Raw genomic sequence first — 60,948 nt, forward strand, 5'->3', positions numbered from 1 at the left:
TATACGCCCGCTTCGCTTCGCCAAAAAATGTGATATTTGCTAAAATTGGAATAAATATGTTTTTAAGGACCACAGAGTGCCAATAATTTGCATACTGGATGCCAACTAATATAGTAATAGAAATATAGAACATTTGTGGGGGTTATTTGTCAAATCTTTGATATAATGACAAAAAATATGTTAAATTTAGTGAAAAAGTGGTCGAAATCGCTTCGAGTTCAGAATTCACATTGTACAGATGCAAATACAGTAATGTTTAACCCTTTAGCACCTATAATATCAAAATTAGGGGGTATGGTTGAACATATTTTGAACTTTACCAAAATATGTGCCCCCAAACAACCACCATATTACAAAGTAATGATATATTCCAATGCAGTGGTTCCTTGCGAAGATTTTGAGGGGTCAAATGTTACTCTGGGAGTTTCATTTTTGAAATATTGACAAAAATGTACAATGTGAATTCTGAACTCGAAGCGATTTCGACCACTTTTTCACTAAATTTAACATATTTTTTGTCATTATATCAAAAATTTGATAAATAACCCCCACAAATGTTCTATATTTATATTACTATATTAGTTGGCATCCAGTATGCAAATTATTGGCACTCTGTGGTCCTTAAAAACATATTTATTCCAATTTTAGCAAATATCACATTTTTTGGCGAAGCGAAGCGGGCGTATAATAATATTTCGGGTGATAACACAGAGATGGCCGAGAGTTATACACTGCTATCACTTTTTTTTCATATCTAGGGACATATATCTTGCTAAAAATCACAATGAGCCTTACTCCATCTGTATGGTACCGACCAACCCCCTTGGCTCATAGCCTATATTTATTAAATATTTTCTACAACATCAAATTATGACATTTTCTGTTTCATTGTTTTTACACTGAAGTTGTTAAACCTTCAAACACGTTTTAAAGTTGATGAAATATAACCTTCTTTTTTAATTTCCAATTCTATTGGTATCATAAACCGGTTTAGCACCAGGAAGATGGGGAGGTACTTCATGTCTTCATATATTTATGTAAATAAAAATTCTGGAACATAAATGCAACAAGGGCAACAAGGGAATGTTGTGCGACAACATAAGGATTTAGTATACCTTTACCTTTAGTTCCGGAAGGAATATCTTGAACAGCAGCTCAATGAGAACCTGGAAGAACACCTGGAAGAAGATGGAATAAGCTTCAAGAAAATTGTCATTTTTTTTTTTGTTCAGTGTGATTTACAAGACAAATGTATTTGATTTTTTAAATAAATATATTCCACAGCATCAAAATGGGAGATTTTCTGTTTCAGTGTTTTTACATCGAAGTTAAACCTACAAACACAGATTTAATGAGAATCTTACTATAATTCACCAAATGTCCATCTGTCCGTCCGTCCGTCTGTCTGTCTGTCTGTCCGTTCAAATGTACCGCAAAAACGGTTGAACCGATCGCAATGATATTTTGTGTGGGTAATCCTGGGATATCCTGGAGTAAAATATGCTATATTGTTTTTCCAATTTCAGCTTTGGCCTCCAGCATTTTCAGGTTTGGACTCCCGCATAACGTTATTTTCCCGGGTGCCGCGCAAACGGCTGCACCGATCACTGCACCGATCGGACTCGGTGACCTCAGACAAAGACCTTTTATAAGGACATGGGTTGAATACCTGCTTGGGAGAATGCCAACCCCCTCCCTGCCATCACGGTCGTCTCTCCAACGTGAACGTACCCGTTTGTTTGCGAACGGGTACGTTTTTCATGGAAGTCCTTCACGAACCTGCTGTTCATGTCTGACGTGCGACTGAAGGTGCTACAGGAATGTGGAATTTATTGGTTTCATGCTTTCGCATTCGCCGTATCTGCATTGCCCGTTTGCTTCTGGACTCCCACCCGTGCGTAGTAAAATAGGCTGTATTGCGTAGCACGGGTACCTCACTAGTATTAAATAATGATGAAAGAGAAAGTGTGTGTGCGTATGTGTGTGTGCATGTTTATGTGTGTCTGTGTGTGTGTATGTGTGTGTGTGTGTGGGTGTTAGTTTGTGTGTGGGTGCATGTTTATGTGTGTCTGTGTGTGTGTGTGTCTGTGTGTCAGTGGGTGTGTCAATCAGTGTGTCTGTGTGTCAGTCAGTGTGTGTGTCAGGCAGTGTGTGTCTGTGTGTCAGTCAGTGTTTGTGTGTGTGTCAGTGTGTGTGTTTGTGTGTGTGTGTGTGTGTGTGTGTCAGTGTGTGTGTGTGTGTGTGTGTGTGTGTGTGTATCTCTGTGTCAGTGTGTCAGTCAGTGTGTCAGTCAGTGTGTGTGTTTGTGTGTCAGTCAGTGTTTGTGTGTGTGTGTCAGTCAGTGTGTGTGTTTGTGTGTCAGTCAGTGTTTGTGTGTGTTTCAGTGTGTGTGCATGTGTGTGTATGTGTGTCAGTCAGTGTGTGTGTGTGTGTGTGTGTGTGTGTTTCTGTATGTCAGTCAGTGTGTGTGTGTCTCCTCCATAATTCCAAAACGATGAAACCTGGCAGCTTGAATCTTAGCATACATACTAGGGGAATTCCAAGAGAGTGCTTGAATTAAAACTTGGTGTTTGGGTAAATTACACCCCTTTTGAAGATATATCAATGGCCTTATTAAATTAAAACAAAAACAACCTTTACCCTTGGTCAGTCCGCGTTCATCTAGCAGGGGTCTTAATCTGCCATTTTGTTTCGGCATAATATAAATGCCTTGCCTTGGAACCTTGGAAGGGAACGATGGGTGCTGACAGTGAGGGGTTGGGGATACAAGATTTGGAAGCAAACACAGAACTGAGTCATTCGACCTTCTCATGAGTGGAGTCGGTGCCTGGGAAGGTTTGAGTGTGTGGGTGAGGGTAAAGGTTTGAATGTGTGGGGTGTAGGTGAAGGTTTGAGTGTGTGGCATGCAGGGAAGGTTTGAGTGTGTGGGTGCGGGTGAAGGTTTGAATGTGTGGGGTGTGGCATGCAGGGAAGGTTTGAGAGTGTGGGTGAGGGTAAAGATTTGAATGTGTGGGATGTGGGTGAAGGTTTGAATGTGTGGCATGCAGGGAAGGTTTGAGTGTGTGCGTGAGGATGAAGGTTTCAATGTGTGGGGTGTGGGTGAAGGTTTGAGTGTGTGGCATGCAGGGAAGGTTTGAGTGTGTGGGTGAGGGTGAAGGTTTCAATGTGTGGGGTGTGGGTGAAGGTTTGAGTGTGTGGCATGCATTGAAGGTTTGAGTGTGTGGGGTGCGGGTGGAGGTTTGAATCTGTGTGTGTGTGTCTGTGTGTCAGTTCATCGACATATTAGTCAGGTTCATTATGTTCAGATTTATAATTTCGTTCTTTTTTTGTGGAGATTAGCAAACCTATACATTTTTGGAAAGCTTATAGCACCAGGAATCCGAAAAACCATGTTTCCATTTGCGCAAATTTTTCTTTGGCGGCCATATTGGATTTTCAAAATGGCCACCATCGGAAACCTATTTTTCGCGATATCTCAACATCCGAACCACCTAGAGTGCTGATTCCAACACCTATACCCACATTTTTGGGGATGAGGAATCACATGAAGCCATCTAAAATAATCTACACCTACCCTGGGATACCAGGTGGCAGCCTACAGCGGATTTTCAAGATGGCCACTTTCAGGAAACATGTTTTTTTCTGAATATGTATACCACATTGAGTGATGTTTCGCCTCAGTACAGTCATAGTCATAAATGGGATCATTTCAACATGTTCAGTTCATGTACATGGAAAGTCATTATATCAGACCTAATAGTTCATTTAAAATAAACCTCATGAAGCTCACAATTACTTACCTGTTGTCGTTTTATATATTTGCAGGTCTTGAGAGAAGATGAGTGAAGTTACGACTCAGCCCACACAGTGGCAGCACTGCATAATTTGTCAAACCGCTTCAGCAAAATATGGAACGCTTGTCCAGCAGCCCAAACCGGACTCGTTTGAACACTTGCTACAAACCCTTAATGATAGAGCAGCCTACCATGATGGAAAATATGTTAAAATTCACAGTCGCTTAAAGGATGAAACAAGTGAAAGTCTGCAATTCAATAATGCAGTTTGGCATCGTATCTGTTATTCAAATGCAACCAACAAAGAGAAGGTACAACGTGCCAAAGACCGCCATCAATATCACATTTCAGCCGGCTCCTACACAGAGAAAAAACGTGGACAAAAGCGAAAAAGCACAGAACTGGACGAACCATCAACTTCCACCACCAGTCCGTTTACACGTTCTGCAACAGCTCCATTCATTAAGGAACATTGCTTTTTCTGCCAGGAAGATAACGAGCAAAAATTGTACACATTGAGAACAGAAAACGGTGGGAAAGCATTACACGATGCTGTGGAGCTGTCTGGAAATCTCACCCTGCAAACTAGGTTAAACACATCCATCTCACCCACTGATGCACATGCAATCGATGTTCAATACCACAAGTCATGTTGGACAACAAATGTATTCCATGTGTTACGTACCAAGGATAACAAGGGAACAACAGAGAGAGGTCATCCGTTTCAAACATCATGTTTGATTGAGTTGATTAGCCTTGTCGACTGTCAAACTCAGAATAAACAATACTTATCCATGGCACATATTGAAACAACATACATCAACTTGCTTGGTGGCACAGATGCATTGGCGCACCACTTCCCTGCATATAGTAGACACTGGCTCAAGGAGAGAATTCTTCTAGAACTACCACACGTAACGTCTGTTAGGCAAAAGGACAGGAGAAAACCTTCTGTTCTTTACTCCCCAGATGCATGCGAATCCGATATGGTTCAGTCTGCCATGATAGAAAGTGAAGTAGACGATCTGAATATTATCTATAAAGCAGCAAAGGCATTGCGCAGAATTATCAAGAACTTCCACCAACAGGAAAACTCATCCGATGCTATACAGGTCACTAGCAGCACAGATGATGTTCCAGCAGCACTCCACGCAATGATCAGATGGGTTATGGTGGGGCCAACAGAAACACTAGAAACTGAAAAACGAACCACTCACGTTAACAGAGAAGTACTCACTGTTAGTCAGATGCTATTGGGTGGATTCAAATCTGACAAGCAAGTGAACTATAGGCCCAAAACTGATTCTGCGACCTTCCGATCAACCAAATCACAAGAAACTCCACAGTCTCTAGGATTAGCCTTGGCAGTTCACCATGACACAAGAAACAAGAAACTCCTGGAAAGTCTCTGCTCTCAAGGTTACTGTGTCTCGTACAGTCGTGTTATGCACCTCGAAACAGCCCTAGCAAATGCCATTGTGGAAAACACCCTGAAGTTCCAAGGACTTTATGTTCCTCCATTTTTGAAGAAGGGAACTTTTGTGTTTTTTGCAGCTGATAACACAGACTTTGCTGAAGACAGCGTGGATGGCAAAGGGACAACCCATGGAACAATCATTGCTGTTTATCAAAAACGTGACACTCAAGGAGAAACATTGGCGCCACAACTGAGCATAGCTGACACTACCAGTTTGTCAGTGACCCCGTACCAGGTTCCTATGCTTCATTGTGACAAGCCGGTGCCGAAAACCATAAAGAGAACAGACACATTCCACATCAGCAAGGATGGTATATCACCAGCGTATCACCTTACACATCTAGGATGGTTGGTTGCTTCTATGATCACCAGAATGCAGAAATCAAACAGCACATATATACCTGGTTGGGCAGGATACCACTCATTGCTGTCGGGTAGTCACAGTTTGACACAAGTCGGAGTCTTACCCCTTCTACCTGAAGTAGCACACGAGTGGTCGACTCTTCTGACCGTCATCTCTCAGACAACTCAGCTAAAGAACTTAGTTGTTGGTACAAGCCACCCTACAGTCATTTCCTGGGATATGGCCCTCTATGAAAAGGTGATAAGGCTGCTGGATGCAAGGCCAGACCTGAAAGGTACCGTTGTACCTCGGCTTGGCGAGCTGCATGTGGTCATGGCTGCTTTGAGAGCCCTGGGTACTTCCATTGAGAACTCAGGTATTGATGACGCGTGGATAGAGGCCGACCTCTACGGACCTTCAACAACAAGGCAGATCCTGAGATGTTCGCATTACAAACGCACTCTCCGTGCTCATATTTATTCATATATAGCACTTTATGAAATGGCGCTGGACCTGTTCTTCAAAGATTATCCACAGTTGAAAGCCGTTTGCTCAGATATGTCAGAAGAAATAGACGAGGCATGTTCAGAAAAGGACAAGTTCACCAAAGCCACAAGTGTGAAAGAAGCCAACACAAAACTGTTGAATGTCATCACTACAGCTGATGTTGTGAACATATTCAAGACTTGGGAAACAGAACAATCCAAAAAGCCATGTTCAAGTCCTTGATGAATTACCTGCATCGAGTGGAGACAATTCTGTTCTTTGTGGAAGCTTCTCGGGACGCAGATCTCAAACTCCACCTCGAATCTGGTGAGGCACTCAGCAAGCTATTTTTCTCCATGGATCGTATCAAATACAAACGTCTTTGGCCGCGATACATAGCAGATATGTATGACCTGAGGAAGACGCATCCGGCCACATACAGGGAACTCGAGAATGGAAATATCTCAGTAACGAAATCTAGCATCCCCTTTGTATCAATCGGTGCAGACCACGCTTGTGAACAGGAAAACAGAGCAATGAAGGTTCATTCTGGACTTCCAGGCATCTCCAATAATGCCAATGCAAGGCAGAGATTCTTTATGGCCTCTCCAGAATTGTCACGGCTGACCAGAGAATTCAAAGATCAGTTCGACACCAAAACAGACAAAGTGACAGAACACCACGAACTTAGTCCGAGGGCAGTGAATCTGAACAATACAGCGGTTGAAAAGATCAAGGCTGCTATCATGAGTCATGGCAATCCATTTACCACAGAAGGAAATAGCATATACAACTTGATCACACATGCCTATGTCCCAGAGGAGCACACGTCACAAATCCTGAATATCGACAACATTGGTCAACACTTGTATGAAGAGTATGTTGATGAAAGAATCAATGGAACAGTCAGCTTATTTGCACCCGTGAAAAAAGAAAACAACACGATGTACTTGTCTGGTGTGAAGAAGACCAAGATCATGCTCAGGGACAAGTCAGTCGACTTGAAGGAAACAAAAGACTTGTATGGAAGGCTGATGATATTGACAAAATCAAGCCGTGATGTTGACCAGAAAGACGCAATAGGCAACTACGAATTCACCCTTACACCTCGCGCCTTGTTCGCACCAAACGGTGACCTGCTTCCTTGCCTTGACAAGTCAAAGTTAATCCATCTCCTTGTGAAACATGGAGACTTAGCTCCGGGTGACTTAGCTCCGACCACAAGTCCTCAAGCTCAAGTCCATAACTCTGCAGCTATGAAAATAGCAGTAGTCGACGCCATGGTTCTTGTACAGAAATTGTCGACAAAACCAGCTGCAACAGTAACCGTTGAAGATCTCAGTGTCAGCTTTAATACCAGATTGATGTCACTGACAAGACATTTTGACGAAGTTATCCTCGTGTTTGATACTTACAAGGCCGATTCGTTGAAGCAAAGCACAAGACAAAAAAGACGAGGGGGGCACAATCCAGTCCAGTACCAAGTGAAGGACAATACCAAGATCCAACACATCACCATGAAGCGGTTCTTGTCACACGATCAGACAAAGTCAGATTTGGCAGAATATCTGGCTGAGAAAACGTTGGAGTACAACAGAGATGCCTCCAAGCTGATAATTATATGTGCAGCAGGAAAGGCCAAGAGTAACAAAGGCGTGCATTTTGAAGACAATAATCATGAGGAGGCAGACACTCTGATGATTCACCAAGCAGTGCTGGCAACTCGCCGCAATCCCAACGCAGAACAGCTTACCTTCTTCTCTCCTGATACGGATGTCCTGGTCTTGGTCATAGCTAACTATGATGTTCTGCTCAAAAACACTGCTGTCTCCCTTGTGTCGGGCCTTGTGCAAGTACAACCAATCTGGAACAATCTTGGCGTCGAAAAGGCCAAGGCATTGCCAGCATTCCACACATTCACAGGAGCAGACAATACTGGACGGTTTTCGCGAATAGGCAAAACAACATGGTTTGAAGCTTTCGTCAGAGCCGATAGTGACGTGATACAGGCCATGAGAATGCTCGGTGATGCTGCAGATGTGACCGCAGATCAGATGTCCAACTTGGCAAGATTTGTATGTGCAGTGTACGTACCAAAGGGAATATGTATCAACAGCATTCCGGAGTTGCGCTGGTACCTCTTCTGTAAACACATGACTGAAAGTCACAAGTTACCTCAAACGCTAGGGGCTCTAAATCAGCATGTTGATCGTGTACATCTTCAGGCAAGGGTATGGGCTCAGGCTACTATCGCACATCAAGTGTTCCTGGATCCACAGCAACATGGCTACTTCAAGGACAACGATGGGGAATTGAAACCACTAATGACAGATGTACCACCAGCACCGAAAGCAATACTTGAGATGGTCAGATGTCAGTGCAAAGGAGACTGCTCATCGAGACGGTGTTCGTGCTGTGCCAATGACTTGGCATGCACAGACTTGTGTTTGTGCAGCTCCGAATGTGAAAACGACGATGACTGTCAACCTGTTCTCTGCTCTGACGACAGTGATGAGGACATTTGAAAACCTATGAGGACAAAATGTTGATGAATGTTGACAAAGATAAAATTTCATCTATGGGAAATATTCTATGTTCAAATAAAAGTAATTATTACATGTATAATTATGGATTGTATAGCCTCATCTCTATATACTTACCTCTTGAATACATAAATCACCTGTTTAGGATATATGAGGGATGTGGTTTCATAATTATGATCCGTGTGCCACAATGTAGCGAAACATCACTCAATGTGGTATACATATTCAGAAAAAAACATGTTTCCTGAAAGTGGCCATCTTGAAAATCCGCTGTAGGCTGCCACCTGGTATCCCAGGGTAGGTGTAGATTATTTTAGATGGCTTCATGTGATTCCTCATCCCCAAAAATGTGGGTATAGGTGTTGGAATCAGCACTCTAGGTGGTTCGGATGTTGAGATATCGCGAAAAATAGGTTTCCTATGGTGGCCATTTTGAAAATCCAATATGGCCGCCAAAGAAAAATTTGCGCAAATGGAAACATGGTTTTTCGGATTCCTGGTGCTATCAGCTTTCCAAAAATGTATAGTTTTGCTAATCTCCACAAAAAAAGAACGAAATTACATAACAAACCTGACTATATTCCTGCCAGCCCCATTGGGATTGCATCAAATAACTAGAACGGCACTCAGTAGGGAGCATACCTCCACCTGGTTGGCCATATCACTCAATGGTGAAGAATCACTTAAAAAATTAAATAATTCTTATATCCGAATCTATATTCAGATCTTCACCAGAATCGAATCGAATCGTCCTGGTCAAATACCCAACCGGTTCACCAAGTTTCGTCCAAATCCATCCACAACTTTTTTGATATATCCTGCTATGTATCGATTTTGTCCCTATCTCCCAATGGTGAAAAATCACTTTAAAATTCTAGTAGCCGGATCCGGATCTTCACCAAAATCTAATCATTTCGTCCTTGTCACGATCGCTACATCTCTGCCAAATTTCGTCCGAATCCGTCCACAACTTTTTGAGATATTTTGTTCACAAACGGACAGACAGAGGTGAAAACATAACCTCCATCCACCTTTGGTGGCGCAAGTACCAAACCAAATACAGCCCTGGAATATCAGATGGAACCCAAAAAGACAAAGATGGAGTCATCAGGAGGAACCTGGACAGGATTTATGGTTCCACTGCTACTCCTCTACCTTGAAACAAACAATCGATGTTATGATCTAATTATTACAATAACATAAGATTCATATTTAATGTATGATAATATAATTATTATACTGCACCTGTAGAGCTTCACTAATTCTTGTAAGAATATGGAGACTTTGCACAAGCAGGAATGTGTCCCGACAGGTCGGTTCACTTCATCTCGGTTTCGCATGCGATTATATATTGCTGATGAGGGGCGGAGGAGGAGGAGAAAGAGGAGGTGGAGTGTGAGTTTGGGGTGCAGGGGAAACAAGCCATTCACACATTTCTGATAATCTATGAGGAAATCCAGCAACTCTGAGGGGTAAAAAACATAATTTCCGAGAAGGCTTGGATGGATAATGCAGCATTGTACAGTATTGTACAGCATTGTACAGCATTGCTTGTTTTCTTGTGACGTCATCGGAGCACGCGCGCAGGGCACCCTGGGACACCTCGGCCATTTTGATACCCTCTCGAACAACGTCGTCAGCGGATTCACATTAAATAGTTTTTGTTCACGACCAGTCATGCCAATTTGCGGCGTATTTCGTTGCTCAAACAGGCCAGGCGTTAGGCCAGGAGTTAAGTTTTACAAAACGCCCAAACTTCTACTGAATCAGGGTGAGGAAACAAGAAATTTAAGTGAAGAGAGGCGGCGTTTGTGGAAGGCTGCCATCAATCGCAGTGACATCCAAACAGAATCACAGTGGGATCGCACACCTGTCTGCTCCGAGCATTTTGTTAACAGTAAGTAAGAACATGTTTCATGGAATGCGAAACCTGGAACATAAAAGTATTGAATTTGAAACTGTCCAATAAACTTTCTAAAGTTATGTACTCTTATCAACTCGGTCAAAATGAATCTCGATTTTATCATGTGAAGAACGTGCTATGTAATCGTTGCTTACATGATAAATATAGGTGATGACTTATGGCCATACGCACAAAGCACACATGGCGGCACTCACTTCGCACTGTGCGTCACATGTCTACAAAGTATGCACACATGAATGCACAGCTTAAAACTGCAGTGGTTTTTGAACAAATGGAGGGCACTTAATCAATCAGGTCCATAACATTAACACAAGCAGCTTTAAAAAATACATGTTTGTTTAATATATTAATACCTTGGATCGAATCAAGTGGATGTCATTCAGTTCTTTGTGTAGGATTTGTCGCACCCATCCATCTTGGTACAACCTGTATGCCTCGAGGGATTTCTACTTCTTCAACTCATCTTTGGTATAGGCCGATTTGCTGAACAACAGGTAGTTGATCACGTCGATGTGGGTCACCTGAGGCCACTTGCTCACATTCTTCTCAAATTGATCATTTGATAGACCATAAGGGTCACACCCAATGACAGAAATCTTCTCTTTGTAACGAACAAGAACGTCCGGGGGGAGCGTCTCTTGGTAGCCAAGGTTGGCACTCGCACTGCTATGTATACTATGTATGCCATCGCACCCATCCACCTGTATGCCTCGAGGGATTTCTACTTCTTCAACTCATCTTTGGTATAGGCCGATTTGCTGAACAACAGGTAGTTGATCACGTCGATGTGGGTCACCTAAGGCCACTTGCTCACATTCTTCTCAAATTGATCATTTGATAGACCATAAGGGTCACACCCAATGACAGAAATCTTCTCTTTGTAACGAACAAGAACGTCCGGGGGGAGCGTCTCTTGGTAGCCAAGGTTGGCACTCGCACTGCTAGCCATACTCAAGCCTGGATCTACCGTATCCTTACGTACACTCCAAGTCTGTTCTACAGGAAGTTGGTTGCAGGTTGACCCACTGCCCAGGTGTTCACCAGTTCACTGGTCCACGGCAAACTTAAACCGAATGTTCTGTGTTTGTTGGGCAACAATACGTAATATAAACTAGATGGCACCACACTCCACATGAACGTGACAAAACAAACAAAATTACTTTATAAAACAGACTTTTTGCGATCCGCATTCACCATAAACCAACGCAACAAATCAATATCAGCGCACACGGACAGATTAGCTTGGGTATCAAAATGGCCGCCGCGCAATGCGAGATGGGTAACTGTGACGTCAGTGAAAACAAAGGATTGTATAGCATTGTAGTTTTGTACAGCATTGTACAGCATTGTAGTTTTGTACAGCATTGTACAGTATTGTACAGTATTGTATAGCATTGTACAGTATTGTATAGCATTGTACAGTATTGTATAGCATTGTACAGTATTGTACAGCATTGTACAGCTTTGTACAGTATTTTACAGCAATGTACAGCATTGTACAGTATTGTACAGCACTATACAGCATTGTACAGTATTGTAAAGTATTGTACAGCATTGTACAGCAATGTACAGTACAGCATTGTACAGCATTTCCGAGAAGGCTTGGATGGATAATACAGCATTGTACAGTATTGTACAGCAGGGGCGGATCCAGGAATTGATAGATAGTGGGAGTGGATGACACTATAGGGCTGGAAGGGGGGGCTAAGGGGGGTCTGGGGGTCCTCCCCCAGGAATTTTTTTTAATTGATCGTCAGAAACGGCATTTCATGCGTTCTTGGAAGTTTCTGCAATTCCTTGTGTTCTTCTCTGGTCCAACAGTTCAACAGATTCGCGATGACTGATGGTCAGATGGAGGAACTGGTGAAACGACTTGACCAACTGTTCCTTCTGCTATAAATTGATGAATTTTGTAGGTGTGTGTGTATGTGTGTGTATGTGTGTGTGTGTGTGTGTGTGTGTGTGTGTGTGTGTGTGTGTGTGTGTGTGTGTGTGTGTCTGTGGGTGGGTATGTGTGTGTGTGTGTCTATGGTGTGCATGCGTGCGGCATGTTTTTCTGTAGTTCTACTGGAGCTTTCTGATATGGAATTTCTGATTTGTGTCGTTCTCGCGAAATGATTGTTATGATCTCCTGAGTTAATTAGGCGAATTAACTACAAAGAATCCAGAAGAATTCCCATGTTAATAAACGCACGCCATGTTAAGGTGTATAGAGCAGCTTAATAGGTGATGGTCAAAGCCCGGCACCGCCATGCGCCGAGGTTGTGAAGCTCAAGGCAGGGGGTTCTCCCCACAAAAGAGATCAGATAGGACAGCGGAATGTGAATTATTTTATTAATCGTAAATTTTGCTGTTTTGGAATAGACGGAGCTTGTGTTTCTGAATGAAAATGTCACACACATCATGTGCGGATATTGTGACGTCATGGTGTATGTTCATGAGGGCCAGAGATGCCATCCGACTTTCTCACATGGAATTTCTTAGGAAGGTCTTCAGACAACGCAGGCAAGAAAATGAGCGTTCGGCCTCACAGGAACCTGCAGGGAGGGTGCATCCAATATGGAGTCGGACTTTGATGGATGGAAATTCGTCTCCATCGACTGCGCAGAAACAATCCATGAATGTGCTTGGAAGCGTGTTGTTGGGCTTCCTACTCCAAAACATCTGCCAGTCTCTAAGCTCATTTATCAGTCCTGCGGGTTGTTCCACGTCGTTGCGTTGCAGAGGGGGGGAATGGGTGCGCGCACCTTGCCCCCCCCCCCCCCCTGGAAACGCCGCTGCAATGTTGGTGTCTATGTTGCGCCGAAGCGTGACCAGGTGACCCAAGATCCACATGCTAGAAACAGCTTGGTTTCTAATACCTGGTGTCATATGACAATGTTGATATTACTTTGTTGATCTTTTTCTAGACGTTCAGCAGATTTTTGTTCCATTTACACGTTCTGCAAGTGTCATCGACCACATCGGTGCACGGTAACTGGTGTACAGTACTTCATAGGTCAAACGTAACTAATCACATGTTTTTCTTTTGGGGAATAAACAGACAGGTGAGTGGCCAGCTTGCTGAAGTTCTATCAACCTGTCTGATATACTCCTCCTGTACTCAATCTAACTTTGATGAAAACTGGAGGTATTTCCTTTGTCCCTTGTTACCTCTGCCACCCAAGGTAGATGGAGGTTGTTTTCACCCCTGTCTGTTTGCTGGTTGTGATCAGGGTATTTCAAGGTTGTGGACAGATTTGGACGAAACTTGGTGGACAGGCTGGGTGTGTGACAAAGACGAATCAATTCCACTTCGGTAAAGATTCCAATACGGATCCGGATCAGATCATTTTAAAGTGATTCTTCACCTTTGGCAAATAGGACTAAAATAATTCGGAGAACGACACGCACACCTCTGCCAGGTTGAATCGTTTACGTTTTGTTTCCGTTTTGTATCCGCTGAACCGTTTACGGCTGAACCTTTGACCTTTTGACCCAAAAATAGTTACTTTCCGAATTCCATAATGTACTATGCAATGGCTCTAATTTTCAGGTAAATCGGATTAAAATTGATGATTTTAGAAGTTTGACCTTGACTTGACCTTTGACCTTTTAACCTTAAAATAGTTGGTTTCCAAATTAATTAAGGTACTGTTTAATTGCTGTTTAATTTTCAAGTCAATTGAATAAAAATAGACGATTGTTCAGATGAAAATGAATGAATTTAGAAGTTTGACCTTGAGTTGACCACTGACTTTTTGACCTCAACAAAAGTTGGATTTCCAATTTAGTGACTCAATATGCCAATACTGTTCAACTTCCAAGTCAATCAGAGGAAAATTGAGGATTTTAGAAATTTGGCCTGTGTTGACCTCAAAAATAATTTGGGGATTGAATTCAGTGACCAGATATTCAAATCCTCTTCAAATTTCAAGTTCATGGGATAAAAATTGAGGATTTTAGAAATTTGGCCTATGTTAACCTTTTGCCTTATGTTGACCTTTTACCCGATGTTGACCTCAAAGATACTTGGTGGTTGAATTCAGTGACGAGATATGCAAACCTCTTAAAATTGCCAATCAATCGGATGAAAATTGAGGATTTTAGAAATTTGGCCTAAGTTGACCTTTTGGTCTATGTTGACCTCAAAAATAATTGGTGGTTGAATTCACTGACCAGAAATGCAAATCTTCTTCAAATTTCAAGTTAATCGGATGAAAATTTAGGATTGAAGAAATACGGCCTATGTTGACCTTTTGGCCGATGTTGACTTCAAAAATAATTGGTGGTTGAATTCATGACCACATATGCAAATCCTCTTAATTTCAAGTCAATCGGATGAAAATTGAGGATTTTAGAAATGCGGCCCATATTGACCTTTTGGCCTATGTTGACCTTTTATCCTATGTTGACCTTAAAGATACTTGGTGGTTAACTTCAGTGACAAGATATGCAAATCCTCTTAAAATTGCAAATCAATCAGATGAAAATTGAGGATTTTAGAAATTTGGCCTAAGTTGACCTTTTGGTCTATGTTGACCTCAAAAATAATTGGTGGTTGAATTCAGTGACCAGAAATGCAAATCTTCCTGAAATTTCAAGTTAATCGGATGAAAATTGAGGATTTTAGAAATGCGGCCTATGTTGACCTTTTGGCCTGTTGACTTCAAAAATAATTGGTGGTTGAATTCATGACCATATATGCAAATCCTCTTAATTTCAAGTCAATCGGATGAAAATTGAGGATTTTAGAAATTTGACAAAGTTGGCGACCTTTGGACTATGTTGACCAATTGACCTTTTGAACCCTAAAACAATAGGTTTCTTGCTTATGACAAACTCTACCATTTGGTGAAGATTCGTGAAGATTGGTTGAAAATTGTGACCTGCAGGCAACTGATATACAGACAGAATAACGCACAAGACCAACCAATATACTTGAAAAATCTTCAATTTTGCAAGTGAGAAAAAGACAGGGGTGAAAACATAACCTCCATCCACCTTTGGTGATGGAGGTAACCAGAACAGCTCTCGGCAAAGAGTGTACCCCTGCCAGACTGAACTGCTAACATTTTGTATCCCACTGATAGGCCGGATATGGATTCGGACCTGAATTAAAATCAAATGGCCTTGTCTTGACGCCTAACCAACTTATGGACTTGTCTTGTCGCCGAACCAACTTATGGACTTGTCTTGTCGCCTAAACAACTCATGGGATTGTCTTGTCGCCTAACCAACTTATGGGCTTGTCTTGTCGCCTAACCAACTTATGGGCTTGTTCTTGTCGCCAACCCAACTTATGGGCTTGTCTTGTCGCCGAACAAACTTATGGGCTTGTTCCTGTCGCCTAACCAACTTCTGGGCTTGTCTTGTCGCATAACAAACTTATGGGCTTGTCTTGTCGCCGAACCAACCTATGGACTTGTCTTGTCGCCTAAACAACTCATGGGATTGTCTTGTCGCCTAACCAACTTATGGGCTTGTCTTGTCGCCTAAACAACTTATGGGCTTGTTCTTGTCGCCAACCCAACTTATGGGCTTGTCTTGTCGCCGAACAAACTTATGGGCTTGTTCCTGTCGCCTAACCAACTTCTGGGCTTGTCTTGTCGCATAACCAACTTATGGGCTTGTCTTGTCACCTAACCAACTTACGGACTTGTCTTGTCGCCTAACCAACTTATGGGCTTGTTTTGTCGCCTAACCAACTTATGGGCTTGTCTTGTCGCCTAACCAACTTATGGGTTGTTTTGTCGCCTAACCAACTTATGGGCTTGTCTTGTCACCTAACCAACTTATGGGCTTGTCTTGCCGCCTAACCAATTTATGGGCTTGTTTTGTCGCCTAACCAACTTATGGGCTTGTCTTGTCGCCTAACCAAGTTATGGGCTTGTCTTGTCGCCTAACCAACTTATGGGCTTGCTTTGTTGCCTAACCAACTTATGGGCTTGTCTTGTCGCCTATCCAAGTTATGGGCTTGTCTTGTCGCCTAACCAACTTATGGGCTTGCTTTGTTGCCTAACCAACTTACGGACATGTCTTGTCGCCTAACTAACTTATGGGCTTGTCTTGTCGCCTAACTAACTTATGGGCTTGTCTTGTCGCCTAACCAACTTATGGGCTTGTCTTGTCCCCTAACCAACTTATGGGCTTGTTTTGTTGCCTAACCAACTTATGGGCTTGTCTTGTCGCCTAAACAACTTATGGGCTTGTCTTGTCGCCTAACCAACTTATGGGCTTGTCTTGTCGCCGAACAAACTTACGGACTTCTTTTGTCGCCTAACCAACTTAATGGCTTGTTTTGTCGCCTAACCAACTTATGGGCTTGTCTTGTCGCCTAACCAACTTACGGACTTGTCTTGTCGCCTAACCAACTTATGGGCTTGTTTTGTCGCCCAACCAACTTATGGGCTTGTCTTGTCGCCGAACCAACTTATGGACTTGTCTTGTCGCCTAAACAACTCATGGGATTGTCTTGTCGCCTAACCAACTTATGGGCTTGTCTTGTCGCCTAACCAACTTATGGGCTTGTTCTTGTCGCCAACCCAACTTATGGGCTTGTCTTGTCGCCGAACAAACTTATGGGCTTGTTCCTGTCGCCTAACCAACTTCTGGGCTTGTCTTGTCGCATAACCAACTTATGGGCTTGTTCTTGTCGCCAACCCAACTTATGGGCTTGTCTTGTCACCGAACAAACTTATGGGCTTGTTCCTGTCGCCTAACCAACTTCTGGGCTTGTCTTGTCGCATAACCAACTTATGGGCTTGTCTTGTCACCTAACCTACTTACGGACTTGTCTTGTCGCCTAACCAACTTATGGGCTTGTTTTGTCGCCTAACCAACTTATGGGCTTGTCTTGTCGCCTAACCAACTTATGGGTTGTTTTGTCGCCTAACCAACTTATGGGCTTGTCTTGTCGCCTAACCAACTTATGGGCTTGTCTTGCCGCCTAACCAATTTATGGGCTTGTTTTGTCGCCTAACCAACTTATGGGCTTGTCTTGTCGCCTAACCAAGTTATGGGCTTGTCTTGTCGCCTAACCAACTTATGGGCTTGCTTTGTTGCCTAACCAACTTATGGGCTTGTCTTGTTGCCTATCCAAGTTATGGGCTTGTCTTGTCGCCTAACCAACTTATGGGCTTGCTTTGTTGCCTAACCAACTTACGGACATGTCTTGTCGCCTAACTAACTTATGGGCTTGTCTTGTCGCCTAACCAACTTATGGGCTTGTCTTGTCCCCTAACCAACTTATGGGCTTGTTTTGTTGCCTAACCAACTTATGGGCTTGTCTTGTCGCCTAAACAACTTATGGGCTTGTCTTGTCGCCGAACAAACTTACGGACTTCTTTTGTCGCCTAACCAACTTAATGGCTTGTTTTGTCGCCTAACCAACTTATGGGGTTGTCTTGTCGCCTAACCAACTTACGGACTTGTCTTGTCGCCTAACCAACTTATGGGCTTGTTTTGTCGCCCAACCAACTTATGGGCTTGTCTTGTCGCTGAACCAACTTATTGGTTCTAGTCGCCTAACCAACTTATGGGCTTGTTCTTGTCGCCTAACCAACTTACGGACTTGTCTTGTCGCCTAACCAACTTATGGACTTGTCTTGTCGCCTCACCAACTTATCGGCTTGTTCTTGTCGCCTCACCAACTTATGGGCTTGTTCTTGTCGCCTCACAAACTTATGGGCTTGTTCTTGTCGCCTCACAAACTTATGGGCTTCTTCTTGTCGCCTCACCAACTTATGGGCTTGTTCTTGTCGCCTAACCAACTTATCGGCTTGTTCTTGTCGCCTAACCAACATACCTAACCAACTAAATAACCAACTTACGGACTTCATGTGTCTTTCACTGAGGAGAGGCTTCCGTCTGGCCATTCTGCCATAAAGCCCAGATCGGTGGAGTGTTGCATTGATGGTTGTCCTTCTGGAAGTTTCTCCCATCTCCACACAGGATCTCTGTAGCTCAGCCAGAGTGACCATCGGGTTCTTGGTCACCTCTATTACCAAGGCCCTTCTCCCCCGATATGCTCAGTTTGGGGCGGCCAGCTCTAGGAAGAGTCCTGGTTGTTCCAAACTTCTTCCATTTAAGAGTTATGGAGGCCACTGTGCTCTTGGGAACCTTCAATGCAGCAGAGATTTTTTTTGTAGGCTTCCCCAGATCTGTGCCTCGACACAATCCTGTCTCCGAGCTCTGCAGGCAGTTCCTTCGACCTCATGGCTTGGTTTTTGCTCTGATATGCATTGTCAGCTGTGAGACCTTATATAGACAGGTGTGTGCCTTTCCAAATCATGTCCAATCAATTGAATTTACCACAGGTGGACTCCAATCAAGGTGTAGAAACATCTCAAAGATGATCAAGAGAAATGGGAGGCACCTGAGCTAAATTTCAAGTGTCATAGCAAAGGGTATGAATACTTTTGTCAATGTGATATTTCAGTTTTTTATTTTTAATAAATTTGCAAAACTTTCTAAAATCCTGTTTTCTCTTTGTCATTATGGGGTATTGAGTGTAGGTTGATGAGGGAAAAAATGAATTTAAACGATTTCAGCATAAGCCTGCAACATAACAAAATGTGAAAAAATGAAGGGGTCTGAATACTTTCTGAATGCGCGCTGTACATAGCGATTTTAGCTCAATCTCTCAATGGTAAAGAATCACTTCACAAATTCTCAGATCCGAATCCGGATCTTCACCAAAATGTAATCATTTCGGCCTTGTCACACACCCAACCTGTCCACCAAATTTCATACGAATCCGTCCACTACTTTTTGAGATATCCTGTTCACAAACAAACAGACGTGGGTGAAAACAACCTCCATCCTCCTTCAACCTTCACATCCAGAAAGGTAAGGACTGCACAGGGTCTGAACAGGTGGAGTAAACTTCAAAAGTGGAAAGTGAACTTCAGAGCGATAATTTCTTAAAATATTCAGTTTTCATCATTGTAAATATTTTTATCATTCGCAACAAATTCCGCCAAAAACCGTTCGTTGTCTTGGGAGGTGTACGCCCAAATTCAAAGACTCCAATCGGTGCGAGGATGTGAGAACGTGATGACGTCATCACGTGTTGGCTTATATATTGCAGGTCTGATAGATGCGGGGCTTCATATTGCAGGATTCCGTGCTTGTTCGACTCGTGACTCGTTCCGAGCCGGTTATCCAAACGACTTGCTCCTTTACCTGTGTTTGTGTGACTTGGTACTGCATTATCTACCATGGTGAGTGTCTTACACCTCGTTACCCGCCATTAGTTAATATAACCTTTTACTAACTACGTCTGGTGGGAAAAGCTTCTTCTCTGCCTTGGAGTGTAAAAACTTTAAATGGAAGGAATTTAAACGGAATTCGTTTTGTGATCGAGTGAGTTGTTTGAAATAAACAACGGGTGAAAATGTCACGTGATTGTGTGGCACACCCAGGTAATGCAGGTGTGTAGACTGTGTAATGATACCTTGTGGTGGGAACTTGACACGGTGATTTGTTTTCTTGTCCCGCAATTGGCAGGTTATGTAAAATGTACAGGTACAGGTATCTCCGAGAGGTGGAATGAAACGTTCGTCCTGTGCTTGAGTTCTTGTCTCATCCACTGTGTAGTCAGCCATTTACCATGTGATCAAATAAAATCTTTCAATACCTGTGTTTCACCCAAAGGTGATCTCGGGGGTGACTTCTTTTGCTCAAACACAGGTTCGAACTTTATTTCCAGCCTACTCAACTCGTCCAGATGAAGATTAGGGGGGATCTGGGGAGAAATGGGTAGTTTGTGTACCAGGTCTGTGTATTTGGGTCTTTGGTTTATACCTGGCATTGCTCTGTGAATTTTTCTTTTGTGGGGTGGGGGCTGCTAAAACACCAACTTTTATTATTATTATTATTATTATTATTATTTTTTTTTTGCCGAAACCACTCTCAGCACTCAATGATGAACCTCTGAAAGTTTGACAAAGACCTGTTCATCCATCTGAGAAAAATGGCGACACACGGACACACGCACAGTTCTCATGGTATTGACTGGCAGGAGTACCCGGCGTTGCCCGCTGATGTTCTAATCCTGTTGGCATTTTGAAGAAATCAGTTTATTTCAAATAAAATAAAATAAATTTGTGGGTTTCTAAAACACTTCCCTGCACCTACTAAGGAAAATTTGTATTTAATAAATATAATAGAAATATAATAAAATAATAAATAATTTTCAAATGTTAATTTAAAATAATTAAATTATGAATTTAAAATAAAATAATATTAATATTAATTGTTTAAAAAATTAAATAAATATTAATAAAAATTTTATTCATAATTTAAATAATTAAATAATAATAATAATAAATATAAATTTATATTTTAATGGAAAAATTAAATAATTACAACACTTGTATAAAAGCCCATCAAATATGACGGGTTGGAACAGTTTATTCGATAGTGCAGCCTCGTGAACATGCCAAAGTCTGAAGCCTTGGCCTAGTGTCAGGTGCGTTTATACCTTCTTTATTTGACATCTGATGGATGTAAATGCACATACATTTTACTCCGCACGTTGCACATCACGTGCAGCGAATTTCACCTCCCTGTGCCTTGTATTCATTATTAATTTTTTAACTAGAGCTTCCAGGGAAGCAGAACTCAACTGAACTGACTGGACAATTTTAAAGTAGGTCAGTTGTCTGTACTAGATTTGACTTAAATGAAAAGCCAACAACCTTCACTTCTTTCTCAGTTTCAGCATCCTAAATTATTGTGCTTTTCTTAAGAGCTGAAAAAAATATGCCGGCCTATGGCGGCCATTTTGTGACAGATCGGGTTGACATGCGATAGCAACCTACCTTGTGTGGTTAGAGTCTCGCACACCAAGTTTGATCAAAATCCATAAATATTTGTGGACGTTAAAGTCTTAACGTCGTTTCGGAGCTGAAAACAATATGGCGGCGTATGGCGGCCATTTTGTGACGGATCGGGTTGGAATGCAATAGCAACCTACCTTGTGTGGTAAGGGTTAAACATTCCAAGTTTGATCAAAATCTGTTAACATTTGTGGACGCTAGAGTGTTAACGTCGTTTTCATGACCAAAAACAAAATTGTCGCCCAAGTCCGCCATTTTTCAACGGATCGGGCTGAAATATAATACCAACATGCTCCTTGGGGTAAGGATGCTGCATGTCAAGTTTGATCAGAATCGGTTGATATTTGTGGACGCTGGAGTGTTAACGTCGAAAAGTTAACGGACGACAGACAACGGACGTCGGAGGGTGCAGTATGTACCGTCCAGTTGTTTTTTTTTGTTTAAAACCGCTTCTGTACACCGCACATGAGGCTCGGTGTGCAAGCCACCGTCTACAATTCCAATAGAAGAGGCAAAATAACTGTTTTATGGAAAATGTTTTTAAAGTTTGTGTTATCCTCAGAAATAGACCGCAGGGAACGCACATTCGTGTTAAAAGATTTTGGTTTAAACCCGACGCTTATGAAGGGGGAAAGACAAACACACAAACTGACATTGTGGTTTTCAAAATTTTCAAATTATTTATTTTTATTTATTTATTTCTTTTTTTGCCTGAATCGGTCACTGGCGCTCACTAATGAACCTCAAAGTTTGGCAAAGATCGGTTTATCCATCTGAGAAAAATGGCGGCACACAAACGGCTCTCATAGTATAGATTACCTTTGTGGTGGGTGTGTTCAGTAAAATACTCACTGTTCACACACCAGGTAGTCTCCCTCCCAAAACTCTTTTTGATACCAGGGAGACCGATTGAGCCAAAATGCTGCCACTTCCTTTAGCAGCAATGTGCAGTCGAGTCTCTCATCCATTAATTTGGGTATTAAATGATTACTTGTTGATTCCTCGACCAACCTTTGGCTATCATATGAAAATACGCAGTTTGGTGTTTGTGGCCGATACATTCGGTCTCTACGTATCTAATCTCAACCAAACGTGATAGAGGGACTAAGGGTCGGAAGACAAAGGTTCCAGCTACCTGGTTTGCCCCACTCCCCTCCAGGGATTCCGAAGGTGGTGCCAATGCAAATTTTCTATGTAAGTGTGTCCCTTGTAGCGCCATTCATACGAGTGAAGCTTCAGAGGCCTTTTATCACGAGTAAGATGCTTTTGCATTATTTTCACAGTCTATTCGCCGATGTTGCCATATTGAGGTGTATATATATAGTACTGTGGCGGACACGATGGCTCGCTGGTGCGGTGACATCATTCCGTGCACCAATGGGGTGTGGGCCACGCCCGAGGGGTAGGCGTGGCCTCGGGATATACACGGGGCTCGCAGCCCCGAGCGAGTCAATGCTACAGTTTGAGCTTTACAATAAAGACTCTTTTGGTTTTGATCCTACGCGTTGTGGCTTACCTTTTTGGCAAACAAGTTGTGCGCGTAGCACCGCACTACACTGGTGACCTCGATTGGTTCAGCCGTCGCTGACCACAGAACGTGCCATGGCCAGCAACGCGGTCGCGGTAAAGCTCCATGAGTTTTGGGAAGCACAGGCCGAGGTATGGTTCGTGCAGGCCAAAGCACAGTTCCAGCTTCGAGGAATAACGGCGGACGAGACGCGTTACTACCAGGTGATCGCCGCCCTCGGGCCCGGCACAGCCGCCCGAGTCATGTCCATCCTGCGGCACCCACAGGCAGAGCACAAGTACAAGGCGCTCAAACGTCTCCTCATCACCACGTTCGGCCTCAAGGAGTTCGAACAGGCGGACCGCCTCCTGGACCTTCCCGAACTCGGCGACACACGACCATCGGTGCGGATGGATTACATGCTGTCGTTGCTGGGTGACAAAGCCCCGGATTTTTTTATTCCGGGCACTTTTTCTATGCCAGCTACCGGCACAGGTACGCCTCGCGTTGGCCAGTTCCAAAATAGGGGAACCCCGCACTCTGGCCGTCGAGGCCAACAAGTTTTTTGCAGCTTGTGACCCGCGGGCGAGCTTCGGTGCGGCCGTCGTGGATCCCGAGGCTGATGCGGCTGCACACCTCGTGGATCCCGAGGCTGCTGCACACCTCGTGGCCGCCGCCACGCCCCGCCCTCCATCACCGCAGCTGCGAAAGCCGCGGCCTCCACCGAACCCGCCGCAAGCCTGGTGCTATTTCCACGCCAGGTTCGGCCACAAGGCTAAGAAGTGTTGCCCACCATGCTCGTTTGGCAAGTCGGGAAACGACCGAGCCGGCGCTCGGTAGCGGCACTGAGCGTCGGCAATTCCGGCAGCCTCTTATTCATCATGGACACCTTGTCCAGGCGCCGTTTCCTCTGCGATACAGGAGCGCAGGTAAGCGTCATCCCAGCCCACACGTCCGACAAGCGAACCGCGGGCCAGGGCCCCGCGTTGCTTGCAGCCAACGGGACACCCATATGCACATTCGGGAAGCGCTGCCTCTCCCTGCGGTTCGGAGGGCAGTGCTTCAAATGGTCTTTCGTCACCGCCAGCTTGCCAATGGCCCTGCTCGGTGCGGACTTCCTTTGTGCAAATGTGCATATTGTGCATATTGTGCAATGTGCATACTCGATCGATGGTGGACGTGAAGCACAGACGGCTCGTCCAGGCCGAAACCTTTAGCTCGCTCGCTTGTTCACTGAGCAGCTCGTTGAGCGGCTTACTGAGCGGCTCACCACGCGGCCTGCTAAACTGTTCCGTCCCGGCGAGTTTGGTTTGTACGCTTCCAGCAGCGGATGACTTTGCCCGCCTCCTCGCCAGTTTCCCGGCCCTCACGTGGCCCACCTTCTCAGCGGTGGCCGTCAAGCACGGGGTGGAGCATCACATCCCCACCATCGGGCCACCGGTCTATGCCCCGGCACGCCACCTCGAGCCAACGAAGCTCGCGGTGGCGAAAGCGGAGTTCGCTACGCTGGAGCGGCTGGGCATCGTACGGCGCTCCAAGAGCGCTTGGGCATCGCCGCTGCACATCATGCCGAAGCCCGGCGGGGGATGGCGGCCGTGCGGAGACTACCGCCGCCTCAACGATGCTACCACCCCCGACCGCTACCCGGTCCCTCACATCCAAGACTTTTCCGCCCAGTTGGCAAAAATGTCCCTCTTCTCCAAAGTGGACCTCATCCGCGGATACCACCAGGTCCCTGTCAGGCCGGAGGACATACCGAAGACGGCCGTAATCACACCATTCGGCATCTTCGAGTTTCTGCGGATGCCCTTCGGGTTGAAGAATGCGGCTCAGGCGTCCCAACGGCTGATGGACAGCGTCTTGCGTGACTTGGACTTCATTTACGTCTACCTGGACGACATCCTCGTCGCAAGCGCGTCCCGTGAGGAGCACCTCCGCCATCTCCGCATGCTCTTCGAACACCTGGGCCGGCATGGCCTGATCATCAACCCCGCCAAGTGCCGGTTCAGCGTCGCCGAAATCGACTTTTTGGGGCACCGCGTCACCAGGCACGGGGCCATCCCCTTACCGGCCAAGGTGGAGGCGGTCAGGGGGTTTCCGCGCCCCCGCACGATCAAGCGGCTCCAGGAGTTCCTGGGCATGGTGAACTTTTACCACCGTTTCCTGCCCCGCGTCGCCCAGCTCCTGCGCCCCCTGCACGAGGCCCTCCGGGGGAAGCCGGGCAAAGGTGACGTTGCTTGGACCGAGCCGATGGACGCGGCGTTCATGGGCGCAAAGCTCGCCTTTGCTAACGCCGCCATGCTCGCGCACCCAGCGCCCGATGCACCGATCGCCCTCACCACCGACGTGTTGGACTACGAGGTGGGTGCGGTGCACGAGCAATGGGTGAAGGGAGCTTGGCAGCCGCTGGCGTTTTTTAGCCGGCAGCTCTGCCCGCACGAACGGCGGTACAGTACCTTTGACCGCGAGCTCCTCGGGCTTCACCTGGCGGTCCGACATTTCCGCCATCTGCTCGAGGGCCGTTCGTTCACGGCCTTCGTCGACCACAAGCCCCTGGTCTTCATGATGGCCAAGGTCGCCGAGCCGTGGTCGGCCCGGCAGCAGCGTCACCTCTCGGCCGTGTCCAAGTACAGGACGGACATCCGGCACGTCGCGGGGAAGGACAACCCGGTGGCGGATTGCCTATCCCGGTCCGTCGCCCACGCGGTCCACCTCGGGATCGACTATGCCCGGATGGCGGCGGACCAGACCGCTGACCCCGACGTCCAAGCCTTGCGGACCGCCGTCACGGGCCTCCACGTCACCGAGGTGCCGTTCGACGGTGCGGGCACGGCCCTCTTGTGCGACGACTCCCTCGGGCGACCTCGCCCCATCGTGCCCGCGGGCTGGCAGCGCCGGGTTTTTTATGCCATCCACGGCCTGTCCCACCCTGGCATGAAGGCCTCCCAGAGGGTGGTCGCCGACAAGTTCGTCTGGCATGGCCTCCGGAAGGCCATCCGCGATTGGGCCAGGACGTGCCTCGCGTGCCAGCGCGCGAAGGTTCACCGCCACACCAGGCCCCGTTGGCCCTGTTTACTGTGCCCGAACGTCGGTTCGACCACGTTCACGTGGACTTGGTGGGACCTCTGCCCCCCTCGCGGGGTTTCACCCACGTCCTCACCATGGTGGACCACACCACCCGGTGGCCGGAGGCCGTGCCTTTGGTGGCGATGATGGTGGCGGACGTCGCGCAGGCGTTCATCGCCACCTGGGTTGCCCAGTTCGGCGCCCCCTCGGACATCTCGTCCGACCGTGGCCCCCAGTTCACCTCGGAGCTCTGGGGGGCGGTAGCGCGGGGGCTCGGCGTCCAGCTGCACCGCACCACGGCCTACCACCCCCAGGCCAACGGCCTGTGCGAGTGCTTTCATCGCTCCTTGAAGGCCGCGCTCCGGGCCACCCTCCGTGACGGCGGCTGGGTCGACAGGCTCCCCTGGGTCCTGCTGGCCCTCAGGACGGCGCCCAAGGACGACCTGCGCGCATCCGCGGCGGAGTTGGTCTTCGGACAACCGCTGCGGGTGCCGGGCGAGTTCCTCCCCGACCCCACGGCACCATTATCTGCGGCGCAACCGCGCTCCGCACTGCAGGATTCGACCGACCAGAGATTCGCCCCGGTGCCGCACCACGGGTGCCCGCCAACGCACGTCGCCCCGGAGCTTCGTACGGCGGAGTACGTTTTCGTCCGCCACGACCCCCGTACGACGGGCCCTTCCGCGTGCTGGAGACTGGGGCGAAGCATTTCACCCTGGACATCGGCGGTACTCCTGACCACGTTTCCGTGGACCGCCTCAAGCCGGCCCACCTCGACGTGGACCACCCCCCGCAAGCGGCTCGGCCCCCGCGTCAGGGCCGCGGCTGACCCCCGGCACCGCCCAGCCCCGCCGGCACGCCACCCCCCTGTCCTGCACCCATCCCAGATGCCGCCGGAGGCATCCCAGATGGCATCCCACCATCCCAAACGCCGCCAGCCGCCAGAGGGCGCTTCGGCCGGGTCATCCGTTTGCCCCGCAAACTGACCCTTCAGGTGCGCGGGAATTCTGGGGGGGCACGAGTGGCGGACACGATGGCTCGCTGGCGCGGTGACATCATTCCGCGCACCAATGGGGTGTCGGCCACGCCCGAGGGGTAGGCGTGGCCTCGGGATATACACGGAGCTCGCAGCCCCGAGCGAGTCAGTGCTACAGTTTGAGCTTTACAATAAAGACTCTTTTGGTTTTGATCCTACGCGTTGTGGCTTACCTTTTTGGCAAACAAGTTGTGCGCGTAGCACCGCACTACAGTACCTTGAGCGTTGTTCCACGTTACCGTGATGTTTTCCAAGGCTGCGTCAACCAACAACAATAATGATAATAATCTTACACTAGAACAGCACTCAAAAGAGAGCAACCTCAGCCTGGTTGGCCATATCATTCAATGGTGAAGAATCACTTAAAACATTCTACTAGCCGGATCCGGATCTTCACCAAAATTGAATCGCTTCTTCCTTGTCACACACACAACCTGTCAAACAAGTTTCGTCCAAATCGATTCATATATTTTTAAGATATCCTGATATGTATCGGTTTTGGCCCTATCTCCCAATGGTGAAGAATCACTTTAAAAATTAAATAATTCTCATATCCGAATCCATATGCAGATCTTCACCACAATCGAATCGAATCATCCTTGTCAGACACCCAACCGGTCCACCATGTTTTGTCCAAATCCATCCACAACTTTTTGAGATATCCTGCTATGTATCGTTTTTGGCCCTATCTCCCAATGGTGAAGAATCACTTCAAAAATTCTCCTAGTCGGATCCTAATCCGGGTCTTCACCAACATCTAACAATTTCGTGCTTGTCTCATACGCAACATCTCTGTCAAATGTCGTCCGAATCCGTCCACAACTTTTTGAGATATTTTGTTCACAAACAAACAGACGGACAGACAGGGGTGAAAACACAACCTCACCTTTGGTGGCGCAGGTAATTATTGCAAAGTAATAATCGAAATATGATATCGCCCCCTCTTCCTCCGCCCCCCCCCCCCCCCCCCCGCCGCTCCGTGTTTTCTAGTTATTCAAAAGCAACTTTTGCATCTTCAGGAGATTCATTGAAAGAATTGAACACTTTGTGCATTTCCGGAAATTATTTCATGCAGCGCGAGTGCATCTCCATCCATGTGGGCCAAGCCGGAGTGCAGATGGGCAATGCATGCTGGGAACTGTACTGCCTGGAGCACGGCATCCATGCTGACGGGAGAATGCCCAGCGACAAGACCATTGGACGTGGAGACGATTCCTTCAGCACGTTCTTCAGCGAGACCGGAGCAGGAAAACACGTTCCTCGTGCGGTCTTCGTGGACCTGGAACCCACCGTAATTGGTAAGAACCTGTTGGCACGACACCATGGCATTGCCCCATATTGCACTCCCAAATCGCGTGGCTCGGATGTTTAAATATCGGTTTGACGTGTTGATCCTCCATCGTCATTTCGTGATGGCAGCCATTTTGGTTCTACGCTTCATTGTTCGGCCGCCATCTTGGAGCAGAGCAGTCATTCTCCTAAATGGCCGTTTGTCCTATCTCCCTCAACCCCTCATAATTAACTCGGAATCATTACTTTGACCGTCATGATCTGGTTAGGGTCTGGCAATCTCTAATCGCTTCCTGGTTCTCAAAAAATACCATCATTGACTGAAGCCTCTGAAGTTGTCGTTCGTTGCAATGTGTCCAATAAATTGATGATCTTGTCAATATGGGCAATGTAATGTAATGGTTTTCTGCATGAAATGCACAACAACCCTTCCCTCTTAAATGTACAAGTTGTAGAGATTGGTGTTGTTGACAGGTAAACAGACACACCTGTGTGAGCTTTACTCTCTATGTATACCTGATCAGTAAAATGTCACTTATTTTCTTCTTCCTCTTCTTCCTCTTGGATATATGGTCGAGGCTGGTGGGCTGGAGCAGAATGTAAAGAGGCAAACAGCAAAGTTGAAGTGAGATCCAGGGTAGAGAAGGACACATGGGGTGAACAAGCCAAATGAAACAGCAGGAAGGAGAAAGTAGGGATGAAACAACAAAGAAAAAGCAACCGACAACAAACAAAGAAAAAGAAGCGAGGGAGGCAAAAATCTCAATAACCAGGAAAAGGGAAGTGCTTGGGAATGGGGTCACTTGGGGTACAATACATCATCTATGTGGATGGTAGGGGGGGGGGGAGGTGTTGTAGTAATGGGTCAGAGCAGCCTGGGGAAGTTGGTACCACAGGAGAGAGGAGAGCGAGGGACCAATGGGTGGAGTTGAGCAGTGCTCCTGGATTTTGTGCTTTTAACAAGAGGGTTTACTGGCAGAACGAGTGCACTGTGCAGGAAGGGCAGAAGGTGCAAGACCTAAAAAGGAGGTCACCACCCTGTCTATAATGCAAAAGTTATAGGTTTCGGCACTTTTGTCGTGGGAGATCCCATTGATTTTGAGGGTCTTGCTTTCCACGTAATAAATAAAGACAAGGTGTGAGGCACCCAGATGCCAACCCAAAGAGGAGAGCAATCCTTACATCTGCGAATGAAGGCCTTTTACGTTCTCAAAGGTTTAGATTGGCCAAGGTAACGACCTTGCACTATGAAGGATGTCCAGTCAGAGGCCGGCTTTGGTGGCCATCTTGGAAATGTGTCTGCCCGAAAAGATGGCTAATTGTGAGGCCCAAAGTTTTGTATGATTTAACCTTGTGGTGTTGTTTAGGAAACAGATGGGAGGGAGTGTCTGCCAGACAGACCTTTCGGAGAGACGTATGTGTATGTGGGGTGACTTCTCCCTTTCATTATGGAGATGTCAAGCTTTGGTTCGAGCACGAATTTCCTCGACATCCAGAGGGGATGAAGCTTCAAGTGATAAACTCCCTGTTTATATTTTACTTTGAACTTGGATTAAGTAGTTTGGTCATTTTGTTGAATTTTGTTTTGTTGTTGTGCTATACCTCACTTGAGCATTGTGGTTTGACTATCTCGAGGGACTCGTGCTTGTCGAGTATTGAGTATTGGGTCCACCATCATGTGGTGCTCAAAATAACTCGGCCGAACATATTTTTCAATGTGAACCCCTCTGTTTAAAGTGGTTATTCATCTGTTCATGTTGATAAAACATCATTCACCTTTTGCAGGTTTAGCAATAACGGCAAATACACAATTGGCTATTGTACACCGCTCCTTTCCTATGCCATCTCCAGGCGCTGCAAAACGTCATCACTGGGTGCCGCAGGGGGCCCGGAGATGACGCCCGCTGAAAGAGAGTACAGTTTTCACCGGTTTCTTTCTTGTTGTCTTGTTTTTGTTTGTTTTTGTTTGTAATCTTGTTTTCTTGTTTTCGTTTATTTTCTTGGTTTATTGTTTTTGTTTGTATTCTGGTTTTATGGTTTTTGTTTGTATTCTTGGCTTCTTGTTTTTGTTTATTTTCTTGTTTTGTTTTTGCTTGTATTCTTGGTTTCTTGTTTTTGTTTGTTTTCTTGTTTGTTTGTTTTTTTTTCCTGTCTTTTTGTTTTGTTGTTTTGTTTTTTCTTGTTTGTTTGTTTTCTTGTTTGTTTTTATGGACGATATAGCAGCCATCCTTTGAGCTAGGAAGCTGAAATTTGGGCACAATAGCAAGCAAGTGCTTTGGCGAAAACATTTTTTTTCTTTTTTGATTAATCAATAATTGATTACTTAATTATTATCGATTAATTTCGTATTTATTTTTTGCCTTTCTCATCTGGGCAATATCTCAGGCACCTTTTGAGCTAGGAAGCTGATATTTTGACACGACAGTGACTGAGTGACTTGGCTGTAAAGGGTGTTTTTGATTTATAAATGAATCAATTAATTGATTAATTATTTTTCAAAAAGTTACACATTTGGATGAAATAGTGGTGGTTTAGGTATTCTATTAGCCATTTGATGAAGAAATTAATTATTTTACAATTATTATTCATTTACCTTAATTACGCAATTGATTATCAGTTATTGTACATCACTCCCTCCCAATTCCATCACCATGTGCTGCATTGCTGGGCGCTGGAGGATATGTTATTTATTTATTTGGCATGGGGGCAGTGTATTTTGAATGTATCTGCACTTGTTTGTAACTTGCCGGAAAAGATTCCGGCAAGTATGTTGATCGGTTGGTTTGTTACTTGCCGGAAAAGATTCCGGCAAGTATGTTGATCGGTTGGTTTGTTACTTGCCGGAAAAGATTCCGGCAAGTATGTTGATCGGTTTGTTTGTTACTTGCCGGAAAAGATTCCGGCAAGTATGTTGATCGGTTGGTTTGTTACTTGCCAGAAAAGATTCCGGCAAGTATGTTGATCTGTTCGTTTGTTACTTGCCGGAAAAGATTCCGGCAAGTATGTTGATCTGTTCGTTTGTTACTTGCCGGAAAAGATTCCGGCAAGTATGTTGATCGGTTGGTTTGTTACTTGCCGGAAAAGATTCCGGCAAGTATGTAGATCTATTCGTTTGTTACTTGCCGGAAAAGATTCCGGCAAGTATGTTGATCTGTTCGTTTGTTACTTGCCGGAAAAAAATTCCGGCAAGTATGTTGATCTGTTCGTTTGTTACTTGCCGGAAAAATTTTCCGGCAAGTATGTTGATCTGTTCGTTTGTTACTTGCCGGAAAAAATTTTCCGGCAAGTATGTTGATCTGTTCGTTTGTCTGTTTGTCTGTCTGTCTGTCTGTCTGTTTGCAGCACTGCGTCTACACCGTTGCACGTAGAATCGCCAAACTTTGCACACATATTGGTCTTGCCCTGGAATAGACTGTGCCCTATTGATGACGTCATCGGTCACGTGGTTCGGCCGCCATCTTGGAAAAACGGCAAAAATTTGCACCACTATATCTCCAAAAGTGCTGAACAGAAAAAAATTGAGACATGGCTCATTGTAAAGAACTCCCGATGGTGAACAAAATATGTTAATGATGACGTCATCAGTCACGTGGTTCGGCCGCCATCTTGGAAAAACCGAAAATATTTGCACTGCTATATCTCCGAAAGTACTGAACAGAAAAAATTGAGACATGGCTCATTGCAAAGAACTCTCCATGGGGAATAAAATATGTTAATGATGATGTCATCAGTCACGTGGTCGGCCGCCATCTTGGAAAAACGGCAAAACTTTGCTCCACTATATCTCCAAAAGTGCTGAACAGAAAAAATTGAGACATGGCTCATTGTAAAGAACTCTCCATGGTGAATAAAATATGTTAATGATGGCGTTATATGTCATGTGGTCGGCGGCCATCTTGGAAAAACGGCAAAACTTTGCACCACTATATCTCCAAAAGTGCTGAACAGAAAAAATTGAGACATGGCTCATTGTAAAGAAGTCTCCATGGGGAATAAACTATGTTAATGATGATGCCATCGGTTACGTGGTTCGGCCGCCATCTTGGAAAAACCGAAAAACATTGCACCTCCATATCTCCGAAAGTGCTGAATAGAAAGAATTGAGACATGGCTCATTGTAAAGAACTCTCCATGGGAAATAAAATATGTTAATGATGACGTCATCGGTGACGTGGTTCGGCCGCCATCTTGGAAAAACCGAAAAACCTTGCACTTCTATATCTCCGAAAGTACTGAACAGAAAAATTGAGACATGGCTCATTGTAAAGAACTCTCCATGGGGAATAAAATATGTTAATGATGACATCATCAGTCACGTGGTCGGCCGCCATCTTGGAAAAACGGCAAAACTTTGCACCACGAAATCTCCAAAAGTGCTGATCAGAAAAATTGAGACATGGCTCATTGTAAAGAACTCTCCATGGGGAATAAAATTTGTTAATGATGACGTCATATGTCAGGTGGTTCGGCCGCCATCTTGGAAAAACCGAAAAATTTTGCACCTCCATATCTCTGAATGTGCTGAATAGAAAAAATTGAGACATGGCTCATTGTAAAGAACTCTCCATGGGGAATAAAATATGTTAATGATGATGCCATCGGTCACGTGGTCGGCCGCCATCTTGGAAAAACGGCATAACTTTGCACCACTATATCTCCAAAAGTGCTGAACAGAAAAAATTGAGACATGGCTCATTGTAAAGAACGCTCGATGGGGAATAAAATATGTTAATGATGACGTCATCAGTCACGTGGTTCGGCCACCATATTTGTCCTAAATGGCCGATAAAAAAGTACATTCCGGCAAGTCCTCGGTCTCTGACCGATTTTTCATCTGTCTGTCTGTCTGTCTGTTTGCAGCACTGCGTCTACACCGTTGCACGTAGAATCGCCAAACTTTGCACACATATTGGTCTTGCCCTGGAATAGACTGTGCCCAATTGATGACGTCATCGGTGACGTGGTTCGGCCGCCATCTTGGAAAAACCGAAAAACTTTGCACCTCTATATCTCCGAAAGTACTGAACAGAAAAAATCGAGACATGGCTCATTGTAAAGAACTCTCCATGGGGAATAAAATATGTAAATGATGACGTCATCAGTCATGTGGTTCGGTCGCCATCTTGGAAAAACGGCAAAACGTTGCGCCACTATATCTCCAAAAGTGCTGAACAGAAAAAATTGAGACATGGCTCATTGTAAAGAACTCTCCATGGGGAATAAAATATGTTAATGATGACGTCATATGTCACGTGGTCGGCCGCCATCTTGGAAAAACGGCAAAACTTTGCACCACGAAATCTCCAAAAGTGCTGAACGGAAAAAATTGAGACATGGCTCATTGTAAAGAACGCTCCATGGGGAATAAAATATGTTAATGATGACGTCATCAGTCACGTGGTCGGCCGCCATCTTGGAAAAACCGAAAAACCTAGCACCTCCATATCTCCGAAAGTGCTGAATAGAAAAAATTGAGACATGGCTCATTGTCAAGAACTCTCCATGTGGAATAAAATATGTTAATGATGACGTCATCGGTCACGTGGTGCGGCCGCCATCTTGGAAAAACGGGAAAAAAATCACCTCCATATCTCCGAAAGTGCTGAATAGAAAAAATTGAGACATGGCTCATTGGAAAGAACTCTCCATGGGGAATAAAATATGTTAATGATGACGTCATCGGTCACGTGGTTCGGCCGCCATCTTGGAAAATCCGAAAAACGTTGCACCTCTATCTCCAAAAGTGCTGAACAGAAAAAATTGAGACATGGCTCATTGGAAAGAACTCTCCAGGGGGAATAAAATATGTTAATGATGATGTCATCGGTCAGGTGGTTCAGCCGCCATATTTGTCCTAAATGGCCAATAAAAAAGTAAATTCCGGCAAGTCCTCGGTCTCTGACCGATTTTTCATTACTTGCCGGAAAAATTTTCCGACAAGTATGTTGATCTGTTCGTTTGTTTGTCTGTCTGTCTGTTTGTCTGTCTGTTTGTCTGTTTGCAGCACTGCGTCTACACCGTTGCACGGAGAATCGCCAAACTTTGCACACATAATGGTCTTGCCCTCGAATATACTGTGCCTCAATGATGACGTCATCGGTGACGTGGTTCGGCCGCCATCTTGGAAAAACCGAATAAATTTGCACCTCTATATCTCCGAAAGTACTGAACAGAAAAAATTGAGACATGGCTCATTGTAAAGAACTCTCCATGGGGAATAAAATATGTTAATGATGACGTCATATGTCACGTGGTCGGCCGCCATCTTGGAAAAACGGCAAAAATTTGCACCACTATATCTCCAAAAGTGCTGAACAGAAAAAATTGAGACATGGCTCATTGTAAAGAACTCTCCATGGGGAATAAAATATGTTAATGATGACGTCATCAGTCACGTGGTCGGCCGCCATCTTGGAAAAACCGAAAAACTTAGCACCTCCATATCTCCGAAAGTGCTGAATAGAAAAAATTGAGACATGGCTCATTGTAAAGAACTCTCCATGGGGAACAAAATATGTTAATGATGATGTCATCGGTCACGTGGTTCGGCCGCCATCTTGGAAAAACCGAAAAACTCTGCACCTCCACATCTCCAAAAGTCCTGAACAGAAAAAATTGAGGTATGGCTCATTGTAAAGAACTCTCCACGGGGAATAAAATATGTTAATTATGACGTCATCGGTCACGTGGTTCGGCCGCCCTATTTGTCCTAAATGGCCGATAAAAAAGTACATTCCGGCAAGTCCTCGGTCTCTGACCGATTTTTCATCTGTTTGTCTGTCTGTCTGTTTGTCTGTTTGTCTGTCTGTTTGCAGCACTGCGTCTACACCGTTGCACGGAGAATCGCCAAACTTTGCACACATATTCGTCTTGCCCTGGAATAGACTGTGCCCAATTGATGACGTCATCGGTGACGTGGTTCGGCCGCCATCTTGGAAAAACCGAAAAACTTTGCACTTCTATATCTCCGAAAGTACTGAACAGAAAAAATTGAGACATGGCTCATTGTAAAGAACTCTCCATGGGGAATAAAATATGTTAATGATGACATCATCAGTCACGTGGTCGGCCGCCATCTTGGAAAAACGGCAAAACTTTGCACCACGAAATCTCCAAAAGTGCTGAACAGAAAAAATTGAGACATGGCTCATTGTAAAGAACTCTCGATGGGGAATAAAATATGTTAATGATGACGTCATCAGTCACGTGGTCGGCCGCCATCTTGGAAAAACCGAAAAACCCAGCACCTCCATATCTCCGAAAGTGCTGAATAGAAAAAATTGAGACATGGCTCATTGTAAAGAAATCTCCATGTGGAATACAATATGTTAATGATGATGTCATTGGTCACGTGGTTCGGCCGCCATCTTGGAAAAACCGAATAAATTTGCACCTCTATATCTCCGAAAGTACTGAACAGAAAAAATTGAGACATGGCTCATTGTAAAGAACTCTCCATGGGGAATAAAATATGTAAATGATGACGTCATCAGTCACGTGGTTCGGTCGCCATCTTGGAAAAACGGCAAATCGTTGCGCCACTATATCTCCAAAAGTGCTGAACAGAAAAAATTGAGACATGGCTCATTGGAAAGAACTCTCCATGGGGAATAAAATATGTTAATGATGACGTCATATGTCACGTGGTCGGCCGCCATCTTGGAAAAACGGCAAAACTTTGCACCACTATATCTCCAAAAGTGCTGAACAGAAATAATTGAGACATGGCTCATTGTAAAGAACTCTCCATGGGGAATAAAATATGTTAATGATGACGTCATCAGTCACGTGATCGGCCGCCATCTTGGAAAAACGGCAAAACTTTGCACCACAAAATCTCCAAAAGTGCTGAACAGAAAAAATTGAGACATGGCTCATTGTAAAGAACTCCATGGGGAATAAAATATGTTAATGATGACGTCATATGTCACGTGGTCGGCCGCCATCTTGGAAAAACGGCAAAACTTTGCACCACTATATCTCCAAAAGTGCTGAACAGAAATAATTGAGACATGGCTCATTGTAAAGAACTCTCCATGGGGAATAAAATATGTTAATGATGACGTCATCAGTCACGTGGTCGGCCGCCATCTTGGAAAAACGGCAAAACTTTGCACCACAAAATCTCCAAAAGTGCTGAACAGAAAAAATTGAGACATGGCTCATTGTAAAGATCTCCATGGGGAATAAAATATGTTAATGATGATGCCATCGGTCACGTGGTTCGGCCGCCATCTTGGAAAAATGGGAAAACTTTGCACCACTATATCTCCAAAAGTGCAGAATGGAAAAAATTGAGACATGGCTCATTGTAAAGAACTCTCAATGGGGAATAAAATATGTTAATGATGACGTCATATGTCACGTGGTTCGGCCGCCATCTTGGAAAAACCGAAAAATTGTGCACCGCATATCTCTGAAAGTGCTGAATAGAAAAAATTGAGACATGGCTCATTGTAAAGAACTCTCCATGGGGAATAAAATATGTTAATGATGACGTCATCGGTCACGTGGTTCGACCGCCATATTTGTCCGAAATGGCCGATAAAAAAGTAAATTCCGGCAAGTCCTCGGTCTCTGACCGATTTTCTGTTTGTCTGTCTGTTTGCAGCACTGCGTCTACACCGTTGCACGGAGAATCGCCAAACTTTGCACACATATTCGTCTTGCCCTGGAATAGACTGTGCCCAATTGATGACGTCATCGGTGACGTGGTTCGGCCGCCATCTTGGAAAAACGGCAAAACGTTGCGCCACTTTTTCTCCAAAAGTGCTGAACAGAAAAAATTGAGACATGGCTCATTGTAAAGAACTCTCCATGGGGAATAAAATATGTTAATGATGACGTCATCAGTCGCGTGGTCGGCCGCCATCTTGGAAAAACGGCAAAACTGTGCACCACTATATCTCCAAATGTGCTGAACAGAAAAAATTGAGACATGGCTCATTGTAAAGAACTCTCAATGGGGAATAAAATATGTTAATGATGACGTCATATGTCACGTGGTTCGGCCGCCATCTTGGAAAAAGCGAAAAAATTTGCACCTCCATATCTCTGAAAGTGCTGAATAGAAAAAATTGAGACATGGCTCATTGTAAAGAACTCTCCATGGGGAATAAAATATGTTAATGATGACATCATAGGTCACGTGGTTCGGCCGCCATCTTTGAAAAACCGAAAAACGTAGCACCTCCATATCTCCAAAAGTGCTGAATCGAAAAAGTTGAGACATGGCTCATTGTAAAGAACTCTCCATGGGGAATAAAATATGTTAATGATGACGTCATCGGTCACGTGGTTCGGTCGCCGTCTTGGAAAAACCGAAAAACTTTGCACCTCCACATCTCCAAAAGTCCTGAATAGAAAAAATTGAGACATGGCTCATTGTAAAGAACTCTCCATGGGGAATAAAATATGTTAATGATGACCATCGGTCACGTGGTTCGGCCGCCATATTTATCCTAAATGGTCGATAAAAGTACATTCCGGCAAGTCCTCGGTCTCTGACCGATTTTTCATCTGTTTGTCTGTCTGTTTGTCTGTTTGCAGCACTGCGTCTACACCGTTGCATGGAGAATCGCCAAACTTTGCACACATAATGGTCTTGCCCTCTAATATACTGTGCCTCAATGATGACGTCATCGGTGACGTGGTTCGGCCGCCATCTTGGAAAAACCGAATAAATTTGCACCTCTATATCTCCGAAAGTACTGAACAGAAAAAATTGAGACATGGCTCATTGTAAAGAACTCTCCATGGGGAATAAAATATGTTAATGATGACGTCATCAGTCACGTGGTCGGCCGCCATCTTGGAAAAACCGAAAAATTTAGCACCTCCATATCTCCGAAAGTGCTGAATAGAAAAAATTGAGACATGGCTCATTGTAAAGAACTCTCCATGGGGAACAAAATATGTTAATGATGATGTCATCGGTCACGTGGTTCGGCCGCCATCTTGGAAAAACCGAAAAACTCTGCACCTCCACATCTCCAAAAGTCCTGAATAGAAAAAATTGAGGTATGGCTCATTGTAAAGAACTCTCCATGGGGAATAAAATATGTTAATTATGACGTCATCGGTCACGTGGTTCGGCCGCCCTATTTGTCCTAAATGGCCGATAAAAAAGTACATTCCGGCAAGTCCTCGGTCTCTGACCGATTTTTCATCTGTCTGTTTGTCTGTTTGTCTGTCTGTTTGCAGCACTGCGTCTACACCGTTGCACGTAGAATCGCCAAACTTTGCACACATATTGGTCTTGCCCTGGAATAGACTGTGCCCAATTGATGACGTCATCGGTGACGTGGTTCGGCCGCCATCTTGGAAAAACGGCAAAATTTTGCACCTCTATATCTCCGAAAGTACTGAACAGAAAAAATTGAGACATGGCTCATTGTAAAGAACTCTCCATGGGGAATAAAATATGTTAATGATGTCATCAGTCACGTGGTCGGCCGCCATCTTGGAAAAACGGCAAAACTTTGCACCACTATATCTCCAAAAGTGCTGAACAGAAAAAATTGAGACATGGCTCATTGTAAAGAACTCTCCATGGGGAATAAAATATGTAAATGATGACGTCATCAGTCACGTGGTTCGGCCGCCATCTTGGAAAATGGCAAAACTTTGCACCACTATATCTCCAAAAGTGCTGAACAGAAAAAATTGAGCTCATTGTAAAGAACTCTCCATGGGGAATAAAATGTTAGTGATGACGTCATCGGTCACGTGGTTCGGCCGCCATCTTGGAAAAACCCAAAAACTTTGCACCTCCATATCTCTGAAAGTGCTGAATAGAAAAAATTGAGACATGGCTCATTGTAAAGAACTCTCCATGGGGAATAAAATATGTTAATGATGACCTCATTGGTCACGTGGTTCGGCCGCCATATTTGTCCTAAATGGCCGATAAAAAAGGACATTCCGGCAAGTCCTCGGTCTCTGACCGATTTTTCATTACTTGCCGGAAAAGATTCCGGCAAGTATGTTGATCTGTTCGTTTGTTACTTGCCGGAAAAATTTTCCGGCAAGTATGTTGATCTGTTCGTTTGTTTGTCTGTCTGTCTGTTTGTCTGTCTGTTTGTCTGTCTGTTTGTCTGTTTGCAGCACTGCGTCTACACCGTTGCACGGAGAATCGCCAAACTTTGCACACATAATGGTCTTGCCCTCTAATATACTGTGCCTCAATGATGACGTCATCAGTGACGTGGTTCGGCCGCCATCTTGGAAAAACCGAATAAATTTGCACCTCTATATCTCCGAAAGTACTGAACAGAAAAAATTGAGACATGGCTCATTGTAAAGAACTCTCCATGGGGAATAAAATATGTTAATGATGACGTCATATGTCACGTGGTCGGCCGCCATCTTGGAAAAACGGCAAAAATTTGCACCACTATATCTCCAAAAGTGCTGAACAGAAAAAATTGAGACATGGCTCATTGTAAAGAACTCTCCATGGGGAATAAAATATGTAAATGATGACGTCATCAGTCACGTGGTTCGGTCGCCATCTTGGAAAAACGGCAAATCGTTGCGCCACTATATCTCCAAAAGTGCTGAACAGAAAAAATTGAGACATGGCTCATTGGAAAGAACTCTCCATGGGGAATAAAATATGTTAATGATGACGTCATATGTCACGTGGTCGGCCGCCATCTTGGAAAAACGGCAAAACTTTGCACCACTATATCTCCAAAAGTGCTGAACAGAATAATTGAGACATGGCTCATTGTAAAGAACTCTCCATGGGGAATAAAATATGTTAATGATGACGTCATCAGTCACGTGGTCGGCCGCCATCTTGGAAAAACGGCAAAACTTTGCACCACAAAATCTCCAAAAGTGCTGAACAGAAAAAATTGAGACATGGCTCATTGTAAAGAACTCTCCATGGGGAATAAAATATGTTAATGATGACGCCATCGGTCACGTGGTTCGGCCGCCATCTTGGAAAAATGGGAAAACTTTGCACCACTATATCTCCAAAAGTGCAGAATGGAAAAAATTGAGACATGGCTCATTGTAAAGAACTCTCAATGGGGAATAAAATATGTTAATGATGACGTCATATGTCACGTGGTTCGGCCGCCATCTTGGAAAAACCGAAAAATTGTGCACCTCCATATCTCTGAAAGTGCTGAATAGAAAAAATTGAGACATGGCTCATTGTAAAGAACTCTCCATGGGGAATAAAATATGTTAATGATGACATCATAGGTCACGTGGTTCGGCTGCCATCTTGGAAAAACCGAAAAACGTAGCACCTCCATATCTCCAAAAGTGCTGAATAGAAAAAGTTGAGACATGGCTCTTTGTGAAGAACTCTCCATGGGGAATAATATATGTTAATGATGACGTCATCTATCACGTGGTTCGGACGCCATATTTGTCTTAAATGGCCGATAAAAGAGTACATTCCGGCAAGTCCTCGGTCTCTGACCGATTTTTCATTTGTCTGTTTGTCTGTTTGTCTGTTTGTCTGTTTGCAGCACTACGTCTACACCGTTGCACGTAGAATCACCAAACTTTGCACACGTATTTGTCTTGCCCTCTAATATACTGTGCCCAAATGATGACGTCATCGGTCACGTGGTTCGGCCGCCATCTTGGAAAAACCGAAAAATTTTGCACCTCGATATCTCAAAGTGCTGAACAGAAAAAATTGAGACATGGCTCATTGTAAAGAACTCTCCATGGGGAATAAAATATGTTAATGATGACGTCATCGGTCACGTGGTTCGGCCGCCATCTTGGAAAAAACGAAAATTTTTGCACCTCCATATCTCCGAAAGTCCTGAACAGAAAAAATTGAGACATGGCTCATTGTAAAGAACTCACCATGGGGAATAAAATATGTTAATGATGTCATCAGTCACGTGGTCGGCCGCCATCTTGGAAAAACGGCAAAACTTTGCACCACTATATCTCCAAAAGTGCTGAACAGAAAAAATTGAGACATGGCTCATTGTAAAGAACTCTCCATGGGGAATAAAATATGTTAATGATGTCATCAGTCACGTGGTCGGCCGCCATCTTGGAAAAACGGCAAAACTTTGCACCACGAAATCTCCAAAAGTGCTGAACAGAAAAAATTGAGACATGGCTCATTGTAAAGAACTCTCGATGGGGAATAAAATATGTTAATGATGACGTCATCAGTCACGTGGTCGGCCGCCATCTTGGAAAAACCGAAAAACCTAGCACCTCCATATCTCCGAAAGTGCTGAATAGAAAAAATTGAGACATGGCTCATTGTAAAGAAATCTCCATGTGGAATACAATATGTTAATGATGATGTCATTGGTCACGTGGTTCGGCCGCCATCTTGGAAAAACCGAATAAATTTGCACCTCTATATCTCCGAAAGTACTGAACAGAAAAAATTGAGACATGGCTCATTGTAAAGAACTCTCCATGGGGAATAAAATATGTAAATGATGACGTCATCAGTCACGTGGTTCGGTCGCCATCTTGGAAAAACGGCAAATCGTTGCGCCACTATATCTCCAAAAGTGCTGAACAGAAAAAATTGAGACATGGCTCATTGGAAAGAACTCTCCATGGGGAATAAAATATGTTAATGATGACGTCATCAGTCACGTGGTCGGCCGCCATCTTGGAAAAACGGCAAAACTTTGCACCACAAAATCTCCAAAAGTGCTGAACAGAAAAAATTGAGACATGGCTCATTGTAAAGAACTCCATGGGGAATAAAATATGTTAATGATGACGCCATCGGTCACGTGGTTCGGCCGCCATCTTGGAAAAATGGGAAAACTTTGCACCACTATATCTCCAAAAGTGCAGAATGGAAAAAATTGAGACATGGCTCATTGTAAAGAACTCTCAATGGGGAATAAAATATGTTAATGATGACGTCATATGTCACGTGGTTCGGCCGCCATCTTGGAAAAACCGAAAAATTGTGCACCGCATATCTCTGAAAGTGCTGAATAGAAAAAATTGAGACATGGCTCATTGTAAAGAACTCTCCATGGGGAATAAAATATGTTAATGATGACGTCATCGGTCACGTGGTTCGACCGCCATATTTGTCCGAAATGGCCGATAAAAAAGTAAATTCCGGCAAGTCCTCGGTCTCTGACCGATTTTCTGTTTGTCTGTCTGTTTGCAGCACTGCGTCTACACCGTTGCACGGAGAATCGCCAAACTTTGCACACATATTCGTCTTGCCCTGGAATAGACTGTGCCCAATTGATGACGTCATCGGTGACGTGGTTCGGCCGCCATCTTGGAAAAACGGCAAAACGTTGCGCCACTTTTTCTCCAAAAGTGCTGAACAGAAAAAATTGAGACATGGCTCATTGTAAAGAACTCTCCATGGGGAATAAAATATGTTAATGATGACGTCATATGTCACGTGGTCGGCCGCCATCTTGGAAAAACGGTAAAACTTTGCACCACTATATCTCCAAAAGTGCTGAACAGAAAAAATTGAGACATGGCTCATTGTAAAGAACTCTCCATGGGGAATAAAATATGTTAATGATGACGTCATCAGTCGCGTGGTCGGCCGCCATCTTGGAAAAACGGCAAAACTGTGCACCACTATATCTCCAAATGTGCTGAACAGAAAAAATTGAGACATGGCTCATTGTAAAGAACTCTCAATGGGGAATAAAATATGTTAATGATGACGTCATATGTCACGTGGTTCGGCCGCCATCTTGGAAAAAGCGAAAAAATTTGCACCTCCATATCTCTGAAAGTGCTGAATAGAAAAAATTGAGACATGGCTCATTGTAAAGAACTCTCCATGGGGAATAAAATATGTTAATGATGACATCATAGGTCACGTGGTTCGGCCGCCATCTTTGAAAAACCGAAAAACGTAGCACCTCCATATCTCCAAAAGTGCTGAATCGAAAAAGTTGAGACATGGCTCATTGTAAAGAACTCTCCATGGGGAATAAAATATGTTAATGATGACGTCATCGGTCACGTGGTTCGGTCGCCGTCTTGGAAAAACCGAAAAACTTTGCACCTCCACATCTCCAAAAGTCCTGAATAGAAAAAATTGAGACATGGCTCATTGTAAAGAACTCTCCATGGGGAATAAAATATGTTAATGATGACCATCGGTCACGTGGTTCGGCCGCCATATTTATCCTAAATGGTCGATAAAAGTACATTCCGGCAAGTCCTCGGTCTCTGACCGATTTTTCATTACTTGCCGGAAAAATTTTTCCGGCAAGTATGTTGATCTGTTCGTTTGTCTGTCTGTTTGTCTGTCTGTCTGTCTGTCTGTCTGTCTGTCTGTCTGTTTGCAGCACTGCGTCTACACCGTTGCACGGCGAATCGCCAAACTTTGCACACATATTGGTCTTGCCCTGGAATAGACTGTGCCCAATTGATGACGTCATCGGTGACGTGGTTCGGCCGCCATCTTGGAAAAACTGAAAAACCTTGCACCTCTATATCTCCGAAAGTACTGAACAGAAAAAATTGAGACATGGCTCATTGTAAAGAACTCTCCATGGGGAATAAAATATGTAAATGATGACGTCATCAGTCACGTGGTTCGGTCGCCATCTTGGAAAAACGGCAAAACGTTGCGCCACTATATCTCCAAAAGTGCTGAACAGAAAAAATTGAGACATGGCTCATTGTAAAGAACTCTCCATGGGGAATAAAATATGTTAATGATGACGTCATCAGTCGCGTGGTCGGCCGCCATCTTGGAAAAACCGAAAAACCTAGCACCTCCATATCTCCGAAAGTGCTGAATAGAAAAAATTGAGACATGGCTCATTGTCAAGACCTCTCCATGTGGAATAAAATATGTTAATGATGACGTCATCGGTCACGTGGTGCGGCCGCCATCTTGGAAAAACGGGAAAAAAATACACCTCCATATCTCCGAAAGTGCTGAATAGAAAAAATTGAGACATGGCTCATTGGAAAGAACTCTCCAGGGGGAATAAAATAAGTTAATGATGACGTCATCGGTCACGTGGTTCGGCCGCCATCTTGGAAAATCCGAAAAACGTTGCACCTCTATCTCCAAAAGTGCTGAACAGAAAAAATTGAGACATGGCTCATTGGAAAGAACTCTCCAGGGGGAATAAAATATGTTAATGATGTCGTCATCGGTCACGTGGTTCGGCCGCCATCTTGGAAAATCCGAAAAACGTTGCACCTCTATCTCCAAAAGTGCTGAACAGAAAAAATTGAGACATGGCTCATTGTAAAGAACTCTCCGTGGGGAATAAAATATGTTAATGATGATGTCATCGGTCAGGTGGTTCAGCCGCCATATTTGTCCTAAATGGCCGATAAAAAAGTAAATTCCGGCAAGTCCTCGGTCTCTGACCGATTTTTCATCTGTTTGTCTGTCTGTTTGTCTGTTTGCAGCACTGCGTCTACACCGTTGCACGGAGAATCGCCAAACTTTGCACACATAATGGTCTTGCCCTCTAATATACTGTGCCTCAATGATGACGTCATCGGTGACGTGGTTCGGCCGCCATCTTGGAAAAACCGAATAAATTTGCACCTCTATATCTCCGAAAGTACTGAACAGAAAAAATTGAGACATGGCTCATTGTAAAGAACTCTCCATGGGGAATAAAATATGTTAATGATGACGTCATATGTCACGTGGTCGGCCGCCATCTTGGAAAAACGGCAAAAATTTGCACCACTATATCTCCAAAAGTGCTGAACAGAAAAAATTGAGACATGGCTCATTGTAAAGAACTCTCCATGGGGAATAAAATATGTTAATGATGACGTCATCAGTCACGTGGTCGGCCGCCATCTTGGAAAAACCGAAAAACTTAGCACCTCCATATCTCCGAAAGTGCTGAATAGAAAAAATTGAGACATGGCTCATTGTAAAGAACTCTCCATGGGGAACAAAATATGTTAATGATGATGTCATCGGTCACGTGGTTCGGCCGCCATCTTGGAAAAACCGAAAAACTCTGCACCTCCACATCTCCAAAAGTCCTGAATAGAAAAAATTGAGGTATGGCTCATTGTAAAGAACTCTCCATGGGGAATAAAATATGTTAATTATGACGTCATCGGTCACGTGGTTCGGCCGCCCTATTTGTCCTAAATGGCCGATAAAAAAGTACATTCCGGCAAGTCCTCGGTCTCTGACCGATTTTTCATCTGTTTGTCTGTTTGTCTGTTTGTCTGTCTGTTTGTCTGTTTGCAGCACTGCGTCTACACCGTTGCACGGAGAATCGCCAAACTTTGCACACATAATGGACTTGCCCTCTAATATACTGTGCCTCAATGATGACGTCATCGGTGACGTGTTTCGGCCGCCATCTTGGAAAAACCGAATAAATTTGCACCTCTATATCTCCGAAAGTACTGAACAGAAAAAATTGAGACATGGCTCATTGTAAAGAACTCTCCATGGGGAATAAAATATGTTAATGATGACGTCATATGTCACGTGGTCGGCCGCCATATTGGAAAAACGGCAAAAATTTGCACCACTATATCTCCAAAAGTGCTGAACAGAAAAAATTGAGACATGGCTCATTGTAAAGAACTCTCCATGGGGCATAAAATATGTTAATGATGACGTCATCAGTCACGTGGTCGGCCGCCATCTTGAAAAACCGAAAAACTTAGCACCTCCATATCTCCGAAAGTGCTGAATAGAAAAAATTGAGACATGGCTCATTGTAAAGAACTCTCCATGGGGAACAAAATATGTTAATGATGATGTCATCGGTCACGTGGTTCGGCCGCCATCTTGGAAAAACCGAAAAACTCTGCACCTCCACATCTCCAAAAGTCCTGAATAGAAAAAATTGAGGTATGGCTCATTGTAAAGAACTCTCCATGGGGAATAAAATATGTTAATTATGACGTCATCGGTCACGTGGTTCGGCCGCCCTATTTGTCCTAAATGGCCGATAAAAAAGTAAATTCCGGCAAGTCCTCGGTCTCTGACCGATTTTTCATTTGTCTGTTTGTCTGTTTGTCTGTTTGTCTGTCTGTTTGTCTGTTTGCAGCACTGCGTCTACACCGTTGCACGGAGAATCGCCAAACTTTGCACACATAATGGTCTTGCCCTCTAATATACTGTGCCTCAATGATGACGTCATCGGTGACGTGGTTCGGCCGCCATCTTGGAAAAACCGAATAAATTTGCACCTCTATATCTCCGAAAGTACTGAACAGAAAAAATTGAGACATGGCTCATTGTAAAGAACTCTCCATGGGGAATAAAATATGTTTATGATGACGTCATATGTCACGTGGTCGGCCGCCATCTTGGAAAAACGGCAAAAATTTGCACCTCCATATCTCCGAAAGTGCTGAATAGAAAAAATTGAGACATGGCTCATTGTAAAGAACTCTCCATGGGGAACAAAATATGTTAATGATGATGTCATCGGTCACGTGGTTCGGCCGCCATCTTGGAAAAACCGAAAAACTCTGCACCTCCACATCTCCAAAAGTCCTGAATAGAAAAAATTGAGGTATGGCTCATTGTGAAGAACTCTCCATGGGGAATAAAATATGTTAATGATGACGTCATCGGTCACGTGGTTCGGCTGCCATATTTGTCCTAAATGGCCGATAAAAAAGTACATTCCGGCAAGTCCTCGGTCTCTGACCGATTTTTCATTTGTCTGTTTGTCTGTCTGTTTGTCTGTCTGTTTGCAGCAATGCGTCTACACCGTTGCACGGAGAATCGCCAAACCTTGCACACATATTGGTCTTGCCCTGGAATAGACTGTGCCCAATTGATGACGTCATCGGTGACGTGGTTCGGCCGCCATCTTGGAAAAACCGAAAAACTTTGCACTTCTATATCTCCGAAAGTACTGAACAGAAAAAATTGAGACATGGCTCATTGTAAAGAACTCTCCATGGGGAATAAAATATGTTAATGATGACGTCATCAGTCACGTGGTCGGCCGCCATCTTGGAAAAACGGCAAAAATTTGCACCACGATATCTCCAAAAGTGCTGAACAGAAAAAATTGAGACATGGCTCATTGTAAAGAACTCTCCATGGCGAATAAAATATGTTAATGATGACGTCATATGTCACGTGGTCGGCCGCCATCTTGGAAAAACCGAAAAACTTTGCACCTCCATATCTCCGGAAGTGCTGAACAGAAAAAATTGAAACATGGCTCATTGGTAAGAACTCTCCATGGGGAATAAAATATGTTAATGATGACGTCATCAGTCACGTGGTTCGGCCGCCATCTTGGAAAAAACGAAAAACTTTGCACCTCCATATCTCCGAAAGTGCTGAATAGAAAAAATTGAGACATGGCTCATTGGAAAGAACTCTCCATGGGGAATAAAATATGTTAATGATGACGTCATAGGTCACGTGGTTCGGCCGCCATCTTGGAAAAACCGAAAAACGTTGCACCACTATATCTCCAAAAGTGCTGAACAGAAAAAATTGAGACATGGCTCATTGTAAAGAACTCTCCATGTGGAATAAAATATGTTAATGCTGACGTCATAGGTCACGTGGTTCGGCCGCCGTCTTGGAAAAACCGAAAAACTTAGCACCTCCATATCTCCAAAAGTGCTGAATAGAAAAAATTGAGACATGGCTCATTGTAAAGAAATCTCCATGGGGAATAAAATATGTTAATGATGATACCATCGGTCACGTGGTTCGGCCGCCATCTTGGAAAAACGGGAAAACTTTGCACCACTATATCTCCAAAAGTGCAGAATGGAAAAAATTGAGACATGGCTCATTGTAAAGAACTCTCCATGGGGAATAAAATATGTTAATGATGACCTAATCGGTCACGTGGTTCGGCCGCCATATTTGTCCTAAATGGCCGATAAAAAAGGACATTCCGGCAAGTCCTAGGTCTCTGACCGATTTTTCATCTGTCTGTTTGCAGCACTGCGTCTACACCGTTGCACGTAGAATCGCCAAACTTTGCACACTTATTGGTCTTGCCCTGGAATAGACTGTGCCCAATTGATGACGTCATCGGTGACGTGGTTCGGCCGCCATCTTGGAAAAACCGAAAACCTTTGCACCTCTATATCTCCGAAAGTACTGAACAGAAAAAATTGAGACATGGCTCATTGTAAAGAACTCTCCATGGGGAATAAAATATGTAAATGATGACGTCATCAGTCACGTGGTTCGGCCGCCATCTTGGAAAAACGGCAAAAAATTGCACCACCATATCTCCAAAAGTGCTGAACAGAAAAAATTGAGACATGGCTCATTGTAAAGAACACTCCATGGAGAATAAAATATGTTAATGACGACGTCATATGTCACGTGGTCGGCCGCCATCTTGGAAAAACTGAAAAAATTTGCACCACTATATCTCCAAAAGTGCTGAACAGAAAAAATTGAGACATGGCTCATTGTAAAGAACTCTCCATGGGGAATAAAATATGTTAATGATGACGTCATATGTCACGTGGTCGGCCGCCATCTTGGAAAAACGGAAAAATTTTGCACCGCTATATCTCCGAAAGTACAGAACAGAAAAAATTGAGACATGGCTCATTGTAAAGAACTATCCATGGGGAATAAAATATGTTAATGATGACGTCATCAGTCACGTGGTCGGCCGCCATCTTGGAAAAACGGCAAAACTTTGCACCACCATATCTCCAAAAGTGCTGAACAGAAAAAATTGAGACATGGCTTATTGTAGAGAACTCTCCATGGGGAATAAAATATGTTAATGATGTCATATGCCACGTGGTCGGCCGCCATCTTGGAAAAACGGCAAAACTTTGCACCACTATATCTCCAAAAGTGCTGAACAGAAAAAATTGAGACATGGCTCATTGTAAAGAACTCTCCATGGGGAATAAAATATGTTAATGACGACGTCATATGTCACGTGGTGCGGCCGCCATTTTGGAACAACCGAAAAATTTTGCACATCCATATCTCTGAAAGTGCTGAATAGAAAAAATTGAGACATGGCTCATTGTAAAGAACTCTCCATGGGGAATAAAATATGTTAATGATGACGTCATCGGTCACGTGGTTCGACCACCATATTTGTCCTCAATGGCCAATAAAAAAGTAAATTCCGGCAAGTCCTCGGTCTCTGACCGATTTTTCATCTGTCTGTCTGTTTGTTACTTGCCGGAAAATTTTTCCGGCAAGTATGTTGATCTGTTCGTTTGTTACTTGCCGGAAAAATTTTCCGGCAAGTATGTTGATCTGTTCGTTTGTTTGTCTGTTTGTCTGTCTGTTTGTCTGTCTGTTTGTCTGTCTGTCTGTCTGTCTGTTTGCAGCACTGCGTCTACACTGTTGCACGTAGAATCGCCAGACTTTGCACACATATTGGTCTTGCCCTGGAATAGACTGTGCCCAATTGATGACGTCATCGGTGACGTGGTTCGGCCGCCATCTTGGAAAAACCGAAAAACTTTGCACCTCTATATCTCCGAAAGTACTGAGCAGAAAAAATTAAGACATGGCTCATTGTAAAGAACTCTCCATGGGGAATAAAATATGTTAATGATGACGTCATATGTCACGTGGTCGGCCGCCATCTTGGAAAAACGGCAAAACTTTGCACCACTATATCTCCAAAAGTGCTGAACAGAAAAAATTGAGACATGGCTCATTGTAAAGAACTCTCCATGGGGAATAAAATATGTTAATGATGACGTCATCAGTCACGTGGTCGGCCGCCATCTTGGAAAAACGGCAAAACTTTGCACCACTATATCTCCAAAAGTGCTGAACAGAAAAAATTGAGACATGGCTCATTGTAAAGAACTCTCCATGGGGAATAAAATATGTTAATGATGACGTCATATGTCACGTGGTTCTGCCGCCATCTTGGAAAAACCGAAAAATTTTGCGTAGCACCTCCATATCTCCAAAAGTGCTGAATAGAAAAAGTTGAGACATGGCTCTTTGTAAAGAACTCTCCATGGGGAATAACATATGTTAATGATGAAGTTGTAGCGGTTACCGCTGGATGTACATAATCGCCTTGCACCGGCCAGAACACGGCCAGACGCGCCTCTCCCGGGCATGCCCGGACTCACTGTTCCCGGGCACGCCCGAACCTCCCGGGCACGCCCGGTCTCGTCTTTCCCGGGCATGCCCGCTCTCGCCTTTCCAGGGCTCGCCCAGAACGTCCGGGCATGCCCGCTATCGCCTTTCCAGGGCTCGCCCAGAGCGTCCGGGCATGCCCGCTATCGCCTTTCCAGGGCTCGCCCAGAGCGTCCGGGCATGCCCGCTATCGCCTTTCCAGTGCTCGCCCAGAGCGCCCGGGCACGCCCAGCCTCGACTTGCCAGGCCGCAGCCAAACACGCCCGGGCAGGTCCAGACTCGCCTTTCCAAGGCTCGCCCTTGATACCCGGGCATGCCCGGTATAGCTTTTGCCGGGCAAACTTCCCGACATAAATGTGTATATATATATTGTTGCCCGAAAAACGGGCTTGTCAGAATACCTGAGCTGTTTTGTTTCAATAAAGCAACTCGGACGAATTCCGTCTTTGGTCGCGTCAATTCTTTCGACTCGCGTTGGAGCGCAGTTCCTTCAAAGTCATCTATCACGTGGTTCGGCCGCCATATTTGTCCTAAATGGCCGATAAAAAAGTACATTCCGGCAAGTCCTCGGTCTCTGACCGATTTTTCATCTGTCTGTCTGTCTGTTTGCAGCACTGCGTCTACACCGTTGCACGTAGAATCCCCAAACTTTGCACACATATTGGTCTTGCCCTGGAATAGACTGTGCCCAATTGATGACGTCATCGGTGACGTGGTTCGGCCGCCATCTTGGAAAAACCGAAAAACTTTGCACCTCTATATCTCCGAAAGTACTGAACAGAAAAAATTGAGACATGGCTCATTGTAGAGAACTCTCCATGGGGAATAAAATATGTTAATGATGACGTCATATGTCACGTGGTCGGCCGCCATCTTGGAAAAACGGCAAAACTTTGCACCACTATATCTCCAAAAGTGCTGAACAGACAAAATTGAGACATGGCTCATTGTAAAGAACTCTCCATGGGGAATAAAATATGTTAATGATGACGTCATCAGTCACGTGGTCGGCCGCCATCTTGGAAAAACGGCAAAACTTTGCACCACGAAATCTCCAAAAGTGCTGAACAGAAAAAATTGAGACATGGCTCATTGTAAAGAACTCTCCATGGGGAATAAAATATGTTAATGATGATGTCATATGTCACGTGGTCGGCCGCCATCTTGGAAAAACGGCAAAACTTTGCACCACTATATCTCCAAAAGTGCTGAACAGAAAAAATTGAGACATGGCTCATTGTAAAGAACTCTCCATGGGGAATAAAATTTGTTAATGATGACGTCATATGTCACGTGGTTCGGCCGCCATCTTGGAAAAACCGAAAAACTTAGCACCTCTATGTGTCCAAAAGTGCTGAATAGAAAAAATTGAGACATGCCTCATTGTAAAGAACTCTCCATGGGGAATAAAATATGTTAATGATGACGTCATCGGTCACGTGGTTCGGCCGCCATATTTGTCCTCAATGGCCAATAAAAAAGTACATTCCGGCAAGTCCTCGGTCTCTGACCGATTTTTCATCTGTTTGTCTGTTTGTCTGTTTGCAGCACTGCGTCTACACCGTTGCACGGAGAATCGCCAAACTTTGCACACGTATTTGTCTTGCCCTCTAATATACTGTGCCCAAATGATGACGTCATCGGCCACGTGGTTCGGCCGCCATCTTGGAAAAACCGAAAAATTTTGCACCTCGATATCTCAAAGTGCTGAACAGAAAAAATTGAGACATGGCTTATTGTAAAGAACTCTCCATGGGGAATAAAATATGTTAATGATGACGTCATCGGTCACGTGGTTCGGCCGCCATCTTGGAAAAAACGAAAATTTTTGCACCTCCATATCTCTGAAAGTCCTGAACAGAAAAAATTGAGACATGGCTCATTGTAAAGAACTCTCCATGGGGAATAAAATATGTTAATGATGACGTCATCAGTCACGTGGTCGGCCGCCATCTTGGAAAAACGGCAAAACTTTGCACCACGAAATCTCCAAAAGTGCTGAACAGAAAAATTTGAGACATGGCTCATTGTAAAGAACTCTCCATGGGGAATAAAATATGTTAATGATGACATCATCGGTCACGTGGTTCGGCCGCCATATTTGTCCTAAATGGCCGATAAAAAAGTACATTCCGGCAAGTCCTCGGTCTCTGACCGATTTTTCATCTGTCTGTCTGTTTGTCTGTTTGCAGCACTACGTCAAACCACAATAACTCTAAAAGGACAAGAGATATGCATACACTTATTGTTACTGACATATAGGAAGTCACATATGACATTTCATTTGGCACCATGACCTTTGACGTTGAGTGACCTTGAAAGGTCAACCTCAAGGTCAAAAATTGTATTTTTTATACTAACAACTCTGTCAAACATTATCCGATTCCCTTCCAACCAACACCCCTGAAAAAAATTACATTCCGGCAAGTCCTCGGTCTCTGACCAATTTCTAGTTACTTGCCGGAAAAGATTCCGGCAAGTATGTTGATCTGTTCGTTTGTTACTTGCCGGAAAATTTTTTCCGGCAAGTATGTTGAGCTGTTCGTTTGTCTGTTTGTCTGTCTGTTTGTCTGTTTGTTACTTGCCGGAAAAGATTCCGGCAAGTATGTTGATCTGTTCGTTTGTTTGTCTGTCTGTCTGTCTGTCTGTCTGTTTGTCTGTCTGTCTGTTTGCAGCACTGCGTCTACACCGTTGCACGTAGAATCGCCAAACTTTGCACACATATTGGTCTTGCCCTGGAATAGACTGTGCCCAATTGATGACGTCATCGGTGACGTGGTTCGGCCGCCATCTTGGAAAAACCGAAAAACGTTGCACCTCTATATCTCCGAAAGTACTGAACAGAAAAAATTGAGACATGGCTCATTGTAAAGAACTCTCCATGCGGAATAAAATATGTAAATGATGACGTCATCAGTCACGTGGTTCGGTCGCCATCTTGGAAAAACGGCAAAACGTTGCGCCACGATATCTCCAAAAGTGCTGAACAGAAAAAATTGAGACATGGCTCATTGTAAAGAACTCTCCATGGGGAATAAAATATGTTAATGATGACGTCATATGTCACGTGGTCGGCCGCCATCTTGGAAAAACGGCAAAACTTTGCACCACTATATCGCCAAAAGTGCTGAACAGAAAAAATTGAGACATGGCTCATTGTAAAGAACTCCACATGGGGAATAAAATATGTTAATGATGACGTCATCAGTCACGTGGTCGGCCGCCATCTTGGAAAAACGGCAAAACTTTGCACTACGAAATCTCCAAAAGTGCTGAACAGAAAAAATTGAGACATGGCTCATTGTAAAAAACTCTCCATGGGGAATAAAATATGTTAATGATGTCATATGTCACGTGGTCGGCCGCCATCTTGGATAAACCGAAAAACTCTGCACCGCCACATCTCCAAAAGTCCTGAATAGAAAAAATTGAGGCATGGCTCATTGTAAAGAACTCTCCATGGGGAATAAAATATGTTAATGATGACGTCATCGGTCACGTGGTTCGGCCGCCATATTTGTCCTAAATGGCGGATAAAAAAGTACATTCCGGCAAGTCCTCGGTCTCTGACCGATTTTTCATCTGTCTGTCTGTCTGTTTGCAGCACTGCGTCTACACCGTTGCACGTAGAATCGCCAAACTTTGCACACTTATTGGTCTTGCCCTGGAATAGACTGTGCCCAATTGATGACGTCATCGGTGACGTGGTTCGGCCGCCATCTTGGAAAAACCGAAAAATTTTGCACCTCTATATCTCCGAAAGTACTGAACAGAAAAAATTGAGACATGGCTCATTGTAAAGAACTCTCCATGGGGAATAAAATATGTTAATGATGACGTCATATGTCACGTGGTCGGCCGCCATCTTGGAAAAACGGCAAAACTTTGCACCACGAAATCTCCAAAAGTGCTGAACAGAAAAAATTGAGACATGGCTCATTGTAAAGAACTCTCCATGGGGAATAAAATATGTTAATGATGATGTCATATGTCACGTGGTCGGCCGCCATCTTGGAAAAACCGAAAAACTTTACACCTCCATATCTCCGAAAGTGCTGAACAGAAAAAATTGAGACATGGCTCATTGTAAATAACTCTCCATGGGGAATAAAATATGTTACTGATGAAGTCATCAGTCACGTGGTTCGGCCGCCATCTTGGAAAAACCGAAAAACTTTGCACCTCCATATCTCCGAAAGTGCTGAACAGAAAAAATTGAGACATGGCTCATTGTAAAGAACTCTCCATGGGGAATAAAATATGTTAATGATGACGTCATCAGTCACGTGGTCGGCCGCCATCTTGGAAAAACCGAAAAACTTTACACCTCCATATCTCCGAAAGTGCTGAACAGAAAAAATTGAGACATGGCTCATTGTAAATAACTCTCCATGGGGAATAAAATATGTTACTGATGAAGTCATCAGTCACGTGGTTCGGCCGCCATCTTGGAAAAACCGAAAAACTTTGCACCTCCATATCTCCGAAAGTGCTGAACAGAAAAAATTGAGACATGGTTCATTGTAAAGAACTCTCCATGGGGAATAAAATATGTTAATGATGACGTCATCAGTCACGTGGTCGGCCGCCATCTTGGAAAAACGGCAAAACTTTGCACCACGATATCTCCAAAAGTGCTGAACAGAAAAAATTGAGACATGTCTCATTGTAAAGAACTCTCCATGGCGAATAAAATATGTTAATGATGACGTCATATGTCACGTGGTCGGCCGCCATCTTGGAAAAACCGAAAAACTTTGCACCTCCATATCTCCGGAAGTGCTGAACAGAAAAAATTGAGACATGGCTCATTGGTAAGAACTCTCCATGGGGAATAAAATATGTTAATGATGACGTCATATGTCACGTGGTCGGCCGCCATCTTGGAAAAACCGAAAAACTTTGCACCTCCATATCTCCGAAAGTGCTGAATAGAAAAAATTGAGACATGGCTCATTGTAAAGAACTCTCCATGGGGAATAAAATATGTTAATGATGATATCATCGGTCACGTGGTTCGGCCGCCATATTTGTTCTAAATGGCCGATAAAAAGTACATTCCGGCAAGTCCTCGGTCGCTGACCGATTTTTCATTTGTCTGTCTGTCTGTCTGTCTGTTTGTCTGTTTGCAGCACTACGTCTACACCGTTGCACGTAGAATCGCCAAACTTGGCACACATATTGGTCTTGCCCTCTAATATACTGTGCCCAAATGATGACGTCATCGGTCACGTGGTTCGGCCGCCATCTTGGAAAAACCGAAAAAATTTGCACCTCGATATCTCAAAGTGCTGAACAGAAAAAATTGAGACATGGCTCATTGTGAAGAACTCTCCATGGGGAATAAAACATGTTAATGATGACGTCATCAGTCACGTGGTTCGGCCGCCATCTTGAAAAAACCGAAAAACTTTGCACCTCTATATCTCCGAAAGTACTGAACAGAAAAAATTGAGACATGGCTCATTGTAAAGAACTCTCCATGGGGAATAAAATATGTTAATGATGACGTCATATGTCACGTGGTCGGCCGCCATCTTGGAAAAACGGCAAAACTTTGCACCACTATATCTCCAAAAGTGCTGAACAGAAAAAATTGAGACATGGCTCGTTGTAAAGAACTCTCCATGGGGAATAAAATATGTTAATGATGACGTCATATGTCACGTGGTTCGGCCGCCATCTTGGGAAAAAATTGCACCTCCATATCTGAAAGTGCTGAATAGAAAAAATTGAGACATGGCTCGTTGTAAAGAACTCTCCATGGGGAATAAAATATGTTAATGATGACATCATCGGTCACGTGTTTCGGCCGCCATATTTGTCCTAAATGGCCGATAAAAAAGTACATTCCGGCAAGTCCTCGGTCTCTGACCGATTTTTCATCTGTCTGTCTGTCTGTCTGTCTGTTTGCAGCACTACGTCTACACCGTTGCACGGAGAATCGCCAAACTTTACACACATATTTGTCTTGCCCTGGAATAGACTGTGCCCAATTGATGACGTCATCGGTCACGTGGTTCGGCCGCCATCTTGGAAAACCGAAAAACTTTGCACCTCTTTAATCTCAAAGTGCTGAATAGAAAAAATTGAGACGTGGCTCATTGTAAAGAACTCTCCATGGGGAATAAAATATGTCAATGATGATGTCATCGGTCACGTGGTTCGGCCGCCATCTTGGAAAAACCGAAAAACTTAGCACCTGTATATCTCCAAAAGTGCTGAATAGACAAAATTGAGACCTGGCTCATTGAAAAGAACTCTCCATGGGGAATAAAATATGTCAATGATGACGCAATCGGTCACGTGGTTCGGCCGCCATCTTGGAAAAAACGGAAAACTTTGCACATCTATATCTCCGAAAGTGCTGAATCTAAAAAATTGAGACATGGCTCATTGTAAAGAACTCTCCATGGGGAATAAAATGTGTTAATGGTGATGTCATGGGTGCCTCCATTATGACGTCATAATTTGACGAGTACAAAACTTCATCCGATCAAGTTGAAAGTTCTTGAGCATAATCTAGGAATAAATTAGTTTATATAATGATGACAAAATAGATGATAGTGAACAAATAATGATGACGTCATCGGTCACGTGGTTCGGCTGCCATATTTGTCCAAAATGGCCGATAAAAAAGTATATTCCGGCAAGTCCTCGGTCTCTGACCGATTTTTCGTCTGTCTGTCTGTCTGTCTGTCTGTTTGTCTGTTTGTTCGCAGCACTACGTCTACACCGTTGCACGTAGAATCGCCAAACTTTACACACATATTTGTCCTGCCCTGGAATAGACTGTGCCCAATTTTTAACTCTCTCGGCCCAAGGCCTCCATTATGATGTCATAATTCCATAATTCGACAAGTACAAAACTTCATCCAATCAACATGCAATTTCTTGAGCAACATGACGGCATAAACTGGTGGAGACAAAAAAATAATAATGATGTCATCGGTCACGTGGTTCGGCCGCCATCTTGGAAAAACCGAAAAACTTCACCTCCATATCTCCGAAAGTGCTGAATAGAAAAAATTGAGACATGGCTCATTGTAAAGAACTCTCCATGGGGAATAAAATATGTTAATGATGATGTCATTGGTGCTTCCATTATGACGTCATAATTCAACAAGTACAAAACTTCATCCGGTCAAGATGCAATTTCTTGAGCGCCATGTGGCATAAACTGGTGGAGAAAAAATAATGACGTCATCGGTCACGTGGTTCGGCCGCCATCTTGGAAAAACGGTAAAACTTTGCACCTCTATATCTCCGAGAGTGCTGAATAGAAAAAATTGAGACATGGCTCATTGTAAGGAACTCTCCATGGGGAATAAAATTTGTTAATGATGATGTCATAGGTGCCTCCATTATGACGTCGTAATTAGACAAGTACAAAACTTCATCCGATGAAGATGAAATTTATTAAGCATAATCTAGGAATAAATTAGTTTAGAAAACAAATAATGATGTCATTGGTCACTTGGTACGGCCGCCATCTTGGGAAAACCGAAAAACTTGATCCAAAATGGCCGATAAAAAAGTACATTCTGGCAAGTCCTCAGTCTCTGACCGATTTTTCGTTTGTTTGTTTGTTTTTTGTTGTTTTTTTTTTCTTTTAAGACGAGGTTCGAGTGGGAACATACCAATACCTGTACCATCCTGAGCAGCTCATTTCTGGTAAAGAGGATGCAGCCAACAACTATGCACGTGGGCACTACACCATTGGGAAGGAGTACGTCGACCAGGTTCTGGACCGCATCCGGAGAATAGTAAGTATCGTTCCTGTAACGTAGTCCGTAAGGGAGTGTAGTTCACCTACTAAGCTTAATTTTCACAGGGTACAGTAATACCTGGCCAAATAATATACAGCACACGATTAAATGCAACCATTTTGGTTTTAGACCAATGGGAAGGGGATGAGGGGTGGGTCGTAGCGGAGTTAGAGTTGTGGTGAACAAATTCATAAACCTGAGGATGCAAATACTGAAAGCGATAAAAGGGTGAACATATTGGAAAATTGTCAGTTTGTGAAAGGAATGGGGTGAGGGTGGCTTAGAACATTGTTTTCAGTTTGTCCGTCCGTCAGTGAGAGGTTTTTGCTAATGCAATAACTTGTGAACCAGTGATGGGATTCTGACCAAAGTTGCTATGATTATATATTATGATGCAAAGATGAACTGATTAGATTTTGGGGTCAAGAGGTCAAATGTCATATATTAGGTAAAATTCTGTTAATTAGCTAACTTATGAACCAATGATGGGATTCTGACTAAAGTTGCTATAATTATATATTGTGATGCAAAGATAACCTGATTCGATTTTGGGGTCACGAGAACAAAGGTCAGAGGTCATGTTTGGTAAAAATCCTGTTACGGCAATAATTTGTGAACCAGTAATGGGATGTTGAGCAAATTTGGTGCAAGTATATATGATGCAAAAATGAACGGATTGGGTTATAGCATCAATCGGTCACAGGTCAGAGGTCTTGAGGTAAAAATGTGATAAAATGAGAACAGCTGAATGGATTTAAATCAAACTTGGCACAAGTATTATAATGATGTAATAATGTGGGCGGAGGCATATCGGTCGACGTCGTGACGTCGAAGTATTGTTCTAGTTTATAAGATACCTTGAGGACATTTTTTTGTTTGTTTTAGCACGTAATCTGAGTTTTTGGTAAAATGTTTCACTTTGTGTCCTTCAAATAGTACAGGTGTTTTGAAATGGCGATTTAATGAATGCATGAGGTTTGAGGACCAAACTTGAATTAAAATGGCAAATGCTGTAATTTTCTTTTAATTAAATTATAGGCTGAACAATGCACAGGACTGCAAGGCTTCCTGGTGTTCCACAGCTTTGGTGGAGGAACGGGTTCGGGCTTCACATCTCTACTCATGGAGCGAATGTCAATAGATTACGGCAAGAAGTCCAAGCTGGAGTTTGTCATTTATCCGGCTCCGCAGATGTCCACAGCCGTTGTTGAACCCTACAACGCCGTGCTGACTACTCACACCACTCTGGAGCACTCCGATTGTGCGTTCATGGTTGATAACGAAGCCATCTATGACATCTGTCGCCGTAACCTCGACATTGAGCGTCCCAGCTACACCAACTTGAACCGTCTCGTCGGGCAGATAGTCTCTTCAATCACCGCCTCTCTACGTTTTGATGGAGCACTCAATGTTGACCTCACGGAGTTCCAGACCAATCTGGTTCCTTATCCTCGCATCCATTTCCCTCTAGCTACATATGCTCCAGTCATTTCGACAGAGAAAGCTTATCACGAGCAGATGTCCATCTCCGACATCACCAACGCGTGCTTTGATCCTGCAAACCAGATGGTGAAATGCGATCCTCGACATGGGAAGTACATGGCCTGTTGTGTCCTGTACCGTGGAGATGTGGTCCCCAAGGATGTCAATGCCGCCATTGCTGCGATCAAGACCAAGCGCAGCATCCAGTTTGTGGATTGGTGTCCCACCGGATTCAAGGTGTTTAACTTTTTACCATTCAGTTAAATGTAGAGGGAGACTATCCAATTTTAACCTGTTTGACCTTTGTTTTTAGGTTGGAATTAACTACCAAGCACCATGTGTGGTTCCTGGTGGTGACCTGGCAAAGGTGCAGCGTGCAGTCTGCATGTTGAGCAACACAACGGCCATCGCCGAGGCCTGGGCACGCCTGGACCACAAGTTCGACCTGATGTACGCCAAACGTGCCTTCGTGCACTGGTACGTGGGTGAGGGAATGGAGGAGGGCGAGTTCTCCGAGGCTCGAGAGGACATGGCGGCCTTGGAGAAGGACTACAAGGAGGTCGGCCTTGACTCGACGGATGGTGAAGAAGAATACATTGAAGAGTACTGAGTCGTGGCCTTTGTTTTCCTCAGTAATACCATGTAGGCATTTCTGTGCTGATGCAATAAAGTGGAAAGCAGTTGCAGTGTTATTTTTGAATTTGGTGTTTATTTTTCTCAATAAGAGCAATTCAAAATTAACATTGAGGTCGTAGCGCATTAATTAGCCACAAGGAGCAAAGGGGATAGACAAACTGGAAAGGAAGAGAAGTGGATGAAACACTGAAATCGGCACGTCAGAAGGTTCATTTCAGAAGGGAGTAATAGTATGACCGTGGTGCCATATAATGGATAAGTGAGGAATATGAGTTTAGGTGGACAGTGAGCCTGGATGTTGGAAGTTTAACTAGGAGGGAGTGTGGGAAGAATGCATTCGTCCTGGAATTTCTGGTGAGGGTTGGAAGACAGAGCGGAAGGAGCAATGTTGCAGGATAGACGATGGAAAATGGACAGACAACTGATCTACCTGGCATCCAAGACCCCATCCACTGCACTGGCCTCCACATGGGATATTCCCATAATTTTGAGAGCTCCAGATTCCACAGAATCCAGGAGACAGGTGTGATGCTGGAGTACCAGATCATACCAGAGAGCAATACTCCATTAAGCTTTGGACAACAGACCTTGTAGACTGAGTAGCTCTGATTTTCCAAGGAAAGGTTGGATCGACGGAGGATGCTTGTCTGTGGCGGCCAATCGCCGAAGCAGGGTCGACGCCGGACAGAATTTTCTCTACCATCCCGGGAGTCTAGTCAGAATGGGTAAGATGGGGACATCATGGGATATG

At 44.3% G+C, this 60,948-nt stretch overlaps 1 protein-coding gene across 4 annotated transcripts; it reads left to right on the top strand.

The window, feature by feature from the left end:
* The first annotated feature begins 19,509 nt into the window (after positions 1 to 19,509).
* On the top strand, positions 19,510 to 60,253 carry LOC137417175 (tubulin alpha chain). 4 transcript variants are annotated; one of them, XM_068102975.2, is made up of 5 exons: positions 19,510 to 19,770; positions 28,075 to 28,297; positions 57,928 to 58,076; positions 59,118 to 59,798; positions 59,875 to 60,253. In XM_068102975.2, exons 1-5 carry the CDS (start codon positions 19,768 to 19,770, stop codon positions 60,169 to 60,171), a joined length of 1,353 nt encoding a protein of 450 aa, XP_067959076.2. In that variant the 5' UTR covers positions 19,510 to 19,767; the 3' UTR covers positions 60,172 to 60,253. The 4 variants fall into 4 exon arrangements, with proteins under 4 accessions (XP_067959076.2, XP_067959077.2, XP_067959078.2 ...); XM_068102976.2 differs by lacking the exon at positions 28,075 to 28,297 and having other exon boundaries at positions 19,677 to 19,770; positions 59,162 to 59,798; XM_068102977.2 differs by lacking the exon at positions 28,075 to 28,297 and having other exon boundaries at positions 19,682 to 19,770.
* The last annotated feature ends 695 nt before the right edge of the window (positions 60,254 to 60,948 follow it).

This window comes from Myxine glutinosa, chromosome 1, assembly GCF_964187855.1.
Source record: "Myxine glutinosa chromosome 1, kmMyxGlut1.1, whole genome shotgun sequence".
Taxonomy (NCBI): Eukaryota; Metazoa; Chordata; class Myxini; order Myxiniformes; family Myxinidae; genus Myxine; species Myxine glutinosa.

What these genes read in the sequence shown, in the direction of transcription:
- LOC137417175 (XM_068102974.2), top strand. Translation starts at nt 28,069, where the DNA reads ATGCAGCGCGAGTGCATCTCCATCCATGTGGGCCAAGCCGGAGTGCAG. An exon ending in CCTGGAACCCACCGTAATTG is followed by an intron (nt 28,298 to 57,927) that starts GTAAGAACCTGT and finishes TTTTCTTTTAAG; the next exon opens with ACGAGGTTCGAGTGGGAACA. An exon ending in TGGACCGCATCCGGAGAATA is followed by an intron (nt 58,077 to 59,117) that starts GTAAGTATCGTT and finishes ATTAAATTATAG; the next exon opens with GCTGAACAATGCACAGGACT.